This window comes from Carya illinoinensis, chromosome 9 (genome assembly GCF_018687715.1).
Source record: "Carya illinoinensis cultivar Pawnee chromosome 9, C.illinoinensisPawnee_v1, whole genome shotgun sequence".
Lineage (NCBI taxonomy): Eukaryota > Viridiplantae > Streptophyta > Magnoliopsida > Fagales > Juglandaceae > Carya > Carya illinoinensis.
This window is the reverse complement of record NC_056760.1, coordinates 42,828,984-42,889,931: the sequence shown is the minus strand read 5'-3', so window position 1 is coordinate 42,889,931 and position 60,948 is coordinate 42,828,984. Positions and strand designations below refer to the sequence as shown.

The following is a 60,948-nucleotide window of genomic DNA, read 5'->3' as shown; positions in this document are numbered from 1 at the left end:
TATTTAGGTTATGATTATTATTTAAAAGATTTGGGAAATGTTATTTATTTATTTTCTTATTTAATTTATTATATTTCAAACCAAGTGGGATGAGACGTGTTTTTATCTAATATAAATTAATATCATTTTTGAGTTTAATTTAAATTCATTTTGCAACATTGAAAATAATCAAAAATGATTTGTATAATTTTAAAGTATATAAATCTCGTGTATTTTCTTTAAAAGAGTGGACAAATTTAAAATTCATATAAAAATGCTGAATTTTAGCAATAGGCCCTAAATTCTTTTAAATGGATGTGCAATATTTGTACACTCTAAATACTTTATTTAAGATTACTAAAAAATAATAGATATTATATATTATATTCACATATTCTTCTTATGTTATGTATACATATAAGTATTATTATCTATTAAATTATGGATACGAGTAATGTTAAATAAAATTTTAAGGTATAAAATTTTGCATATTCTATTTTTAAATAGAATTCATTATTTAAAAAATTAATTTTTTACGTAAATCGCATTTATTTAATTGAATTGAATTGTGGACGATGAAAGAAGGATTTTTTCGTATCAAATGGTCACGGAAACACACGATTGCAACCGTTGTAAGAAACATAAGAAATTAAAAATTACAGTAGAAATAACACGATCCAATACGACGAGACGAGCGCATTATAAACCGGCACAATCTCTCAGATATTAAAATACGCACCGTTTCGAAAATACTCTCTCTCTCTCTCTCTCTCTCTCTCTTCACGTCTCCGATGCTCTGAGCACCGAGCACATTCACTCTTTCGACGACTAATTAACTCGTTTTTCCTCAACCCCAAGAAGAAAATCTGGTTTCTCTAACGCTAAGCTACTCTCGAGGAGGAAATGCATATACCTGTGTATTAGGGTTTTTGAATTTGGGACGAAGAAGAAGAAGAAGAAGCAGTAGAAATGCCGTTGACGAGGTACCAGATAAGGGACGAGTACAGCTTGGCGGATCCGGAGCTCTACGGAGCGGCCGATAGAGATGATCCAGAGGCTCTCTTGGAAGGCGTGGCCATGGCCGGCCTCGTCGGTGTCTTGCGCCAGCTCGGTGACCTTGCCGAGTGAATTCCTTTTTCTCCTTTTAGTTCTTGCGGTTCTTCTTTTCTGTTGTGTGTGTGTGTATATATATATATATATATATTTAAGTGGTTTTGGCTGTGAGTTGCGGTGATGGGAAGAAATGCTGGGCCACTAGATTTTGAATTTGGGGTTTCTGAATGTTTTCCTGTGTTGGTGATTCGAGTGCGCGTCGTTTTTTTTCGCGGGAAGGGGGGCCCGGGGGGGGGGGGGGGGGGGGGGGGGGGGGAGGGTTGTTTGGAATTTTGATTTTGATTCATTCTTATGATTCGATTGACCGTATGGAATGGAGATTGTTGAGTTTCTAACTTAAAATTGCAACTGAGTGACTTGTGATTTAATTTATTTTATTTATACTAGAGCATCGCCGTGTGAGATTGTTGATTTATTCTAATAATCTGCGATTCTTTAATAGGATTAAGTATTGCAGTTTGGAAGTGAGCAGAATGGAAAATGATCAGGATTGAGATTTTGAATTTTTCCATCAAGTATTTGAGTTAGATGTTGAATTGGGATTTTTTTTTTTTTTTTTGGAATTAAGGTTGAATCCTCTAAGGCTATGGAGGTTCGATTCATGGACGGAAAATTTCTTTTGTTTCTTGAATTTGCTGCTAAACTCAAAAGAATGCTTCTTTTGGCAAAATTGAGTTTCTAATCTGTTGTTTCGGTTGATCTTCATGTACCATTTTTTTTTATTTTTTATTTTTTATTTTATTTTTATTGGCATGAGCTGACTCTGATTTATTAAGATTGTTGAGTAACAGCGTTATAATATTGAGCTTGAGGTAGGCTGTTGTAATTGGCAAATGAACTTGAATGAGATGAAACAAAGGTGTTTCTTAGTTAGAATATATGGGAAATTTTGTTTGCATTGCAAGATGGCTTTGCAAAAATCATTTCAACATAATGTAGGTTTATTTATTAATTAATCAGTAAGTAAGAGGTTTATTAAAAAATAGGCATGGCCAAGTACATGGGGTGCGTTTAATGAAACATCCAATACGTAAGGTTTATCACCAATATCCTTAAGATTGTTGTGTATGGTATTTTATGGATAAATCAAGTCATTCTTGAAGAATCTGTGATATTTCATGATAATTGGAGCCGTGAATATGCTTTGAGTTTGGTGTACAATGTCATTGATGCTGTTAAGTTGAAATAAAGATGGGCACTTTCATTTGTCCTATGTGACTCAAACCCTTATCTTCCTGTGACCTAGTTTTGATTCTCTTACTACCATCTGAAGCTCTCACATAATAGCTACATGTAGTTACTTGTTTTTCCTGTGGTTGCTAAAAGGTTTGCCGCTGAGATATTCCATGACTTGCATGAGGAAGTAATGGCAACTGCTGCAAGAGGCCATGGTCTTATGGTTCGTGTTCAACAGCTTGAGGCAGAAGTTCCTTCAATTGAGAAGGCGTGTCTGTCACAAACAAGTCATTCATTATTCTTTTTAAATGCAGGTTAGATTTTGTGCCAAATAGTTGCTTTTGTTTAATTTGTTCCTGCTAAAGTTGTAGGAGATTTGAGTTTACTTTTATTGACATTTAGTTGGACCTTATTTCTTGCTCTTATTGTGATGTTGTAAAACGTTAATAAATTGACAGAAAATAGATGCCAATAACTTTTTTTGTCTTCTAAAATTATTCTTTTGAAGCCAAATATTAGGGCCTGGAAACTTTTTGCAGTGATTTCCCCCATTCTACATATTATAATAATAATAATAATAATAATAATAATAATAATAATAATAATAATAATAATAAACAGTTTGAAGTTTGTGCTTGTTTATATGCTTACAAGTATGAATCAAACATAAACATGTTTCTTAAGTAATAAGTTACTGATTCATGTTTGTCTCTATTTCTTGAGTATCAAAACTATTAGTTCTATTGTTCTGTTATACGCTAGATGGCGATTGCTGAAAAGTGGCAGATATATGCTTTTTAAATGGCTATCTTAGGTCCTAGAATATCGGTGTTTGCTTTTGGAAGAGAGGTCTCTGAACTGCAGAGCTATATCTGTTCTTCTATAGTTACCTTTTTACTGGAGAATATTAATTTCGTGGCCTCCTTTATGGTAAAATGGTTCAATACAGTTGGATATGTGTTAGAATGCTGGAGATTGTCCATTTGATGAGTCGATGGAACCTGGTTAGTTTGATTGAAAGAAGAAATGGACTTGAGCAAGTAAAAATGCAAGTAGATTTTTGTTTGATCATTAGGCATGCATACAGAGGCATTATGATTTCACGTTATCAGGATAGGACTCATATCATACTGCAATATGAAGACCTATAACAGACCAAAGATTTGTTTATGTTCTAAGTCAGTCACAGCATACCATTTCATGCATTTGTCTAGTTTGTTTCTTCAAAAAATTTTAATGAGTTTTGAGTCTTGAAAACCCCTGAATTCTCATGTTTTAGAAGATTAACTCCTAGAATGCACGATCAAAGTGCAATGATAGATAAATACATGTTCTGTTGCAGGTGTTGATTGGCACCCTAATCTGCATGCGGAACAGAATCTGGTAACTCGGGGTGACTTACCTCGTTTTGTGATGGACTCTTATGAAGAATGCAGGGGCCCTCCCCGGTTATTTCTGCTGGACAAGTATGGTTGCCCAATTTTTTTTTTTTTTTTTTTTGACTTAGTTTTTTATTCATGGTTGCAACAGAAAGTTCAAGGGGTTCATTTTATAAATTTAAAATTTTAAGATGTTCAGATGGCTTCTAACAGGTTTGATGTTGCGGGGGCTGGAGCCTGCTTAAAGCGTTATACTGATCCATCATTCTTTAAAGTGGAGTCAACATCCTTTGAAGCAGCAAAAACAGAAGGTCAAAGGGAAAAAAAATTCCGCAAAGTGAAGGTATTTCCGTGCTAAGATGATCATCATATTATGAATGTCTCTCGTGGAAATTTGTGGATTGTTTTATATGTGGCACCCTACTTCTCATGGTGATGTCTACCTGTATGCAACACAAAATAGGCTTTTTTTTTCTCCACTTTTTTACCTTCATCAACCCTTACTTTTTATAGGCCAATCTGTTTGCTGCCATGTAAATTCACTATGGATTGGGGTAATCTACTTGGGACCTTTAGCAAGGAAGTCATTAAATATCCTTATGCTATTTTCCCATTTATAACATGCTTGGGGTTATGTGTCACGGCCTAAGGAGGACTGAAGCTACATCTAAGCCTATGTTAAAAAAGAACAAGTGAAGATCAACTGGAGTCTCTTTTAGAATCATCATAAATTGCAAGAACTTCTTCCTTCCAAGCAACATGGAATCCCAATCAACATCATTTTAAATCTGGGTTAAATCCCCAATATTCTTGTCAAGCTATTTCGTTGTGGGTGCACAACTCAAGTCTTCTATTTATGGTTGGGATTGGCTCATATGCCATTTATGAGGACTCAAGGAAAGTCCAAGACACATATGAGTCTATAATTCAAAAGGACTAATCAAGATTAGAGTTGGAGTCCCTTAGTTAGAGTCATTATAAGTCGTAAGAAATTTTCCCTCACAAGCAATGTGAGATCCCATTTGTCACCATCTTATATTAAATCTGCGGTATTACATATGGCTCCATAATCTAATCTTTCCCTGATTTCTCATGAAGTTCCCTGCCTCAGTGGAAAGAACTAATAACCATCCACATATTGTTTCTGTTCAGTTAGCTGACTTGCAGTACCAATAATAAAAAATAAATAAATAAAAAAGTTAGCTGACTTGCAGTGCTTTTTGGTTTTGAGTAATAGGGCTTTTGATGAGGCCTCAGAAGTTAGTTTTAAGATGCAACCTTTAGACTCCCTTTTGGAAGTTTGACATTCACTTGATATTGTGCAAAGAATGGTTACGATTTTGTACTTATAAAAAAATAATAATAATAAAATAAAAAAAATGAATGGCTAAGATTATGTTCCACCCATCATTGTTTCTTCTTAATTAAGACAGTATGGCCAGGAAACTTCTTTTTTCACTGGTGATTTTTTTTGGTGTTGTGATCAACATATTGGCTGCTTCTTTGCTGTTGTAAAACTCATAACTGTGAAATAAGAGCTCGTGTAATTACAATGTTAAGAGCACTGGCATTGGCTTCATCCAAAGCCAATGCATCTTCAAAATTTGATGAATATAGATGAAATTGACCTGCATTGGATTCGGTAAAGGCTTTTATCTCAAGTTTTGAGCTACAGTGATTCTTCCACTTCCTTCAAATTTGAAGGACTACTGTTACACCTTCATCCTTATATTTTATTGTAATTTTAATACACAACTGGTTTATTTTATTTCATTTCTCTCTCCTTTCCCTCCCCGAGTCTTTCTCCCCACCTTTCTTTCGTTTTCGTCCGAGCTCAGATTCTGAAGGGACTCTGACAGCTTATCACCTACTAGTTTGTATCTCCAGCAACCTGAAGCATCAGTGTCTCATCTGCCAAGCCAAAATATAAATGGTGATTGCACAGATTTTTATCATGAAGTTGATTAACATTCTAACATTGCAAATAAATGGTAAAGCTGGAAATCAATAATCGTTACTGACAATGGTGGACCTTGCTCTGACTGAATCTGAGTTTTGGCAAAGGTCATACTTGACAAATTTTATCTTATGATTTTCAGAACTTTTCCCTTCTTTCCGTTTTCTTCCTCCATTTTCTGCCAGCTTCATCGTGTGGGCAGCAGCCACAAATGCAGCACTCATGGATTGTTCCATCTTATCCTCATCTGTATCTTCGTCTGCTCCATTATTATCAATGGAAATCTTTGGATGAATTTGTGGCTGGAAGTGTTTATTAAACAAGCATATATATATATATAATTGAGTGTGTGTGTGTGTGGATGTAGAAGAATGGTTGGCAAAATGTACATATACAAGGTTTAATTGCAAAATATGAAAAAAAAAATATTATTATTAAAAAAATAATATTATATTATTATTTTGATGAATCCAATGGCTAATCCAATGTGGGATTATGGATAGGAAGATTTTAGATTTATGGAAAACTTGTACTTTTCATCAAATTTTGAAGATGGCTTTCATGAAGCCAATGTGGATGCTCTAAGACATAATTTCATCTTACTTCTGTAGAAAAAAGGATCACGCTGGAGAAATGGAGAAACACCTGAAGTACAACCCCCGTCACATGCCAAGTGAGGACTCTGATCTCATATTGGTGTATTCTGGCTGTCTTGTGGTATTTTATGTCATATTATTTAAGTATAGATGATTTATTTGTGACTTAAGTTGCCTTCAAATAGTGCAGATTGCAACAGTTGTTTCTGGAGGAGCGTGTTGAGAATGGTTATAGTAACCCTGCACGCCTTGTGAAACTGAAGAGAAGGCATTTGAATGGATCTCCATTTGACTCAAAAGCTGGGAAAAGTTACATGGAGAAATTCCTGGAGCCTTCCACTCCAATGCAGAAGGTTGTTCATGAAATTTCTGTCCCTTCACCCTTGAAATTGACACTGGATAATTCTAGTGAACCAGGGCTTGAAATACTTGAAATCAGTATGGTTAGTCCTGCAAAGAAGTCATCCCAAGGAAAGGGAAGTGCATGTTCCTCCCCTAATGAAAAGGAAGTAGTTTCAATACCATTCAGGGAGAAGTTTAATGGGGATGTCATTGGTGGAAAAATCATGAAGGTGCCTGAACCAGCTGATGGTGATATGAATGATATTTCTTCTTCCACTCTCCATAAGGTAGCATTTGAAGAGGAACTAGCAGTTGATGGCAAACTCAAAACAATAGGCAGTGCAGATGGATACCATTCTGAAGATTTGACCAGTGAGATAGACAATTACATGGATGCTCTTACCACTATGGATTCAGAAATGGAAACCGAAAATGAGTATAGAACTAAGAATAATGGCCTCTTGATTGTCAAAAACTGTGTGAGAACTTCTGATGGAGATGAAGAAAATCTGGAGTTCCAAGCTCACTCTTCTGATTCTCAATCATTTGGAAACTCCCCTGCATCAGATTATGGGAATAGTTCATTCAAATGTAACAGATCCAGTTTTTCCGACTCTGATACGTTAAGCAGTTTGGCTGAGAATGCAACGTCTGGCGGTGATCAAGCAGCTAAAGTATTCTTGTCTTCAGAACCTTGTGCAGCTAAGGTTGTGGATAGGCCATCCAGCCGGCTAACAGATGAGTCTCAGGGAACCAGATCTCATGAGCTTGTGGTGCCATATGATACGGGCATTGAGGAAGACAAGACCCCTGATCTTGGAGAAGCATCATGTAGTTCATGTCTTACGGATTCCAGTCCTACCCTACTGCCTTCAGATCATGGAGTACACTCACCACTAGATGTCTTAGTGGGTCCTGAAGTAGAGGAAGTAACCTCTGATTCTATTAAGTTTGGTTTGAGGTTATCATACACAGATGAAAATGGGGCTAATCGAGCTGATGATAAAGCTGTTGGCTCTGATGGTCCCTCCAAGACTCTGAATGATATTCGTTTTGTGGGTTCTGCTGAAAATCATCTGGATGGTGAAGATCCAAATGCTGTTTCTAATGTTTTGCTGCATTTGTCTGATGTTTTAGGGATTACTCCTGAAAATAAAGGAACCGATCATTTTCCTAATGAAGTGCTTCAAACAGAATCCGCAGATGAAGATTTTTCTGAAAATTTGGTCGATGGAAAGATTGTCGCAACACATTTAAGTGTTTTGCCCACTGAAAAGCAGCAACTTTGCTCATTCTTGCCTGAAGTAGAAGTACCTTCAGATGTTATGCCGACCATTTGTTCTTCAGATGGTATAGAGTCATATAAACTAGTTTCCAAACCTGATGATGCTCGTATGGAAAATGGAATTAATTTGGAAAACTCAACTCCTCTGTTGGAAACTCAAAAGTCAAACAACTTGGAGCAGCAGAAACTCTCAGATTTAACAAATATTGTTCCAGAACTTGAACTTGCTTCTGTAGAATTGGAAGATCCATATACTGATGAGCAATCAGATATTGATAAGATTCCGAGGGCAGCAGATGGTGAGGAAATAGGTACATCCACCTGCTGTGTGGATGCAGTGGGAGGTGATGCTGTTGCCCTCAAACTTCCATATACTTTTCCAAATTACACATGCCATGAGGATCATATAAACTCGGATTCTATAGAAACTGAACAAATTATAGCAGATGTGTCTTTGTCTGCTGCTGCCGTTACTGGTGCAGACAATGATTCGGATGACTTCATTCATCCATGTCCAGATCTAGCTGGTTCTTCTTCCAGGGATCATATAAAATTGCTAGAATCTCTTTCTGAATTTCCCGATCCCCATCTGAAAGGCACAGATTGTAAGGAGCCAGAAAATCTTACAGAAACTGAGAGACAAGACAAAGTGAATCTGCTGGAAGTTTCTCCTGCAGATATGCCATGCAAATTAGTCTCTTCTGACCATTGCAATTTAAAAACAGTTGCTGGTGATGATGAATCATCTCTGGCCAAAGAAACCCAATATACTTTGTGTTACAAAGGTGCCACCCCAGCCCCAACATATTCAGCACCCGGCAATCAACATTTGGAATCAAATTCTCCCCGTCAAAGTCATCTTCTAGAGAATGGTGAAACTGAGGTGTGTTTACCTATTGATGGCCTTCCAGGGCCAGGGGATCCTAAAGAGAATTCATTGCAATTTGAAGCTGATGTGGTAAGTTTGCACGAATATGAAGCAACTTGTAACTCTTCAAGACTTCAATCTGGGCAGATACAATCTCAGAATCACACAGATCATGAAAGATGTGAACAATTACAATCTTTAAATCACTTAGAAAAGTGCATTGATCCTCCTGAATCTCATTCAGAATACCTTCCATGCCAACCTTCAGAATCAGAATTCTTGGTGCAGTCAGCTGGCCCAGAACTTGGTGGTTCTAAGCTAGCAATGGATCCACTGGAGTCTGCCCTTCCTAGCTTTGGCCTGCTACCTCAGGCAGCTCACATAAATCTTGAGGAGGTGCCACCATTGCCACCTCTACCTCCTATGCAATGGAGGATGGGAAAGACCCAAATTGCTTCCTTAGCATCTCCAAGATATTCAATTGAAGCTAGTCAGCATTCATTCCCGCCCTTACAGCCATTTGCTGATGAGAAAGCTCAATTTGGACTTTCAGCATCCCAGACATTGCAGCATCAGAACCCATATTTTCCCATCATGACTGTGGAAGATGAGAAATCCCAACGAGTTTCTGAACAATCAGTGGACAATTTGGCTCGGCTGATCCCCTTCTCTTTGCAACTGCCAACGATAGCTAGTGATGCAGATAGTCAATCCAATTGCCTCTCTTTAGGGGTAACACAAACCCCATTTTTAACATCACCTTTAATGCCTAATGAGAGACCTGAATATGGTTTCCTTGCCTTGGATGGAGAGAAGGCTCACCTTAGTTCAATCCCATCCACACCAATGCCAACCATTGAATACACAACTCATGGACATGATCCTGAATCTTCGCTAAAGAAACCGATTGAGCCTTCCCAACAATTAGGACCAGAAACAGGGTCAGTGGATAAAGAACTTCAACCCACTCTGCACTATTATTCAGAAGAAGAATTGCAAAATCCTTTTGACATGTCTATGCCACCACCAACTGTGGAAGCAGAACAGCGTCAGCATGCTTTATTGACTTCAGATGGAGAAACCCCCCTAGTAGAAGGCGCTGAAGTGGGAAAGCCAAACGGAAATCTAGCAACTAAGCTTTCTCGTCCTCCAAAACCTCTCATTGATGCTGTTGCTGCTCATGACAAGAGCAAGGTAATGAAGTTTCTGATATCCATATCTTCCACATTTTTTGTTGCTCATTTATTGATTAGAGAGTAATTGCTTTATGGATATTAAACCTTTTGCAGTTGAGAAAGGTAGCTGAACGGGTTCAGCCTCGTATTGAACAAAAGATAGATGAAAGAGATTCATTGCTAGAACAGATACGAACGAAGGTTAGATTCAACTGATGTTTTATATGTATTTTACATCACACCCTTCCCTCTCTTTCTTTTCATCCCTTGTGCAATTAAATGAACCGAGGATTGAGCTTGTTTGCTTTGTCAGTCCTTCAACTTGAAGCCAGCGGTGGTGACAAGACCCAACATGCATGGTCCTCGAACCAATCTGAAGGTTGCTGCCATCTTGGAGAAAGCAAAGACAATACGCCAGGTCTCTCTCTCTCTCTCTGTGTTTTTTTTTTGTTTTTTTTTATTTTGTGTTTGTGCACTATATTAAAACTATGGCTCTTGAAATAGGCATTTGCCGGAAGTGATGAAGATGATGACTCGGATAATTGGAGTGATGCTTGAAAAGGCTAGGTGTATGATACTACGGCATTTTGCTACTTTGCTGATCACCTTAAATGGTTTGAGAGATTATATTCTCTCGCCTATAGTTAATAGAAAATTTCTATTCTCTGGTGCATTCTTTCTTCCTGCTCCACGTCATGTATAATATTCCGCTCATCAGCAGTCCCCTCCCTGTCCCCTTCTTTGTTTGCATCTCTCCCATTGAAGATGTGTTCAGCGGCTCTACTGAAAATCAGTATGGAGTCGAGTGTTTTTTAAAGAATGACGGCTGAGATTCAGTGTGAAAGTGCTCTACCAACTGAATTCTGAGTATAATCGTTTATGCGTTTGGCTGGTGTAAATTGTGTTGAAGTGGCATAATCTTGATACGTAGTGTATGTTGATAAAATTTTGTAATACTGTATGTAGTGCTTGTCTGGGGGCATATGACGCCATTTTTTACTTGTAATATTGGGCCAATAAAAGATTGGCCATTTATTTGTGTTCAATACAGCCCAATTGAGGTGTGAAAATATTCATCAAGTACAAATCTATTAGTACTGTTGATTCTTCTGTGTACAATTTGTTCTAACTGTATGCTCGTGTGGGAATAGCTGTAGCCAAATTTGGAGTGCTTGACTAACCTTTTGTGCGCATGTCAAATTCCATTGGAAAACTTGCAGGTATTTGTTTATTATTATTATTATTATTATTATTATTTTTTATGTAGAACTTGGTACTTGGGATAAGATATAGATAAGTAGGTTTTAAAATATAAATAATGAGTGGATTCTGTTTGGTAGAATTTGACCCTTCCATAATGTACAATTTGGAGCATTGGAAAGGTTGCATTAATTCATATCCACTTCTTTCATTGGATCTCCATCTTTGATAGCTCCTGGACAGCATCGTGATTCTAATTTTCTCATTTGTAGTATTCAAACGATCAGCTCAAAAGAAAAAAGAAAAAACTGGTGGACTGATTTTGTAATCGATTCATTCTGAACTGAGTTAAAAACCATTGAAAGGAGAATAATTCGGCATTGAGTTGCTCTCCCTCATTTCAAAACAGTATGATACTTCCTAATTTCGTTAATGTATGATTAAGAGGGTTCACATAGTAGTAAAGCTAATTTTTGGGTTATGGGATAGATTTGGACCAACTGGATATTTTGAAAATATTGTGGTGACGCTTCGTCTTTATTATGGTAGTTATGGCTTAAATTGGATATTTCACAACAAGGATAGGCTCTTATGGTCATGTTTAGATAGGGCTATTACACTGGTAACCCCCACCTCTTAATTTAATTAAAAAAAAAAAAAAAGATTCATGTATGAGTGTCTACCTATACCTATACTGGTATCCAAGTGTGTAAAGTACTCCAACCTATTACACGATGGTTATTAGCAAATAATAAATAGATAGAATCACGTTAACAAAATGATAGAAATGAGAGTCAATTATACGTAACAATTTCTTTCATTATGTATGTAATTTTAATAAGAAAAATTCTATTCATTATCATTTTAATTTTCGTATTCTCATTATCCCCTTAGATAACATTAAATGATTGGATGATAAGTAATAGATGATAAATAAATTTTCAATTATTTTAATATCATATTAAAATATAATTACCAAAATAATGATAAAACAAAGGCAACCACAAACTAAATTTCCCACTAGGAAAGTAAACGACGGCGTTTTATGCATTCTTGTAGTTGTGCCTTTGTCTTTTTATCTTTTTCCCTCAAAACAAAGGGCGCTTTGCCAAATTTCTTTCATTAAAGTTCTCTACTTTCCGTTCCCCTTCTTCGAAGACCCTCCTCAAACTTTCAAAGATCCTCCACTTCACAGAAAATTTTCCCTGTAACCAAAAATGTTCTCCAGATAGTGCTCCCAAGGTTAAACAATACAACCATATTTCCTCTCTGCATATTATCTTTATTATCAAGTTTTTTGGGCACTCTCTCTACTTATGCAATTTTTTTCTTTTTTCTTTTTTAAGAAAAAAGTAGTCTGACTTTTGTCTCTCCTTTTCTATGGCGAAATCGGTTCCTTTTCCGATCAGGTTTCACCGGCTCACAAAGTTCGCTTCGCAGCGCACTAAAACCCTGAGACCCACCGGAACGACGCCGCAGAGAGAGTGAGCAGTTGGAGATGGAGAGTAGCAACAACAACGATAGTAGCAATAGTAGCAATAACAGGCTGCCGCTGTCGGAGGTGGTATCGGAGTGCGTGAAGCGGTGGTTCAAGGACACGCTCAAGGATGCCAAAGCTGGGGATATCAACATGCAGATATTGGTGGGCCAAATGTATTATAGCGGTTATGGCGTCCCTAGAGATGCCCAAAAGGTCCATTCTCTTTCTCTTATTCCCTCTTCTCTGAGTTTTTATTTTCGGAGAATTATTGTTATTTTGGTTTTTGGGGGTTTAGGGTTTGGTGGGTTAGCTTTAACTGAATAGTTGGGATTCCTGTATTAGATAATTTTGCGTCTCTGTGTGCGCGCGCGCGCATACATATAGACTGTTGGATGAGTGACATGGGTTTCAAGCCATGATTTGTTGGAGATTGGATTTACTACGCGCGCGCACACATATAGACTGTTGGATGAGTAACATGGGTTTCAAGCCATGATTTGTTGGAGATTGGATTTACTACAACTGTAGTCTCTACCGTGTACTCTCCGTGGATTAACTTATTATCCTTTCTGGATCATGTTACTGTGCATAACAAATGACAATCCATTTGACCGAATTTGCCAATTTTATTTTCTTCTTTAGATTTCGATTCTTTTCTGAAGTAAAGTCAGTTGGATAGATTTTTTCTTTAATTAATAAAATTCAAATATTGGAAGAAAAATAATAAGAAAATTTTAAAATCCAGTCAAAAGGTTGTCAATGTTATGCTAACTAGCATTTTCCACTCCAAGAATTGTCTGATTTCTCGGAATTGCAGGGAAGAGTTTGGATAACAAGGGCATCGAGAACTCGCTCTTCGGTTTGGAAAGTTAGTGATAAGCGCCCAGGTTGAACTTCCGTCTCTCCCCTTTTTCTTATCTCTGTTGTTGTTTTTGTGTGTGTGTTTTAATAAGTTATCTGCTGGTATGATGGCATATCGTAGGTTATAATGCCAGTGATTCAGATTCAGATGAATTAAAGGTTGATTCTTAAATGGACCCTATGATGCTCCATGTCCAAAGCAAGCTAATGTGAGTTGGTGTCCCTATTGCTATCGGTCTTATTGTTTTAAATTTCTCTCGTGTCTTTGTACTTTATTAGGTAAAGTGATAATATAATCTTGTAGAAAAATCACTAGTTTATCTTGGTTTGTCAGCTGTCACTTAATATGCTTTTGTGTCTGATTTGGTTAGAATCATTGTTGCGGAATCACATGCAAATATGTAAATATTTGGCAGTAAGTTGTGCGTAAGGTTCTGTGTTTGACTAGCATGCCTTTTCTACCTGAAATTCAGTCAGTTGTTTTAACTTTTTCTCATATTACTCCTCAAATGGATAAGCTTTTGTTGGGTTCTAATAGATTCACATGCTTGTACCTCACCTCTTTTATGGTATCAGCTGAAAACATTGAAGCTTTGCCCCTTTTTCTCTAATGTTCAGTTGTCAGAGGCAACTTGTCCAAAGAAATGGTTATTCTCAGGATTCCCCCTGAGAAACGTCCTCATGCAAATTTGTAGTGGTAGATCTTGATGGGGCAAGTTTCCTTGTTCTAGGTGGGAAGATTTAAGTATAAACTCACATGTTGCAATATTCTTCCTTAAAGTGCAATATGGATATAATGAGACTGTCATACCGCAGAACATTTTGTTGGGCACTTGGATTGTTAAGCTGGTTTACTTAATTGGGCAACTGGACAAATATTTGATTTTGCTGCAATTGGATTTCAAGTGCCCTGTATTAAAAATAACTTAAGTGTGATCTATTTCCGACAAATTGATTTCCTGAATTTAGGTTCTCATGAAAATTTTGTTAACTTTTTTTTTTTTTCTCTTTGTTTCCCGTAATCATCTATCATTAACTAAACCTCTCTTACCCCACTGATGTTACAATTTAGTTGAAATGGCATGGTAAAAAGTTATAGCTTGGATACTTTAGCGAATGAATTTGGCAATGCACTTCCCTGTATATATCATAGTTGACATAATGTGCCTCCCAGGTTCACAAATCACAGAGTAGTTGAATATGTTCATTGAGATCATTATGTGGTGGGGGGTTCTCAAAGGTTATATATCCCTAATTGGAATTGGGTTTGAATTTTGAAAACTCTTGACCAAATTTGAGGCATGTTTCCTTCTAATTACTGATCCAGTCTAGTGTTTCCTTCTAATTACTGATCCAGTCAAGTGTTCTATATATGTTGTAATGATCAATTAAAGCTTTCCTTTTCTACATGAGACTGGATATATCTTAGCTATAAGAGAAGCCCTGTTTATGGTAGAAATGCTGAGAAGTTAATTAATAGTTCATTACTGCAATGAACATACATGTAAAAGGATGATTGTGAGATAGAATTGCTGAAGATGGGTAGATTTATAAAGAAATGCTTTCATGTGAAGGGCGAGATAGTGGAGCGGGACTTGATGAGTGAGCAGAGTAGGTTGGTTGACCAACTACACTGACACCAGGAAGGTGAAAATGAAAACAAAAATGGTAAACGAAGGGACATACGGATGTCTGTGCTCAACTCAAATGAAAATAGGTTGACAGAGAATTTAGAATAGCAGTGCCCTAATGATAAGCTGTGATTTACTGTTTGTATTTCGACAAAAAGGAAAACACAATAGTTTGTACGAGTAGAACAGATGAAAGGCTCGAGTAGATTGAAGTCTTTGGGCTCAAAACCATTTGTTCTACATATTCAGTAGTGTTGTAGTTAGTCAGAGAAGTCATGGATTGCCATATTGTTGGTGGAATGCGTGTTTGTGCCCTTAAATATCATTAGATGGGGGTATCTGGGTTACGTCTATTAAGCTTTTTAATGGAGTTTATTACTCATGAAAAAAAAAATGTAGTTAGATGGGGGGTGAGTTAATCGCTTATAACTTCTGTTCAGTTAAGCATTTCTCGGCTGAATAATATAATTTTTTTTCTTCTTTTGGTTCTGTAGGGTCTGTCTGGAGCTGTGCCGTTCTCCGTTCAACTTGAACCTCTACGAGATTTTGTACTTTTCTGTTCGATTGTTTTTATATTTGTTTTTTCCCACATATTGTACTGTACAATTGCATGTCATCATCAAAAACCAATTTGTCTAGTTCTTTTTATCTTTCAGGCCCTTTGCAGCTTTGTCTATTTTCCTCCACTCAATATTTTACCACGTAATAAATGAGCCCCTACTTAACTAATGCATACAATGCTAGGCATTAAGGTGCACCAAAATATCTGTAGTTCGTGGCTTTTGTGCTTGATTAGAATTCGGGGTGCAGGGTAGGTCTCCCGGACTTGCCTGCCCAGTCCGTCTGTCTCGCTAGGGAATGGGCGCGGACAAGGAGGTTAGTAATATACCGGGACACAACAGGAGTAGCAGGCAAGGCTCGAAAAATCGAAACTGGGTAGGACCGGTTCAATAAATCAAACGATTCATAATAAATTTAAATTGGTTTCCTCTTTTTATTGGATATCAAGATAGCATTTTTATTCAAGAACTAACTACATTTACATCAAAGACTCAGTCCAAATGATTTGAGCGGTACATTTAGGATAAGAATTCCACCAAATAATTGAGTCTTCAAGATGACATGCATATCTTGCCAAACTGTGAGCTGCTTCGTTTGTCATACATCTAGTATGTTTGATAGAACATTTCGGGGAATACTTCAAGTCTTCATCAGTTGCCTTATTTCATAAACCAGATTGCCCAATAATGACATAAACTCTTATTCAGTAAGAATCTCATTAAATATAGAGTTTTGTTACGTATAAGTAAAGTTTCATACTAATTTATATATCAATACTGATTCTTTCATATTCAAAATTAAAATTAAAATTATTTTTAATAAAATTTATTTTTTGATCAATCACATTATATTAGTATACATATTAGTGCACAGTTAAACTTGCAACTAGATTTTTCTTTAGTCATAACAAGTGAATCACTTTCAATGAGAAGTCCATGTAAGCCTCTAAAAATAGCTAGTATTTCTATCTCCAAATGATCATTTACCTCCATTTCTTTCTTACTAGTAGAGAGGATGACCCCACCCTTATCATTCCTTAAAATAATTCTCAGACCCGCACTACACTGATAATCAAAATTAGCTCCATCAACATTTAATTTGAAAGTCCCAGTAGGAGATGGAAGCCAGCAACATCTTGCCTGCATGTCCTGCTTGTGAGAGTCATGAACTTCCTTGTATTCCTTAGAAAAAGATAAAGCATACTTGACTGCTTTCTTAGGCCTTAGAGTTTTACCTTCATACAGATTTTGGTTCCTCCTAGACCACATACCCCAAGCCATTAGAAAAAACTTTTCTAACTCCCCTTGAATTCCATGTGCAGCACTTTTCTTACTATCTGCAGAAATCAACCTGTTCTTCAGCAGCTAGCAGGTAGGGAAACTGTTTACACAACACTCTCTAATTAAAGGACTATAAATAAGAGCATGACTAACATCTTCCTCCTTCTAATTACACCACTGACAAGAGGCCTCCTAAATCACACTTCGATACTTAAATTTTTCAGTGTTGGCATGCTGTCCTTGTAGTCCTTCCAAGCAAACACTTTAATTTTGTTGGGTATTTTCATCTTCCAGATCTTCTTCCAAATCTTGTTCTCTTCCTCAGCATTAGGACATTCACCTACCTATCCTAGTTGGCCAATTGAATTAAAGAATCTATATGCACTCTTTACACTAAAGTTTCCATACTTTTCATGTTCCCAAATAAGACAATTGGCCTATTTTCTTAGCTGAGTAAGATCATCAACACCTTTTCTACTTTATGAGGAGGTAGAGTTCTTTTTACCTCGTCCATATTCCACCACTTGGTATTAGCATCAATAAGACTTGCCAAAACACATTTTCTTGATCGACAGGTGCATTGGACTGAGATGGTATCAATTTATGATTTGGCAACCAGAAATCAGTCCATATATTTATGGACTTCCCATCCCCCACTATCTATCTTATATCTCTATAGTAGGTTCTTTTTTGTCTCCTATATTCCTTTCCAAATATAAGAGGATGCAAATTGCAAACCTTAATTTTGTCTCATTAAAGCTTGTATCAAAAAAGTATTTAGCCAAACTTGACGTAACAAAGTTTTATTTTCTGTCAACATCCTCCCCCCCTAAGTGGTTTGAAAGGTCTTGTTTTAAGATTCAGCACTCACATGGTACGTGTTTGGTCGGGCCCTTAACTTTAATATTTTATTGTTATCAGCTGTTGTAAAGGCACTTCCCTTTATTATTTATAATTTTTATTTTTATTTTTATTTTTATTTTATAAAAAAGTCACTCGGAAATATCTTCTTAGTATTATTTTACAAAACCTAATAAAATAATATACTCTCCTATTTTATACAAAATTATAAAAAAAAATTGTAAAGATAATTATGTTGTATGCATGCATCATGCATGTATCATTTCATATAATTTAACATATATGAAAGGAAAATTTTTCTTGTCATCCTCACACTTCACATATTATATTTATTTATTTATTTTTTTTTATTTTTTCTATAATAAATATATAGTGTGTGGATGATAAATAGAATAATTTAATTAGTTTAATAAGAATAAAATGAAATAAAAAATAAAAAATAAAAAATAAATAAAAAATAATATTTTTAATATATAAAATGTGTGGTGTGGGATGATGTGTAGTATTTCTCTAAAAGGAAAGAGGAGGGGCGCCCTTGTAGATGGATTGCACCGTCTGAACTTCTTTAACTCACAAGAATTTAGCCGCTGCTTTAATGATGATGATGATGAATACCTGCAGTCATATCATTATCGTCGTTATCATAATAATCAAAATAGGGCTGATGATATACAACTCGCATTCATGATCTCCATCGCCGCCATAATAGTAGTTGTCATAATAATAATATCCATAGAAGGACATTGACGAGTGAACATAATCCGAGGTAGAAAGAAAGAGTCTGCTTAGATAGAAGTGATGGTGAGAGAGCCGCCTCTTGGCCAGCAAGATCAACAACCCTCTTCTCAGGACGATTCTCTTCGTAATTCTCTTTTAACTTACTTGTACGTTGGCCACTTTTTGGCCAGATGGGGTGCCAGGTTTGTCTCTTGCGCCATGACCACCGATCAGTTTACATTGTTATTGATTTCGTTGCCTTTTTCTTCTCTCTTTTTTCAATTTTTGCTGAGGTTAATGAATTTGAAGTTTTTCATGATATCAATGTGTGGTTAGGTTACCTGAAGGGTGTTTTTTTTTTTAATTTATTTATTCCGTGTGGCAATTTTTTCGTCTATAAGATTTAATAATTACAGCATAAAGTATACTGATTATTTTCTCTTATATTTTCCCAAAAGTGTAGATTTTTTTTTTCAAATCTGAGTGGGTTTTAGAGATTAGGCCATTCTAACATTGATTATGCATAGCTTTTGCCCTTTTTCCCTTTATACTAATTAATTTACTGTTTAAAGCGATTTCTTGTTATGGTTAAGAAATGAGTAAACTGAAAATGTAAAACAAGTAGGCTATTCGAGATGCTTTGACCTCCACAATCATGCAATTGCGCTCATTGTTTGGATAAAATATTCACTGACTTCTATCGATGCACTTCTAGAATTTAAATAGATAGAAAGAAACTGACCTACTACTGGTACTACAAGACATGATTACGATAGTATAATCCCACTTCTGCCATACTCCACTTAAAAAGTAACTAACCCACTTCTAATCTAGGCTTAGTTTATTTTCTAAGATGATATAAGATAAATTGAGATAAGTTGAATAAAATATTATTAAAATATATTATTTTTATATTAAAATTTAAAAAAATTAAATTATTTATTTTATTTTATATGAAAATTTAAAAAAATTATAATGATTAGAGATAAGATAAAATTTTGTGAAAATAAACGTGACGTTACTGACCCACTACCTCAGACTTTGTCTAAACCCACCTGAAGCAAGTGGCATAGACTCGGTCAAAATCAAATGATGCAAATAACCTTAACTAAATAACAAAAAGACAGAGACGTAATCATGGACAGAATGCCGAAATCTTCTAAGTCCTTCATCAGCAGCCGCATATAACATTTGTCCAAAAAGTCAACCCGAATTTATTTTTCCCCTACACATTTGTCGTAGAGATCAACCAGAATTCATGGATTATAAACCTTATAATCTGTTCAGGCACACTGACTTCATGGACGATGAAGGCCATAGTCTTTTGATACTCTGCTTATCCTTGTTCAACAATGACAAATTGGGTTGCTTTTCACCCCCTGATGCTTCCCCTATATCTACTGTTTGGGATTAAGTTGTTATTGAGGTCTCTCCTGTTTGCAGGATGTGGGAATTTTCGGTTGGTTTATACATGATCAGCATTTGGCCTGACTCTTTACTATTTGCTGCTATCTATGGTGTGGTAGAATCTGCCTCTACTGCACTCTTTGGTCCCATTGTCGGACAATGGGTGGATAGGTTGACATATGTGAAGGTTTGCTCACCATCTGTTATTTGGAAATTTGAAAATGAATTAAGAGTTGTGATTTGTGATTGCTGAACATAAATAAAACACAATATTTTATGCTTGAACAGGCACAGTGAAAATTGTTTATGGATTCTCTTCGCCCTCAGCGCAAAATTCCAACTAGTTTAGTTCTTCTTAACAATTCACTAACTTCAATAAGGTTATTTGAGATGGTTTGCAAGCTCCTTTTTGGCATATTTAGTCTGCTTACAATACCTTTCAGACGCTCCTTTCCAGCTCTTTATGTTATTGCAGCACATGAAAATGTGTTAGTGGATAATTTCTTAGGTGGGGTGGATTATCATATTCATTTTAATCCTTGATCATCAACGCTCTTCATGATTACTGGGTGGACTTGATTATCAAAGTTCTGAGTGAGAAGGGAGAAAAGTGGGTGGGTCAGAGACAATCTCCAGGTCTTAAGCTTCAATTTATTAATTCGTAGCATCTTTAAATTACACTGATTTCTTCTCAATGCTTCTTAGACACTAGGGTTGAATCCTCCTATCATCCTTGAATAATTTGCTTATCCCTTATGAAATAGAATTTTTAACAAATAAACAGAACAAATAAGCCATATAAGCTGTCCACCATTTCATTTGCTTGAACGAACTTGTCTTTGTTAAGGGATTTGACATGAAGAAACTCAATAGTTTAAACTTGGTGATTTATATGGGTTTATACAGATATGCAGGTTGAATTGTCTGTTAGTAAAAATCTATATCATTAATATATAAATTTATGTCTTAATTTTCTATTGGCAGGTTCTCCGACTTTGGTTGATAGCGCAGAACCTCTCTTTCATAATTGCTGGAGCTACAGTGATAGCATTAGTGGAATTCTCAACCTTGAAGTCCTCGAATTTTACAGCATTCATCTCACTTGTGGTACTAACCAACATCTCTGGAGCAGTTGCAGTGCTTTCAACTCTTGCTGGTACCATTTTGATTGAAAGGGAATGGTAATTTCATATAGGCTTTAAAGTACAAAATTATTTGAGAATTACTAGTGTCAAAAGAGACTATTGTGTAACTCTAGTTGAAATGTGTATCACTGCTGGTGGTCGGAATTACTAGTGTCAAAATAGACTATTGCGTAACTCTACTTTCAATGGTATGCCAGTTTAAAACATTCTCGTTTTTTTGGAACCCTCATTAAGCTTGTGTCTGTATACTGATTTGATTGCCCATTGTGAGGATGAAGGAAAAAGTAAAAATAGATTCATCATTTTAGATCAACCGATCCATCCCATTTTAACCATTTTACTGTTGATAACTTGATGTTACATCTCTATTATCTATTTTTTTGAAGTTTTTTCTTTGTGGCTCCTGAACACATAAGAAATTAGTCATGTGGCAAAAGGCTCATACCTCTATAGTGATTAAACTATATATTTCCGATGTACAGGGTGGTCGTGATATCAGAAGGTCATCCTCCAGAAAATTTGACTAAGATCAACTCAATTATCAGACGAATTGATTTAATAAGCAAGCTAATTGCTCCTGTTATAACTGGCTTCATTATCAGCTTCGTATCGCTAACAGCATCTGCTGTGACTTTGGCACTATGGAATGCTATATCTGTTTGGGTAGAATATTGGCTTTTTATCTCTGTATATAATGGGATACCAGCTTTAGGTGAAAGCAGCCAAAGGAGGATCTCAAGACTTTCCTCAAGTGTTGTGGGAGAGAGTTCATCAACTTCCAAGGAGAAGGAAAGCATGCTTTCTCATGATGAAGGCAATTCTGCATTAACACAAAAAACCTGGCTAATGAATATATTTGAATGGATCCCTTGGTTGGATGCAGGGAAAGTTTATTTGCAACAAGATGTTGTGCTCCCTGGAGTGGCTCTGGCTCTGTTATATTTCACCGTCCTCAGGTGATAACCCATCAGCAACTTCTACATGAATATATTTACAAATAACTATGTTGTGGGATTTTTTTGGAAGCAAGTTCAAGGAAATGTATAACTTTCCAGCTTTACTTTTTTCTTCAAATTGCTTTCAAATATACCTTACGGCATATAAAAGTTCCTCTTTCGAGTCTCATGTATATTTTTATCATTGTGTCCTGAGCCTTAGCTTCTGGATCTTAAGCATTGAATAAACACTGACTGATTTTAACTTCCCAGCTTTGGGACTTTGATGACAGCTGCTTTAGAATGGGAAGGTGTACCTGCATTTGTTATTGGGATAGGACGCGGAATAAGTGCCGTGATTGGAATAGGTGCAACATTTGTGTACCCAGTCATACAGAGTCGGATTTCAACACTTAGAACTGGACTCTGGTCTATATGGTCTCAGGTAAAAACTTCAGTAGGGAAATCGACAAGTCATTCAATAATTAGAAATACATTTACTATTATTAATTATATTTAAATAACATGCCCGTGTAATCATCACCTACGTTCCATTTTAAAATAGCGACTATTTCAAAGAGTTTCAGTTATATCATAGGCCATTTCTTTGTTGTAGTTACTTCCCATTTGACCTTTGAGTTTTAAGGTGTTCCTGTAATTTTCACGCAGTGGATCTTCCTCCTAATATGTGTTGCCTCAATATTGGTCCATAAAAGCACTTTATCTGCATATTTGCTGATGGCTGGAGTAGCAACATCTCGGCTTGGATTGTGGACGTTTGACTTGGCTGTAATCCAACAAATGCAGGTAGGAAAAAAGCCAAAGATAAAGCCAGTACTATACCCCTTATAAAACATTGTTTACATTTCCTCCTCTTGATGAGTTGCCAGTTACTTCTGCATTTTTGTCAACGCTTTTTAACATATCCTGTTATTCTCTTCCTGATAATTTCAACTCAAGTCTTCTCGCTCATTTTCCTTTTCCCCTGTAGGATCATGTTCCTGAATCTGATCGTTGTGTTGTGGGAGGTGTTCAGAACTCGCTGCAGTCTACTCTGGATTTGATGTCTTATGTCATGGGAATCATTATCTCGAATCCAAAGGTGACCTTAATTAGAACTTAGTTTTGGCTCATTACTTTATAGAATAGCATGTTGAATCAACCCAAGTGTGAATGCAAATGATGTATAGCTGCTGCATATGCACCGTTTGGTGTTTTGTTGTATTAGACACCAACTGCAGCTACCAAATCACCCACACGATTTCTGCAACAAATTGCTGCACTGAAATAAATTGTAGGCTGCTCTCTCCTATAAATTAGAGAGAGCTCAGTTGTAAAAAGGCAGTGAGGGAGAAACAAGAGAGAAAGAGAGTACGTGAGAGAGAGATAGAAATTTGTAGAGTTTTTGTAAATCTCGTATAAATTCTTTAAAAGAGGCTCCAGTGGACGTAGGCAATATGCTGAACCACTTAAATATTGTCTTGTGTGATTTTTGGACGGCCGGAGTGCGCAATAATTGGTATCAGAGCTTTGGTTTGAGCTGTCCGAAAATTCAAGTTGGTCAAAATCAATTTTTGACAACTCCAGGGTGTTCCTTACGTCGAGATGAATCCATTGCCGCAAACGGAATTGAAAACAGAGGTCAGAGGAGTCCACACGCTCCCCTAGAAGATCGGCGCGTGCATCCACTCGCTCCACGCGCATCTGGAGGTTGAAGACGAGTGCCACACACGCTCCACGCGCCCCCACTCGCCGCCACGCACCCGGAGGTTGAAGACGCGTGCCTCTCACGTACCCACGCGCCCCCATGTGCCCTAGACGTGTTCCGCGCGTGTCCTTCACGCGTCAGACGCACACCCACGCACCAAACAGCAACAGCGCGTGTACTACATGCGCCACAGACGCCACTACTGCACATGCGTCTTACGCGCCAAATGATCTGGACCGTCCGTTTTTCAAATCTTTGTTAGGTTAAATCTAAGCCATTCGGAGTCCGGTTTTAACAATCAAATAGCGCTTTCCAACTATTTGGATCATTCTGGACTCATCTGTACGGTGGGAATTTGAGATTCACCATCGGTATATTCGATCTGAACGGTGCACGTGTTGTAGATCATTTTGGGCTAGATTTACGCCAGTTGGAATTCAATTGCGATGATCAAATAGTGTTGACAAACTATTTTGATCATTCCAGACTCATCTGTACGGTGGGAATGTTGAGATTTGTCATCGGTACATTCGATCTGAACCGTCTACGAGTTGCAAATTATTTTGGGCTAGATCAACGCCAGTTGGAGTTTAATTGCGATAATCAAATAGTATTGACAAACTATTTGGATCATTCTGGACTCATACGTACAGTGGAAATGTTGAGATTCGCCATCGGTACATTCGATCTGAACTATCCACGAGTTGCAGATCATTTTGGGCTAGATCAACGCCAGTTGGAGTTCAATCGCGATGATCAAATAGTGCTGACAAACTATTTGTATCATTCCGGACTCATCGGTACGGTGAGAATGTTGAGATTTGTCATCGGTACTTTCGATCTGAACCGTCCATAGTTGCAGATCAATTGTGGGCTTGATCGTAGCCAATTGGAGTCGTGATGGATTCATTTGTTTTGGGCTTGATCGCAGCCAGTTGGAGTCGTGGCAGACTCATTTGTTTTTGGCTTGATCGCAACCAGTTGGAGTCGTGATGGACTCATTTGTTTTGGGCTTGATCACAGCCAGTTGGAGTCGTGACAGACTCATTTGTTTTTGGCTTGATCGCAACCAGTTGGAGTCGTGATGGACTCATTTGTTTTGGGCTTAATCTCAGCCAGTTGGAGTCGTGCCAGACTCATTGGTTTTTAGGCTTGATCTCAGCCAGTTGGAGTTCAATGTTGCCGAACTCAATTCGTTTGGGCTTGATTTAAGCCAGTTGGGATCATGAAGTTTGAGGAGCAAACTTCAGATCATTGGACGATGCTGATTAACTTGTTATATCAGCAGGTTTTTTGCAGTCATACAACTCATGGAGCATAATGTTATTAAAAGGAGAACCGCAACGAATCTCATTGTGGCTTTCTTTGAAAAGCCAGTTGCAAATAATAAAGTGTAGATGAAGAAACAGTTCAATTTCAGAAAAGGCAGAAGGTACTATTGTTGCCCAATAGTATTTGACGTTGTGGTCAAAAAGTTGGGAGGTCATGAGAATGGCTATGAGTAATTCTGAAAAGAAGTCGAAGTCGAAGTTGAAGTTTCTTAATGTAAGAGTTATTATCCTAGATGAGGAGGTGCGCAGAAGAGATTCTAACAAGATCTCGAGTTGTTGGTCTTGAATGTTGATAGTAAGGACAGAGGCAAGTCAAAATCTATTCGACAGATGATTCGTTAGAAATTGTGGCAAGACAGGCCACAAGAGACTGCTAAAATTAGGAGAAAATTGAGAATGATGTTGTAAATATGGTGACTGAAGAAATACATGGCGTTGCATTTCTTGCAGTGCACAATGCTGTTAAAGATAGCTTGAAGACAGCAGTCATTCAATAGTATTTTCTCAAAAAGACGTGGAAGGTCATGAATGATTAATTGGTCTTGGCTCGTGGTAATGGTCGTGTGAATTAGATGAGGAAGTAAAAGCAACTCAGTTTTATTTTTCCTCATCTAAACCTGAAGAAATCTCTCTAAACCACGACATGAAGTAAAGGTGTGAGAGATGGGAACAAAACGTCAGATGTTCTAGAGACATCTGCACCTAAAGTTGATGATTGCATGACTGCCAAGACGATCAGACCTCCATGGTAGTTACTACCGTAAACTATATCCTATTGAATGAAGGTAGTGAACTACGGTATGAAGAAAATCTTGCAAGAGTGAAATTTATGCAAGTCGAAGTTAGCAGAGACTGCACACAAGATGGGCACATCGACTGAAGATAGGATATATTAGCAGCAGGATGTGGAGTCAATCACCTAGATCAGAGATGGAGACCTCAGCAACAGGTTCTCTGATATGTGTCAAGATCTGTGCGAGACCATTGATTCCCAGTGCAGTGGGAGATGTGTTGCCCTATATAGATGTGTTGATTAAGGGTACTGTACGTGATGAACTAAAATTATGCATCACTTTAGTTAGTCTTCTAATTTGAAAACATGAGCTGTAAAATTGCAAAGATGATAAGAGATCATGCTAGAGATAAAGGCTAGAATGTTGAGAACCAGTCTCCAAGTTGGAGATTGGTGTGATTGTAGGATTATGGAACCTGGTTTGAAAGTTGTAAAGGCACCAGGTAGATTGTTCGCTCGGTTGTGGCTCGAACGAAACTCAATTTGCTCAAGGTGCACATGAGTGCGTACTCATGGACTCGAACGAAAAAAAGAATCCCAGAGAGTTGAGATTGTGCAGTTAAGCACTTGTAAATCTCCTCTAGAGAAAATCCCTTTCAAGCTCCATGGATGTAGACAATGCTGATGCATTTGAAGTTGCATTTAGAGAGGCATTTGGACATCCATTTGAAGACGTACCTGCAGATGCATTTGATAGCAGAAATCTCTCATGTCAAAGAAAGAGGTGCATTCATTTAAAAAATGAATTAGTTTGCAAGCAACCTGGTATGGCACACTTGGGCGGATGGGGTAATTGTTGAATCAACCCAAGTGTGAATGCAAATGATGTATAGCTACTGCACATGCACCATTTGGTGTTTTGTTGTATTAGGCACCAACTGCAGCCACCAAATCACCCACACAATTTCTGCAACAAATTGTTGTACCGAAATAAATTGTAGGCTGCTCTCTCCTATAAATATGAGAGAGCTTCGTTGTAAAAAGGCATTGGGGAAGAAATAAGAGAGAAAGAGAGTAAGTGAGAGAGAGATAGAAATTTGTAGAGTTTTTGTAAATCTCGTACAAATTCTATAAAAGAAGTTCCAGTGGACGTAGGCAATTTGTTGAACCACTTAAATATTGTCTTGTGTGATTTTTGGACGGCCGGAGTGCGCAACATAGCATTTGAAGGGGGCATGGCATGTATGGTCATTTCATGCTTCTCCTCAATAAGCACTTAAAAACATCCTTTCCATCTAAGAGTGCGGGTTGTGTCTGTGTGTGAAGTGAGAGAGATTATAATTTGTTTCCTCTGAGTCAGCCAGGCTATTAGCATTGGTGTGAATCTTTTGGCTTTTGTGGGATCTGATTTTCTGTCTCAGTTTCTCTACAAGGCAATTTATTCATTCTATCAATGTATGTGCAGTGCACTCTGATAATGCAGTACTCGTTTATTAGCAAATTTCTCATGTCTTACTATCACATATATCCAGCACTCTTTTTGATTCTCGGTCCTAGTGGAAATAGGATGTGAGAAGTGTTTCATGTGTATGTTCATCGGACTTTTTGCAGCATGTAAGATAATAGAAGCTTCCTTGATGCTTGGGATTAACTTTGACTCCATTTGTGTTATTGCCTTGTTTTTCAGGATTTCTGGAAGTTGATTTTGTTATCCTTTTTGGTGGTGACATTGGCTGCGTTACTCTATACTCTCTATGTGTATCTTGTTCGGAAACACCTTTTTCACGTTGAGAAGCTGCTTTTGCTGATGGTTGATAGGATCAGCTGAAGATTTACATTCAATATGAAATGGTAAAAGTCTTTTCTCGTGATTACTCGTATGAAATCTTGTTCCCCAGAGATCATCCCTAAGATAGTCAGTCACATGGCAACTGCATTTGCTGGACTATGTATGGATCTTCACTGTCCTCTGTTGAATGATATCTTGTAATTGCAAGGCAATATACAGAAGCTTAATTAAAGCATCTTGGTCTTTTTGTTTCACTACAACAGAAGTCAATTTTCCTAGCAATTTATAATCTCTAGGAGAAGTCCAAAAATTGCCACTAAATACCAATCCCAGCCATTTTCAACTCGCTGCAAGTTCGCCAATACTATTCCTTTACTTCTGATCTACTGCAGCAAAAGTAAAAAATTGCCACTATTATTTTACATTTATTGGCAATTTTATAATCACCGCTAATAGGTTAGAAAACCGAAAATATTACTTCTAGTGATTTTTTAATAGCTGCTAAAACTTTTACCAGCGATTTCACAATCGTTGCTATTAAATTTTTTAGTTTTATAACCTATTAGCGGCGATTACAAAATCTCTGGGAAAAGTTTTAGTAGCGATTAAAAAGCCATTGGGATTTTGTTATAAAACCGAAAACAATATTCCCATCGATTTTTTAACCAGAGATTTTGTAATCGCCGCTATTACATAATATATAACCTTTTAGCGGTGATTATAAAATCGCTGGGAAAATTTGTACCAGCAATTTTGTAATCGCCGCTATTAATTTTTTTTTTTTTTATAACACAATACCATTGATTTTTTAATCGTTGGTAGAACTTTTCGAAACGATTTCGTAATTGCCGTTAATAGGTTATATAACCAAAAAATTTAATAGCGGCGATTACAAAATCGCTAGTATTGTATTATAAATCCAAAAACACTATTCCTAGCATTGGTAAAAATTTTACTAGCATTTTCATAATTGACGCCATTAAATTTTCTGATTTGATAAGTCAGTGGTGGCGATTATGAAATCACTGGAAAAAGTTTCACCAGCAATTTTTTAATTGTCACAATTGAAAAAGCGGTTTTAATAGATTTTCCAATGATTGAAAAATCGTTGCAAAAGCCTAAAAATTCTAGTATTAATTATCCAGTATTCTTACTGGGTCTCTTTTTGGTTGTTCCCAAAGCCTAAAAATTTACAATTTTTCCTTCATTCATTCAAATGTGCCTAATTCACATAATCAACTAATTATCCATACATCAACAAATATATTTGAGACCATTCAATCCAATTCAATAATTTCTTCAAGTGTCAATTCAATCAAACTCAAATGTATTTATACACTGGGGTGGTGCATTATACTCGTATCAAGTACAAGCTGAGCTACTCATTAAATAATAGATAAACATCACTGTTATAATAGATTTGAGGACTACTGTCACTAAAATAACTGCTATTAATTTTCACACCTCTATTTAAGTGGGACTTTTCATCGACATTGGCACACACAGTTCTATATATCACCTTTGATCGAGAAAGATGATGAGCACAAAGATATATAACTCACGTTACTCCTGCTCAACCCAAGCTTGAATGGCCATATCACCCCGCTGATCATAAACTCTTATCTTTCGCATGAGGTCAGAACATTCGTGCTGTCCGATGCCTAATGTAAGAGTGAAATGGCTAACCATTACTAAAGCAGGTGAGTTACTTTACAAAGACATGAAGGTTCATTTTTTTGAAAGACAAACAAAAAACTGGACATTGAAGCTAGCATTGAACAAGAATAGTTCAAGTTGAGATTTTCATGATTAATTATCTCTACTATATGACAATACAATTTAGAAGAAAATCTATAAATCTATGTTCATTCGGCCTTTATTTTCTTTTTCCTCCAATTCTCACTCTACATTTTATTTTTATTCCTTAAGCTTTCTTAGTCTAACCTCTATCCTTAATACTACACTTCGTCACTTTCTCATTTTTTAAGTAAATCTCTATAGATTATTCCCATTCTTACTTCTCCATGCTCGTTGGTACATAACTCTGTGAGGGTACCAAATAGCAAATTTACTTGGTAAAAGAAATCAACAGCTGAAGTTAAAAAAATCACATTAAGATTTGGATCTCGAGCTGTAGTAAAATTTAAATGTACAATAGCTAAGGAAAGAACATTACAAAGATTGCACTAAACTTCAAGATTGACAAGTATATGATAATAAAACAAAAGAGAAACGACCATAAACTTTCACAGGCTACTTTTCTAAAATGCATGAGAGAGAGAGAGAGAGAGAGAGAGAGAGGGGGGGGATAATTACTGTTGACAGAAAGCCACTCATTTAAATCGTCCCCTGTGGGAAGTTTTACTGCCTCCCGTAGATTTCGACTGCCTAGGGTGGCATCAATGTGCTTTCTGAGTTGTGCCCCGTGCATTACCAATAGGATTTTTTTTATAAGAATAAAATTTCATTAAGAGCAAAAGGTGCAATCCAAGTATACAGCATGTATACAAAAGATGGGTATTTTCAGTTGTTCCAGTAAAATAATGCTCCTTCACTGTTAACATCCTGTATAATGTTAACAAATTAGAGAGAGAGAGATAAATATATTAGTTAACATATGGTTTCACCCTGATTAATGGGCTACATAACAAAAAGACTCCTATTTTGTGATTCAGACATTGCAGAAAGCGCAATTGTTTTTATATCTACCCCCCCCCCCCCAAAACAACTGATGCAGGCTAGTAGTACAACAGTCTATGCATCATTGTGACAAAAACTCAAAGTAAAAATAGGAAACCTTGTCGTGGGATGAAGAGAAGAGCTTGACTTAACTTGGTTCCTGAAAATACTAATTGTATTTTTATACATGTTGTGTTGTGGTTAATAATTTCATAAATCCATCACATGAAAATTTGCGTTCACCTGAAAAAATTCCATAAAAATGCATGAAGCATTCACAAAATGAATCCTATACACTAAATTTGACTTGCATATAATAAGATTAATATATTAATTAATGAAGTTTTGAGATAAATCAAGAAGTCAATAGGACACTAGTCTGACTACAAGAATTTTGAGGTTGGCTCAAACTGTAGCAACCAGAGTGAATGTAATTCTAAATATTATTGAGTGGCTAGTAAGCATAAAACTTTCATATAGTTAGGTTATGAAAATAATTACTTCATACCACTTAGCTCTGTAAGCAAGCTGTAAGTTCTCATTCAAGGTTGAGGAAAACATGGGATGTGCAGGTGTAGCATAAAAACTTATTATTGGCAGCCTCGGTAGCACCAACTGAGAAAATTACTTTTGGACCAAAGACACTGGCCGAAGCAATAAAGCTTGGTTTCATCATGTAATGCTTGGATTTATTCATTAGTTGGTGGCCCAAGGAAGAGGAAGGAACATGTAACTGCTCAGACGTTATCTTCTTCACATCTTCTTGAACTTGGTTCTGAATGTGCTTCTTCTTTGGCCTACAAGGAAGCAATTGCAAGGTCTAAGTTCTAATATTGATTTATTTATTCAAATTTCTTTCACCTCCTTTTTAAGGCCCCATTTGGATAGTGGAGTGTTATGAGAACCTTTCATTACTATTCATTACATTATCATTACTTTTTCACTACTTTTTACTACTATTCAATATTTTATCACTACTTTTTTATTATTATTCACAAAATATCTGATATCACCTCACTACCCAAACGCAACCATAACTAAAGTTTAGAAAATCATTACCGTAGTTATACCATAATATACAAGATAACTAACCTGCAAATGAGTTATAAATCACAAAGTACTCACCCAAAGAGAACAACCATTGCAATGACTTGGTAGTCCTGCATGCGTTCTGCAATTGAGGCAATGCTTCCTCGCTCTAGAAGCACCTGTTCCAGAACACTAGAACATGTCAGATTAAGTCATAGGAAAAGAAACTAGAACCTCCAGGTGCATCATGCAAAAAATGACGTCCTAAGACTTAAAAGACATAACGGTACTTGGGCTATGCAAAAAGTTTACTTAGAAAAAAAGACTTAAAAAGCTTAACAAGACGACAAATTAACTATGAAATTTCAGTGCTTCTGAAATAAGAATAAAATGAAATCACCAAAGTTTTGAATCAAAATTCGGGTTGCGCAAAAATGAAAATAGAGGACATAAACATGGCACAAGCTTGTAACGTATTGGAGCAAGTTGGATATTCAAAGGAGGAGGAAATACTGGGAAGATGTTTTTTATAATTGAATATAAATCTACAAAGTCGTGGAGAGTCAGTAAAAAAAAGCTATAGGGAAAAGATCACAAATAGTGTATGGTGATGAATATAGCAGAACTAAGTTGATTAGGTTGCAGTACTGTCCCTAAAACAAGACATGGCTTCTTCATAACACTGCCATCAAAACAGAGAACCAAAAAACAAAAAATTAATCGAGAGCTTTCCGAAATCCCCTTTTATTAAAGATAAATTCCTTTCTGACGGTACATTCAATAAGTAGCAGCACATTAATGCAACAACTAAGAATAAAACAAAGTTGAGCATTACCGTAGTAGAAACAAAGGCAGATCACCTTCTAAGAGTATGTGCTCTTATAAAGATCAAAATCCCATCTTTCTTCACTTTCATGGCGTCCACTGGTAATCCAATAAACAATAACCATATTCGAGTCTGAAACCACCCTAAAGACCTGTTTCTGAGAGTATCTTGCCATGGAAAAACAAGTTACAGGGTCTGGAACAACGGCCAAAATAGCATCACTCCCGATTCTTGCCTATTTCATGTCATTAATTCACCATTATCACTTCAAAATCATTTGTCATACAAATAATCAAAAGGAAATCTTCATCAAGTCTTTGTATCATTAAGTGAAGTCATCTCGTGATTTCAACAGGAAAATCTCCTATAACCTAACTCCTTGCAAATGGATTAATTAAACCATAAACATATACAAACTAAGGACAAAGTTGAGTAACTGGAAGACAAAATTCCTCTCAAGCAGGTAAGGAAGTATTGCTAAAATCTGTGATTCAAGCAATACCTACTTATTGCATGGGAACCTTCAAACTTCCTAAGCAACTACTCCAAGAACTCAATAAATTGCAAAGAACTATTGGTGGGGTCAACAAGCACAAGAAACTAGGATCCATCGAGTGAGCTGGGATCAAATGGAAAAGACAAAGAGGCTAGGTGGTCTCGGGTGCTTTAGGTAATACTGATGTTCTCATAAATTTGGAGGAAATTCCTCTTTGTATTCATTCTCTTTTATAGAGATTATCAATAAAGTTATGCTTTCTATCAAAAAAATAAACATATACAAAAATAAAAATAAAAAGAATAAAGAGGAATATTGAAAAGAAGAAGAAGAAGAAGAAGAAGATCAACCATTTATTCCTTATATCCCTTGAACTCCAAAAAGTTGTCAACTTATAACCACGGGACCAAATACAATTAGCATCCTCAAGGACATACTAGTTCGCATTTTAACATAATATTTGTAAGTTAATTAAGTAGTAGCCGGTGACAATAAATATTTTATATGTAATTTTGTTAAGGCAAGGTTTTTACCTCCAACGCATGTTCAGAGCACTTGGATCCCATACTGTTGTATACCTATGGGAGCATAAAGCGAAACAATGACGAGAGGTGCATATATAATTGTTGAATCCAAGGTTTCAACTTTTATGTGATTATAAATCTACACATGAATTTTGATGATAACAAATGAATTCAAAGAATAAAGGAGTTTCAAACTCAAGTTGTCCACACAATGGAGTCAAGCACATCAAAGAAACAAGCATGAGCAAGAAAGGAACAAGTTCACATTAAAATTATAGAGTAATGTTGTAAATCTCTTCAAAATTCGAAATTAGGATTAATACTCAAAATTAATATTTTATCATAAAGCATTAAAATACATTTTTCACATGTGCATGAATATTTTTGAAAATTAAATTTGAAAATTTTGAAAGATGATTGATTGTCATCTTTTACATGTGCATGCCTTGATTAAAGGGTTGAACTTTGAAAATATTAAAGATAATTGATTGTCATCTTTCACATGTGCATATTTTATTTGAATATTTTCAAAAGTGATTGATGTTTTTTTAGACTTATACAAAAGGTAGATAATTTTATTTGAATTTTTTGAAAAATAAAGTGTGCTCCTTTTGTCATATACAAAAAGTAAAAGATTAGGTTTGAATTTTTTGAAAAAGAAAGTGTGCTCCTTTTGTCATATGCAAAAAGTAAAAGATTAGGTTTGAATTTTTTGAAAAGGAAAATGTGCTCCTTTTGTCATATGCCAAAAGTAAAAGATTAGGTTTGATTTTTTTTGAAAAAGTGAATAATGTTGTCTTTGACATGTGAATCTTTTTAAATTTGAATATGAAGTCTCATATGCCTATAAATAGATCATTTGAGAGTTTCACATTCACAACACCAAGAGCATACAACATTCATTCAAAGCTTTCATTCTCTCTTCTCTAAGTATTGAGCCTTAATCCTTGTTCATTTTGAAAGATATAGTTTGCGTTGTATTGTTCTTATTTCACTCATTAAGGAGTGTTTTCTGATAACCTACCCACTATCAGCTCTTGTATCAGAAAAATGGTGTGTATAACTCTTGTGCACGGGGAATAGTTGAATCATCACGTGTAAGGTGATTGCAAGTGTAGAGGGTGTTCTACACGGATCCTTTGTAACGGTGTTGTTCAAAGGTGTAATAGGTTTCTATCTTCACCTGAATGAGGTTGAATAGTGAATTTGGGAATCCTCAAGGGGTAGCTTGAGGCGAGGACGTAGGCAGTGTGGCCGAATCTCGTTAACATACTGAGTTTGCTTCTCTCTTACCCTTACTCTTTATATTTATTGTTATTTCATATTTTGTTTATATTTTATATTATATATTTGATTTATAATTGTTATTTTTTAATACAACTCAATTCACCTCCCATCTTGTGTTAGTCATCAGGGCAACAATTGGTATCAGAGCTAGTTGACATGTACTGTTCATACAGGCAGATCACTCATGGGAACTCTCGCTTGTGACTGTGTCACCGAAGTAAGACTCTCTGACCATGAGTGACGGTGCACCGGTAGAGACGGTGGCCGGCTAGTCTGGTAGGTACAATTGTTAGGTGACATAGGTACGGCCTATGATCAATAACAATTGGTATTAGAGCTAAGAGCTCTATTATAAGATTAACTATCTTTTGAGTTAAGATCTTATGGCTAACATTTCAGCTTCATTTGGTGAAGGTCAATCTAGCAGTCGGCCTCCACTCTTTTGTGGAGATAATTACTCATTCTAGAAAGTTAGAATGAGAATATTCCTTCAGGCTCAAGGTCGAGAAATCTGGAAATGTATTGTAAATGGACCTTATATTCCAACAAAAGTGGTTGATGGAGTAAAGGTCAAAAAGGAAGAAGAAGAGTTTGATCGTGAAGACGATAGACTTTATATTTTGAATTTAACTGCTATGAATTTATTATTTAATGCTCTCAATGGAAATGAGTTTAATAGAATAATGACTTGTGTTACGGCAAAAGAAATTTGGGATAACTTGAAAGTTACTTATGAAGGAATTTCGCAAGTCAAGAAATCAAAAATTTATATTCTTACTCATGAATATGAAATGTTTAAGATGAATGATGATGAATCTATTTCTAGTATGCATACTCGTTTTACTAACATCATAAACAGCTTGACAGCTCTTGACAAAGTTTATTCCAATGTGGAGACAGTAAGAAAAATTCTCAACTCTCTACCAAAACGCTGGGAATCAAAAGTGACAGCGATTCTTGAAGCTAGAGACCTCAAGAAGCTTGAAGTGAATGAACTCATCGGGTCACTTATCACCCATGAGTACACATTGAAAAGAGGAGAAGAAGAAGGAAAGGCAAAGAAGAGCTTGACACTTAAAGCTGTTCCTCATGAAAGTGAAAGTGATGAAAATGAGGAAAATGAAGACAAAGATAAAGAAGTTGCGATGATAACAAGAAGAATTCAGAGGTTCTTAAAGAAAAATAAAATTCCTCCGAAGAAATCCTTCAAAAAGTTTTCCAAGAAAGATTCAGGTAAAAATGACACTTTAATTTGTTATAAATGTAATAAGCCTGGTCATATCAAGCCAGATTGTCCTCTGCTAAAGAAAGATTGAAACAAGGGCAAGAAAGCAATGAAAGCTACATGGGATGATGATACAAGTAGCTCAGATAGTGAAGCAAGCAATGGAGAATCAGCAAATCTTTGTCTTATGGCTAAAGATGACATTGAGGTAACAAATCTTGATAATATTGAAAATCCTTCATATGAAGAATTGCAAAATGTTTTAGAATAGGTTTATGAGGAATTTGAAAAATTGGGTATCAAATATACTGTTTTGAAAAAGAAAAATTTTTCTTTAACAAATGAAATTGATATTTTAAGAAAAGAAAATATCATTTTGAAAGATGAAAATCTTGAATTGAATAAGAAGAAAACCGATTTAGAAAATATTGTTGAAAACTTTACGAATGGAAAAAGAAATTTTGAAAAACTTCTTGGTAGTCAAAGATGTATTTTTGACAAGGCAGGCTTGGGATATATGCCAAAACAAAAATACAAACCTTATAAAAATTTCTTTGATAATCCTTCTATATCAAAGACCAATAATCAAAATTCTTTTCATAAAAATAATTTTGTCAAAAAAAAATTATTATTATAATCATTCAAATTCTTCATATATGTCACATGCTATTTGCAATTTCTGTAATAGAAATGGTCATAATTATCATACTTGTCCTATTAAAAAAATCATACAATGACTATTAGGGCCATATGGGTACCTAAAAATCTTGTTTCTTCTAATACTAATAAATAAAGGACCTAAAGAACTTGGGTACAAAAAAAAATCATTTTAATTGTTTTTATAGGTATGCGTGAAGTCATCCACAAATAAAAACAAGTGGTTTTTAGATAGTGGATGTTCAAGATACATGACGGGAGACAAGACTAAGTTCTTTGATCTTAGATCTAAAGAAGAATGACACGTGACATTTGGAGACAACTCGAAAGGGAAAATCGTGGAAATAGGTAAAATTAGTAATGAATATTCTCTCATAATTGAAGATGTTCTACTTGTTAAAGGTTTAAAACATAATTTTTTGAGTATAAGTCAATTATGTGATAAAGGATTTACAGTTACTTTCAAAATGGATAAGTGCATTATTTTGAATAATCATAATTGTAATATTTGTTTTATTGCTTTTAGAAATAATAATGTTTATATAATCGATTTTGAAGAAATTACCTCACAAGATGCTATTTGCTTTTCAGTTCAAAATGAAACTAGTTGGCTATGACATAGAAGATTAGGTCATGCCAACAGAGAACTTATTTCCAAACTTTCAAAAAATGATCTTGCGAGAGGTTTACCAAAAATAAATTTTCTTAAAGACAAAATTTGTGATACATGTCAATTTGGTAAACAAACAAAAACTTCTTTTAAAACTAAGAAACATATTTCCACTACTAAACCATTGCAACTGATACACATGGATCTTTTTGGACCAAATAGAGTTACATGGATCTTTTTGGACCAAATAGAGTTGCAAGTTTAGGAGGAAAATATTATGCATTTGTTATTGTTGATGATTTCTCTAGGTATACTTGGGTCATCTTTCTTGCTCATAAAGATGAGGCACATAATGTCTTTACCAAGTTATGCAAGAGAATTCAAAATGAAAAGGGCTATACTATTTCAAGTATTCGAAGTGATAGGGGAAAAGAGTTTGTTAATAAAAATATTAAAACATTTTGTGATGAAAATGGTTTTGTGCATAATTTTTCTGCTCCTCGAACTCCTCAACAAAATGGGGTAGTAGAGAGGAAAAATAGATATCTTCAAGAGATGGCAAGAATAATGCTCAATGAAAACAACTTGCCTAGTTATTTTTGGGCCGAAGCAGTAAGTACTGCATGTTATGTTATAAATAGAGTTATGCTAAGGTCTAAATTAGATAAAACCCCCTATGAGCTTTGGAATGAGAAAAAGCCCAACATTGGTTACTTTCATGTATTTGGATGCAAATGTTTTATTTTGAATGACAGTGATAATTTAGGCAAGTTTGATACAAAGTCTGATGAAGGTATCTTTCTCGGGTATTCTACTAATAGTAAAGCTTATAAAGTATTCAATAAAAAGACTTTGACTGTACAAGAATCTATGCATGTAGTATTTGATGAATCTAATTCTCCACTCTCCAAGAAATCTATTGATGAAAAAACAGGAGGTATAAATAATACGGAAAGTCTCAATCTCAACAAAGAGAAAACAATAGAGGAAGTTCAACATTGAGCCATCAGGAAATATCATCAAAATTTAATACAAGATGCAACCAAACAGTAGAAATTTGTGAAAGATCATCCAATGGAACAATTTTGGGAGAACCTTCACGAGGTGTAAGTACTCGATCATCTCTTAGAAATATTTGCAATCATACTGCTTTTCTATCTCAAATTGAACCCAAAAATATTGATGACGCACTTCTTGATGAATCTTGGATTCTAGCTATGCAAGAAGAGTTGAATCAATTTGAAAGAAATGATGTTTGGACACTTGTTCCTAGACCCAAAAATCATACTATTATTGGAACAAAATGGGTTTTTAGAAACAAGAAAGATGAGTCTGGAGTCATTACTAGAAATAAGACTCGACTTGTAGCCCAAGGTTTTAATCAAGAAGAAGAAATCGATTATGATGTCAGTCGCAAGATTAGAAGCCATTCGAATGCTACTTGCATATGCTTGTTATAAAAATTTCAAACTTTTTCAAATAGATGTTAAAAGTGCTTTCTTAAATGGTTTTATAAATGAAGAGGTATATGTTGAGCAACGTCCAGGTTTTGAAAATCATATTTCCCCAAATCATATTTTCAAACTCACAAAAGCACTATATGGACTTAAACAAGCTCCTAGAGTTTGGTACGAGAGACTCAGTAGTTTCTTAATTGAAAAATGCTCTTCAAGAGGAAAAATTGACATAACTCTTTTCATTAAATATGAAAATGATGATATTCTTTTGATTCAGATTTATGTTGATGATATAATATTCGGTGCTACTAATGAAAATATGTGTCAAGTTTTTGCTAAGACTATGCAGGAAGAATTTGAGATGAGCATGATGGGAGAACTTACATTCTTTCTCGGATTGCAAATTAAGCAAGCAAAAAGTGGAACATTCATCAATCAATCAAAATATATTAAGGAATTACTGAAAAAGTTTGGGATGGAAAATGCTAAGGAAATTGGAACAACAATGAGCCCATCAACTAAACTTGATAAAGATGAATCCGGTAAGCCCGTTGACTCAAAGATATATCGAGGTATGATTGGTAGCTTATTATATTTAACAGCCAGTAGACCAACTATTATGTTTAGTGTGTGCTTATGCGCACGCTTTCAATCATTTCCAAAACAATCACATTTAATTGCAGTTAAGCGCATTCTTAGATATCTTAGTAGTACAATTAACCTAGGGTTATGGTACCCTAAGCACACATATTTCGATCTAATCAGATACATAGATGCAGATTATGCTGGCTGTAAAATAGATCGAAAAAGCACTAGTGGAGCATGCCATTTCTTAGGTCACGCATTAGTTTCCTAGTTCAGTAAAAAATAAAATCCTGTTGCACTATCTACTGCTGAGGCAGAATATGTTGCTGCGGGTAGTTGTTGTGCTCAAGTTCTCTACATGAAGCAACAACTTGAAGATTTTAAACTTATGTATAATCACATTCCAATCAAATGTAATAATACAAGTGCTATAAATCTTTCAAAGAATCCAATACAACATTCTAGAACTAAGCATATTGAAATAATATATCATTTTCTTCGAGATCATATGCAGAAAGGCGATATAGTACTAGAGTTCATAAACACACACGATCAGTTAGCAGATATTTTCACAAAACCTTTATCAGAAGATAGATTATGAATGATCAGAAGAGAAATATGTATGATGCATGCTATGAATATCTCTTAAAAAATAGACCAGAGTCAATAAAAATAGAGATAGATTTTTTAAATACTTTTACATAAACTTGAGATTCTTAACCTCATGTTTGAGACGCTCATTCTCTTCATACAATATCATGTCATTCTTATCTATGGGAACCGGCAAGCGGAATGAAGAATCTAATAAAGATTTCAACTGTTTATTCTTCTGCCGAATGATTCCTTTCCTTGTGTGAGACTCTTGAACAATTCGTTGAAGTACAACAATTTGTTCTTTGAGCTTTTCAACTTCATGATTTTTAGCTTATAGCCGCTGAGAAAAAGCAACAATAGAGGAAGAGTAGCGAGTCCCAAGACTCACCAAGTCATAAATAGTATCAGAATCTGACTTATTAGTCAGATTATTATTTTCTTACTGCAACATGGTACCAATGGCAGCTGCAGAAAGGACAGGAGGTTGAGATGCAGAATGCCTCATGAATGGATCTAGAGAAATGTTAGAAGAATGAGCCATTGAGAAAAGAATAGAAGACTTAAAATGAGAATATTGAAGGAATGCAGATGAGTTATAGAGATGAGAAGAAAACTTGATACGGATTGGATGAACTTCAGGACTGATTTTATAGAGATAGCATAAAGAATAAGACAAACTATTGTCTCTTCAAATCTTATTTAGTCAAAAGAAATACAAGATATGTTGGACACACATTGTCAAAAGTTTTTTTACTAAGCCAGCGAGATTAACAGTAGATTGTCTCTATTTTTCTAGTAAACGATAAACTTCTGCTGTTATCTGCCGATGTTGACCTTGTATCTGAACCCTTTCTCGTTCCAGCTCCTCTATTCGTGGTTGCAGATCATGAGCATACTAATCTGTAAATTTTTTCAACTCTTGGTTTTCTTGCTTTAGTATTTTATTCTCACTATCCTTATTAGCAAGCTTTTGTCGTAACTCAGATATTTGCATGTTAAGATGATCAATCTCACTCACCCTCGCCATTAACCTCCGAGACATGATCGTAACAGTGGCAGCATATTGACTACTGAGCATTCTTGATTCTGCAATAATCTCAGAATCAGCCTTACTAGAAAAACGGTTCTCTGCTCCTATCATGGTATTGACGGCCTCAGGAAAGAAGATTGATGATTGATGCGTCAAGAGTTCCTGATTCAAGTCTGGAACATTAGTAGAAGAGAATTGCTCAGTCATTCTATTGTTGTGGAAAAACAGAACTCAGGTCAAGAAGCGATGTATTTTTTTGGCATCCGATAGATGAAAATGATCATTTTTTTTATAGAAACTCAGAGCCTTCAATCACGTTTGTCAACAACATCAGGCGATTGTTTAAATCTCCAGCCGCACTAAATTTATAGAGTTAGGCCTCGAGATTTTGCAGCATTTGTCGGGTCACGGACAGCTCATTTTTCAACTATCTACAGTGACTATTAAACGCATCATTTTCTTCAGTCCATTTACTTGTTGCCGATCCTTTTTAATGATGCCAAAAGGGGGAGTTTAGACTAGAACATTAACATTGTTTAAATTGCTAAACTTATTATATATGCTTGGAATTATATTTATACTTTTGCTTGAAAAACTAACGCATATTTTTAGGGGGAGCTTAAGTATTAATACAGGTTTCAAGTTCTATCAAGTATTTATCATCATCAAAAAGGGGGAGATTGTTGAACCCAAGGTTTCAACTTTCATGTGATTATAAATCTACACATGGATTTTCATGATAATAAATGAATTCAAAGAATAAAGGAGTTTCAAGTTCAAATTGTCCACACAATGGAGTCAAGCACATCAAAGAAACAAGCATGAGCAAGAAGGGAACAAGTTCACATTAAAATTATAGAATAATGTTGTAAATTTATTCAAAATTTGAAATTAGGATTAATACTCAAAATTAATATTTTATCATAAAGCATTAAAATACATTTTTCACATGTGCATGAATATTTTTGAAAATTAAATTTGAAAATTTTGAAAGATGATTGATTGTCATCTTTTACATGTGCATGCCTTGATTAAAGGGTTGAACTTTGAAAATATTAAAGATAATTGATTGTCATCTTTCACATGTGCATATTTTATTTGAATATTTTCAAAAGTGATTGATGCTTTTTTAGACTTATACAAAAGATAGATGATTTTATTTGAATTTTTTGAAAAGTAAAGTGTACTCCTTTTGTCATATACAAAAAGTAAAAGATTAGGTTTGAATTTTTTGAAAAAGAAAGTGTGCTCCTTTTGTCATATGCAAAAAGTAAAAGATTAGGTTTAAATTTTTTAAAAAGGAAAATGTGCTCCTTTTGTCATATGCCAAAAGTAAAATATTAGATTTGATTTTTTTTGAAAAAGTGAATGATGTGGTCTTTGACATGTGAATCTTTTTAAATTTGAATATGAAGTCTCATATGCCTATAAATAGATCATTTGAGAGCTTCACATTCACAACACCAAGAGCATACAACATTCATTCAAAGCTTTCATTCTCTCTTCTCTAAGCATTGAGCCTTAATCCTTGTTCATTTTGAAAGATATAGTTTGTGCTGTATTGTTCTTATTTCACTCATTGAGGAGTGTTTTCTGATAACCTACCCACTATCAGCTCTTATATCGGAAAAATGGTGTGTATAACCTTTGTGCGTGTAGAAAGTATTCTACACGGGGAATAGTTGAATCACCACGTGTAAGGTGATTGCAAGTGTAGAGGGTGTTCTACACGGATCCTTTGTAGCGGTGTTGTTCAAAGGTGTAATAGATTTCTATCTCCACCTGAAGGAGGTTGAATAGTGAATTTGAGAATTCTCAAAGGGTAGCTTGAGGCGAGGACGTAGGCAGTGGGGCCGAACCTCGTTAACATACTGAGTTTGCTTCTCTCTTACCCTTACTCTTTATATTTATTGTTATTTCATATTTTGTTTATATTTTATATTATATATTTGATTTATAATTGTTATTTTTTTAATACAACTCAATTCACCCCCCCTCTTGTGTTAGTCATCTAGGCAACAATAACAAGAATCGAAAGAAGTACACAGAGGTCCGAGTACAAAATTATTAAAAGCATGTAATCCAGAATTACATACAATTCAAAGCTCGTTAACCCAAAAGAAAATTAAAAGAAGACATAAAATTAATTTATATTGACCAATCGAAAATCAAATCGCGAGAGGTTGAAGAAATCTACCTTTGTTGAAGCTTGGGTTGTGAGGACAGTGGTACAACCTTCTCCAATGGTTAATTCACACGAGATAGAATCACCCTAAACCCAATAACATAGAAACATTCCATAAAACTTCTCAAAAAGAAACTTCTCAAAAAGGTTGTGAGGACAGTGGTGCAACCTTCTCCCATGGTTAATTGCCCCTACTTGTGAATCGCCGGGACATGGACACTAGATACCCATAAAACATGAATACTGAAATGGTTCAGCTACAGAGTCTAAAAATTTGTTAAAAAACTTCTCAAAAAGAGGATACCCAAACTTGTTTATCTTCCCTATGTAGACATAGATCCCTTTATATATATATACTAATATATATATATATATATATTACCCTACTATCATATTGACGAACAAAAAACCACCCACAAGGCCAAAAAACATAGGACCCCCTTATGGGTCGGGGGAATCGTTACACTGAGTCTGTCGATATGATTCAGTGAATGATGAATGATCTCTAAAAAAAGCCTTAAGCATTCTGTTAGTCTGAATTTGATGCTTCCTAAGAGCCCGTATCTCTCTTCTCATTTCATCCGGCTGACTCTTGTACTCTTCAACATCTTTCTTATGTTGTTCAGCATCTTTCTTGTATCTTTCAATCTCAGACATGTAGTATTGCATTTTAAATTGGTCACATTGTCTACTTGACTCAGGGATGACCATCTTCCCGAGTCCTCGTGCATATCTAGGTTGATGGCCAAGGACCTCCCTTAAAGACAATCGTTGATGCCTCATCACTACGTTGCTCTGGTTCTAAGCCATTCAACTTACCTTGCATCTCCTTTTGCACATTGGCAAAACAACGATTATTAACAATCTAGGCATGTGCTATGTATACATTTATTATTGTCGGAAAGAAACATAGATCCCAGGTATTATTAGTGTACTACTCACGTAAGTATCTTTTGTAGCATCTGTCATAAACTTATTCTTCTTCTTCGACCAGTGCATCTCCTTATAGAAGTCAACCAAATTTCTATTCTCAACGCGCTAGATGTGTGAGCAATGAGCACAAGAATATATTTTCTGGTCAGAAAGTTTATTGTGGTGGACATGTGCATTTTAAGCCCAAAATCAACAAAGTAACAACTACTGAGTTACTATAATGTAATACTGTCACAAAAACATATGGAAATTCATTTCACATGTAGAGGACAATATTTATTGTGGGATATGCGTTTAGAATTTGGACAAGTCTATTGAAATGAAAAGAAATTATCTAGCATCCTCATACCTTTTGCTCAAGTATTCAGACGAATGATTTTATTGAACCCAAGGTTTCAAGTTTTGTGTAATTATATATCTACATATTGATTTTGATAATAACAAATAAATTCAAAGAATAAAAGAGTTTTAAACTCAAGTTGTCTACGCAATGGAGTCAAGCACATCAAGAAACCAAGCATGAGCAAGAATGGAACAAGTTCACATTGAAGATCATAGAGTAGTGTTGTAAATCTCTTAAAAATTTGAAATTAGAATTAAGACTCAAAATTAATATTTTATCATAAAACATTAAATAACATTTTTCACATGTGCATGAATATTTTGAAAAATGATTAATTATCATCTTTCATATGTGCATGGTTTATTTGAATATTTTCAAAAGTGACTGGTGCTCTTTTTGACTTATACAAAAGGTAAATGATTTTGTTTGAAATTTTTGAAAATATTAAAGATAATTAATTGTCATCTTTCACATGTGCATATTTTATTTGAATATTTTCAAAAGTGATTTATGCTATTTTTTATTTATGCAAAAGATAAATGATTTTGTTTAAAAAATTTGAAAAGTAAAGTGTACTCCTTTTGTCATATATGAAAAATAAAAAAATTAGGTTTAAAATTTTTGAAAAGTGAATGATGTTTTCTTTGACAAATGAAAAAGAATAAACTTTTATTTGAATTTTTTGAAAAGTGAATAATGATATCTTTGACATGTGAATTTTTTTAAATTTGAATATGAAATTTCATATGCCTATAAATAGATCATTTGAAAGCTTTACATTTACAACACCAAGAGCATACAAGATTCATTCAAAACTTTCATTCTTTCTTTTCTAAGTATTGAGCCTTAATCCTTATTCATTTTGAGAGAGATATAGTATGCGCTGTATTGTTCTTATTTCACTCATTGAGAAGTGTTCTCTGATAACTTACCCACTATCAGCTCTTGTATCAATAAAAGGGTGTGTTAACCTTTGTGTATGTAAAAAGTATTCTACACAGAGAATAGTTGAATCACCACGTGCAAGATGATTGCAAGTGTAGAGGATGTTTTACAAGAATCATTTATAGCGGTGTTGTTTAAAAGTGTAATAGGTTTCTATCTCTACCTGAATGAGGTTGAATAGTAAATTTGGAAATCCTCAAATGGTAGCTTGAGGCGATGACGTAACCAGTAAGGCGGAATCTCGTTAACATACCGAGTTTGCTTCTCTCTTACCCTTAATTTTTATATTTATTGATGTTTCGTATTTTGTTTATATTTTATATTGTGTTTAATTTATAATTTTTTATTTTTAAATACAATTCAATTCACCTCCCTCTTGTGTTAGTCATCTGGGTAACAGATTACATGCTGATTGTGATTAATCGCCTGCTTATTTTGGTTCTCCCAATTTTAAGCTGAAATTTTCTATCATTCACACCCAATATTAGCTATAATAAACAAACGGATTTGCCATCACAATATTTAGACATATTAAATGGGTAGATATCAAGTTTAATTTGAAAAAGAGCATATATACCTTAAAGATATCGCTACCTCACCTGCTACACAACTTGACCCATACAAGGGGGTCTACCAAGCTTGTACCATTAGCCAACACTTCTTCATGACTTCCATATGATTGATAAATCTTGAGCAAGTCATGATGGAAGGAGTTGAAGCGCTTATGAAGTTGCTTTGTCACTGTCAATCGGTGGTTTTTGCATTCCCAATCGAGCACAAAGTCACACTACATTTATGTGCCATCCCGTTATTTGGACGACAATTATAATACATAAACCACTATCAAACAATCAGAATTAACTAACCCAATGACTTACCCGAACAATATCAATGAGCTCCTTTTTCATGGCTTGTGGGACTTTAGTCCATCACGCGTAACTCATGTCGCAATATTATTTAACAATCCATGCAATGTAGTATTGTTTTTCCCTCACCTGAGCAAGAATAATATTATGACATCAGAAGTCAAATAAGTTTAGAGGAAAAAAATAAATTGTTAGTTATTTATATCCCTTGAAATATATGAAAACATAAATGTTATCTTGTGCATATTCGTTCAGTCCATTTATCAAATATTATACTTCATGGTTTTAATAAAAAAAATCAAAACAGGTATTTCATACAATCTCATGTTGAACTGTCTATGTACTGGTACCAATTTCAAAGTGGTAATCTACTATACCAACCTTAAATCAACAAAATTTATTGGTTGTACTTATAAACCTGACACAAACTCTTCCTCTGTTGATAGGTCATCCTCATTTGAATATTCCCCCTCACTATACACATCTCCAAAACCAGAAGTCATCATGTCATCATTAATAAAGCCTGCTAAATCTATGCATTGACCAGCCAAATAAAAGACTTCTCATGAATCAATATGGTTAGGTGGTATATCAGGCCTATCCAGCGGAGTTGACACTAGATCTGCAATATCACACTACACTGGTATATAATAATATGATGACTCATTTTCTTGATTGGCATCATTAGTACTTGAATCGCCGTCAATATCTTCTAGAATCCTCGGCACTAACGGAATGTTGTATACATTCCTATTTGTATAGTTCTGCACAACACCCCAACTCCCTTTCGCCCTTAAATCTCTTATGTAGAAACATTGATCATCCTAACTTGCCAATACGAATAGTTCATCTTCATACCAAATCCTATTCATGTTGACACTATTTATATGGTCATCCACCTGCACCCCTCGTTTTCGATCATCAATGTCAAACCAATCACATTCAAATAGGTACACCCAATGCCACTCCATGTAGCATAACTCTACGATATTATTAATAAAACCGTAGAAGTCTACGTTATTTGTGACCTCATCCTCAGTTACCAACACCCCAGAATTTTGTGTATGCCAGAGAATTCACGTTGTTTCGTATGAAACATTTTTCAATTTATTATGGAAGCAGCATATGATGCAACCCAACGCTGCTTCGAGGTACAATGTTTTTGGATCTATACCAAAATTGTTAAAAAATCACAAAGTATATTTTCATCATTCCAAAACATATAAAAGAAATCTATGATATTTCAAAATAGATAAGGTTGGAGAATAACTTACAAGCTGCTTGAACTAACTTGGAAAGTTTGTTTGATGCGTGCGATCAATACAATTTGGGTATTGCACCTTACATTTCTTGTAGTGTTCCCTACATTTGGAGCACGGAATCGGAAAGCAAAATATTCAAGTTAAGGTCATTGCATATATAAAAACTTGTTAAGTTCGAATGGCAGTAGATTTTTAAGTAAACTTGTTGATGCTTACTATATATAGGGTCCAATGTCCGGACAATTGTTGAGCACGTACTAGATGGCTTCCCTAAAGAGTTTATCTTCTAATTGCACATTAGAAGCTATACCCAAGGGACGAACTTTCTTGTTGAAAATTCTAAATCCATCTATAGTTTCCTCTTCGTCAACATCAATGTTGCGGTCCGCTCAACTAAACTTCATCTCAATATCTTAGAGGTACATGGAGCAAAATGTCAAGCATTCGGTGTGAATGTAAGCCTCGGCTATTGAATCTTCTAGGCAAGCTTTTTTCTTAACATATCACTTGAATTTGCCGAAATACTTCTCAAATGGGTACATCCACCTATATTGTACTAGACCCCTAAGTATGGCCTCACGAGGTAAATAGATAGCTAGGTGGACCATGATATTGAAAAAAGAAAGAGGGAATATCATCTCCAGTTTGCATAGAATGGTGACGATATCAGTTTGGAGTTAGTATAGGCGATTCACATCCAGTGTTCGAGCACACAACTCTTTGAAAAAAGTGCTAAGTTCAGTCAAAGCCAAAGCAATGTCACTTCTTAAATACCCCCCAACAGCAATTGGGAGTAGTCTTTGAAGGAAAAGATGACAGTCATGGATTTTCAATCCTGGAATTTTGCAATCACGTAGAGAAACACAATTCGAGATATTGGAAGAGAACCCATCTGGCAATTTGATATCAGACAACCACTCACAAAATTTATTCCTTTCATTTCCATGTAATGTGTACAATACATGTGATGTTGTTACACAACCACCTTCACACCTCAAATGTAATTCTTTTCTATAGCCCAATATCTCCAGGTTACGCCTTGAATTGATATTATCCTTAGTTTTTCCTGGACTGTTCATTGAAGTGAATAAAATGTTTTCAGCAATATTTTTCTCAATATGCATAACATCTAAATTATGCCAAAGTCGAAGTGTTGGCCAATAAGGTAACGTGAAGAATATGCTACACTTTGTCCAGTTCAGCTCTTCAACAGTACTTTTTCTCTTCCTATGAGATTTGCTAAATTGAACATCCCTAATCATCTGCAATTGAGTTTGAATATCATATCCTCCTATATCCCTTTGTGGCATGCGATGATCTTCTTTACCGTTGAACAACCCTTTCCTCCTTCTCCGTATGTGATTTGGCGGTAAAAAATGTAGGTGTCCCATATAACAATGTTTTCAGTTATATTTCAACCAATTGGAATCTGTGTCGACATTGCAAGACGAACAAGCCAAATTTTCCTTTGTTGACCAGCCAGACATATTCCCGTCGACAAGAAAGTCATTGATTGTCCTTAACAAGGCAGCATGCAACATAAAAATCTCCTTAGTTGAGGCATCATATATAGGTACCCCATGTTTCCAAAATTCAAGCAGTTCATCAAGCAACGATTGCAAGTAAACAACGATCTCATTCCATGGTGACTTTAGGCCAGGAATAATCAGATATGTCATGAAGAATTGGTCTTTCATGCATGACCATGACGTCAAGTTATATGGGACAAGGATCACTGGCCAAATGCTATGAAGTTTAGCCAAGTTGTTGAAGGGAGTGAAGCTGTCACTTGCCCGACCCAGCCTAACATTGCGAGGATCCGCAACGAACCAAATATGATGTTCATCAAATTTCTTTCAACACTCAGAGTCAACCAGATGTCTCATACTGGTATCTTCTATCGCCTGTTGCTTTTTATGCCATCTCATAGCACCTGCTATCTTTACTGACATAAAGAGACGCTGTAATCTTGATTTCAATGAAAAACGGCACAACACTTTTTGAGGTATAACACGTGACTCATGTGTATTTGGCATCTATCTCGAAACCTTACATGTAGTACATTAATTAAGAGTGGCATTTTTCTTCCAGAATAAGATGCAGTCGTTGGGGCACACATGGATTTTGTGGTACTTGAAACCCAACCCACACTCCAAATACCTTGACTCCTCGTATGATTGTAGCAAGAGCGCATCAGGAAAGGGAGACTGCAACAGATCAAAGAGCATGTCAAAATAACTTAATTGACCATCCAACGATTGATTTGATGTGTTACAACTTGACAACGAATGACAGCTATCGAACCCAAAATTTCAAGTTTTGTGTAATTATATATTTACACATGGATTTTGATAATAACAAATGAATTCAAAGAATAAAGGAGTCTCAAGCTCAAGTTGTCTACACAATGGAATCAAGCACATCGAGTAAACAAGCATGAGTAAGAAGGGAACAAATTCATATTAAAGTTATAGAGTAATGTTGTAAATCTCATAAAAATTTGAAATTATGATTAAGGCTCAAAATTAATATTTTATCATAAAACATTAAAATACATTTTCCACATGTGCATGAATATTTTGAAAATTAAATTTGAAAATTTTGAAAGATGATTAATTGTCATCTTTTACATGTGCATGCCTTAATTAAAGGTTTGAACTTTAAAAATATTAAAGATGATTGATTGTCATCTTTCACATGTGCATGTTTTATTTGAATATTTTCAAAAGTGATTAATACTTTTTTTGACTTATGCAAAAAGTAGATGTTTTTGTTTGAAATATTTGAAAAGTAAAGTGTGCTCATTTTGTCATATGCAAAAAGTAAAAAGATTAAGTTTGAAAAATTTAAAAAGTAAAGTGTGCTCCTTTTGTCATATGCAAAAAGTAAAAGATTAGGTTTGAAATATTTGAAAAGTAAAGTGTGTTCTTTTTGTCGTATGTCAAAAGTAAAATATTAGATTTGAAATTTTTAAAAAATGAATGATGTTGTCTTTGACAATTGAAAAAGAAGAATCTTTTATTTGAATTTTTTTCAAAAGTGAATGATGTTGTCTTTAACATGTGAATCTTTTTAAATTTGAATATAAAATCTCATATGCCTATAAATAGATCATTTGAGAGCTTCCCAAAAATAACATCCAGAGCATACAACATTCATTCAAAACTTTCATTCTCTATTCTCTAAGCATTGAGTCTTAATCCTTATTCATTTTGAGAGATATAGTTTGCATTGTATTGTTCTTATTTCATTCATTGAGGAGTGTTTTCTGATATCCTATCCACTATCAGCTCTTGTATCAGTAAAAGGGTGTGTATAACTCTTGTGCGTGTAGAAAGTGTTCTACACAGGAAATAGTTGAATCACCATGTGTAAGGTGATTGCAAGTGTAGAGGGTGTTCTACACGGATCCTTTGTAGCGGTATTGTTCAAAGGTGTAATAAGTTTCTATCTCCACCTGAAGGAGGTTGAATAGTGAATTTAGAAATTCTCAAGGAGTAGCTTGAGGTAAAGACGTAGGCAATAGGGTCAAACCTCGTTAACATACTGAATTTGCTTCTCTCTTACCCTTACTCTTTATATTTATTGCTATTTCGTATTTTGTTTATATTTTATATTGTATATTTGATTTATAATTGTTATTTTTTTAATACAACTTAATTCACCCCCCTCTTGTGTTAGTCATCTGGGCAACAACAGTTTTGTAAATTTTGTACACCCGTAGAAAAGAGGACATCGAGCATCCTCCAGTAGCTTGTCAAAAGTAGTTGCTGGTAAATCTTCAGGTATTGGTGGCCTATTTGGTGCAAGAGTGTTGTTTTGGGGCACATCAACAAAGGTGTCTGCCCAAATGTCATCCAACATATGCTGCATGTCATTGATGTCATCATCTTCTAGTATAACCTTATCACCAATATCATTGTCACTGACATACAATGTTGTCTCCTCCTCCCCATGAAATATTCATTGGGTGTAATTTGGATCGATCCATTTGATAAACAAATGGGTTTCCACTTCAAATATAGGCAGCCACAGATTGTTAAGGCATGTACGGCATGAACACCAAATGCGATCCCTTCCACTTGCTTGGTTTCGTGCTTGTGTGAGGAAATTTTTAACCTTTTCGGCGTATGCAGGTGATAAAAGTTTATCGGGTTCATTCATCCAACTTTTGTCCATCTAAAAAAAATGGTGGGAAATGGAGTTAGATGAACAGAGACCGTCAACTTAGATAGTTGATGAAGTCACATTTGAAATTAACACGGGCGAAATGTGGAATAATAATATATGGTCAAAGGAATTGAATGGTGGGGCAAAATGAAGGCTAAATATATGACCATTCATGTAATTAAATGAATGGTCTCAACATGTTATTTGTTACTATAAAGTGTATAATTCATCCTAATAGGACTAGCAAGTGAATTGATTTAGTTCAGGTCATACGAGAAAGGTGGGTATATTACAAGAAGTTTCCATGAGTCCATTATGAGTTAGTGGAATGAGTGAAGTTTTGTGTAGCTGTACATTAGACATCAAGTATGGGAGAAGTCTCACACCCGATGGTACTCCAATCTTGATTAAGTGATTGAATGAATCATTATTAATTGGACACATAAACTGACCATATGCAATTAGTTGAGACTGGAGAATAAATGTTTAACTTGAAGAGCATTTATTTTCGGGGCTAACTAACTATCTCAGAGATTTCTGGTCATGTATGGTTCAAGGATAATTGGTTGCCTAAAGATAAATGTACCAGATAAAGATCATCAGGCAATTGAAAAGTTAAAAATCTAAATGGGTCTTGTTTATGATATTATGTGAGTGTTTATGGTGGGAAATTAGTATCGGATATGTTGCCATCTGCATTAAGGTGATAAAAACTCGAGATGACACTAGGTACGTATTCTCTAGTTGCCTATATAGTAATTTATCAAAAATAAATAAAAACCCCTATATAGTGTATTGCTGCTGGTCTATACTAAGCAATGGCCAAAACTATCATGTCTACACATTGTAACTAGCAATAGATAATAAAGCATTAACAAATGACAATCAGAGTGAGGCCATGAATTAAGATAATTCATCACATGTCAATACTAAATAAATAATGTTGGATTGTGATAGTATTAACTATCTGAAGCAACTACATGTCCACCACCCTCACTCTCATATATATATATATATATATATATATATATATGTATGTATATATATGTGTGTGTGTATATATATATATTGTTAGTGAGCCATTTTAGCCCGGGATGAGTTGAAACTTGCATAATTGGGTATTGAAGGTAACAAATGCATCTGCAGTTGCAAATCCTTGTTTTTCGTTTCAATAATTCTCAAAATATAGATGGATGTTTTATGTCTTTGTTCAATGAATGGAACCCTGCTTCATCTTTAGACCCTTTTTTTTTTTTAAATCTACATTGTCTGATATTCGAGTAATTCTCTAGCTACTTCAATGTATGAATTAATTGTTCTGGCTTTTTTTTCACTTTGATAGTTTCACATGACTACTCATTACTTTTGATAGTTTATAAAAATTCTAGGGTATGCTCTCAGGCTCAGTCAATGCCTTTTAAATCAAAAGCGCTTGACGTCTGTCCTACAATCTGCACCCAAAAATCCAAGTAATTTTCAGTTTAAACTCAATACCAGAATATAACACAAAGAAAATCAAGAAAAAAAATTAAGGAAAAAATTATAGGAGTAATGGTTTTAATCACAATCTGAACTACATAAACCAATTAGGGAAAATCAACTACAAAGCACTTTCCTTACCTCCTCTTCACTTTGGGAAAATCAACTACAAAGCACAAGCTCAACCCATTTAACTTCTCTCCATACTTAGCACTAAGTCAAAACTTTAAAACTCCTCATTTCAAGCATGGTAAAGGAATTCATGAACATGACTAATAGCATGCTTATTGTCCAATAAGGCCATTGAATTTTATACATTCCAGATATATAAAGAACATTGGTTAATAATGTACAAATGATAGGAATTTACTTAGAAATGGAAAGGAACAAGTTAGTGTCATAATAATTTAGAATTTTCACCAAAAATTGCAGTTTGACAATTTTTTAGTAACTTGTTGGAATCAAATTAAATGAAGAGCTAAAGCTTAAAAGATGGTTGTTTTTTTTTTCCTTGATTTAATAGTTTTTCATACTAACAATTAACTTTGGTTGAGCAAAATGAGGATGAAATGGACTAGTTGAAGCCCTAAAACAGAGTGCATAGCAGAATTTGCTGCACTACCATGGACAACTAGCAGCTTTGGTACATTTATGTTCTTAAACATCCATCATTTAACCACAATCTCAACTACATAAACCAATCATACTAGAGTTGAAGAAAACTTGAGAAGAAACATCATTTTTTTGTGAAAGCATAACATAAAAAGCAATAGGAGATCTCAGCAAACCAGAAAATTATAATCGGACCTACTAGACTACATAAAGTCATTGGTTGCTTACTTAGGCTATTAATCTTAAAGAAAAATGTTCTCGAAGTACATTCCCATGATCTACTAGTTTAACACATAATCATAAAGGGTTAAAGGCTCTCAAAACATTCATTCAAACTCAATATAAAAATAGAAGATTTTCTCAATGTTAAAAAGAGTTGAAATAAATATCAATATTCAATAAGCCTACATCTAAAATGACAATAACCAGCTACTCCAAAACAGACCCACAACTCAGATGCACAAAACTTAACCACAACTATCGTGTGCACTAATATCTCACTGCACTGAAACAAAACCACATAATTGATGAAGTTTGTAGTGCAAGCTGTCACAAAGGCTAGTAGAATGCAGGAAACACAAGCTGAAGGCCACTTCTCTTTCTTTTATATTTTTTTATATAGTTTTTAGTAATTTGAAATATACAATAGATGTTATACACATGTAGAGGATCTGAAGACATGAACCTTATTGTTAAAAAAAAGAAGAGAAATGCACTAAAAAATATATAAATATCACTAGGTGGAAGCTCATCAAATGAAACTAATGGGATGCACTAACTTTTGTAGTCTTTAGTAATATTATTCATCTCGACGGAATGTGGCAGCTTCTCACTGCATGAGAGTTTTTAAGTGATCTGCATAATCAATATTTAATATATATATTGGTTTTGTTTTCCTTGCCTTTAAATCATTCGATGGGCTTAATCCTACATTTTGAGGTTGAGTCCCTACATATGTTAATATCGTTATAAATTAACAGGCACCAAAAGAGATTAGATAAGAAAAAAGTAGTCTTGGCAAATGGCAAATACCTTATGACTCATGCCAAACAGAGAGTATATCACAAGAAGATATAAAATGACATTGAGCCAACCCAAATCAATAAATATTTCTATTAGTAAAATGAAATAAACAAGGTAGCTAGCTCGAAAAAATGATCAAGGTATCATGAGTTAAATGTGGAACGAACAAAAGTTTGAAACTGTTCACAGTATGGATCAAGCTAGCGTTGAAAAATATATAAAAATTGATGAGTTATGAACGTGAGGAATTCTCATGCATAAATATATATGTACGTGGCTGGCCTAATGACTCTACCTTGAGCCATAGATCGAAATGTTTATTAGAGAAGGCATGGGCTTTGAAGCTGTAATGGATGTTCAACAACAAAAGAGTTGGGCTGGGATTCATAATTAGAAGCAATTCTAGTGAGATAATGGTTGCATGTTGCTTTATATTAGAATGAATTTCAACGTTGAACTGATGAGGGTGCTGAGGAAATTGTGAATAAGGTTATCTCAGGAAAACTTTGTAATGTTTCTTCATGAATGGAAGCTCATTATTGTATTCTGAAATAAAAATACATATATGCATATATATAGTCATATATATTAAGTTGGTGCATGTGTTTAAAAGATTTCCATAGAAATTAAGTATACAAATATATTTCCTAGACAGACCAATAGCAATCTTCTGTTTTATACTCAATAAATCAACATTATATATACTCCTTAATATGAGTACTCCATTATACATCCCAATCTGATACTAGCCGTTTGTGAAAAGAAAAAGGATCACTCCCTTCTCACATAAAGGCACTATATTCTCAAGTTCAAAAAGGAAAAGATAAAACTTTGTTTTTAATAGAAGCAGCCAATGCAAATTTTCCCACATTAAAAATATTTTTAATATACTGTAGTTTTAAACAATAGAAAACTACAGACAATGCTTCCATGGATATTATATGAAATAAAGTCCTCATGATTTATTTATAAAGGATTGGAATGGATAGTTGGTATTATATAAAAGATATTGGAATGCCCATATATATAATCACATAGATATGTGCCTTCCAATCCTTACCTATATATAATCACATACTCGAGCAATGAGGATGGGTAGAGGTGTGGGGGATGCGGGGGTCAAGCCTAAAATTTGGCACCCTTCTTAGTAGAGGATGGGGTGTGGATAGGGTGGCTATCTGCCTGCATAGGTGGATAGCAACCCTAATTCATACTCATGTACTAAGATCATGTTCACTTAATTATGGTATGGGTAGTGATGGAAATACATGAATTGATTTTTTTTCTAAATAAATAAAACTTTAAAAATTTTATGTGCAATCATTTTTATGTACTATTTTATATATTATATTGACGTGATTGGTTCCATATTTAAAAAAAATAATTGATGCAGTCAATCACATCAATAAAATATATAAAAAATACACAAAAATAACTATATATAGTATTACTCAATGAACTTATTATCATCATCAATTATTGTACCCCTATTAATGCTTTATAGTTGTTATTTATTGAGCAAATACTATTTTTCACCATATATCATTGTGCAATAGAAGAAGATCATGGTATAAGTAAAAACATGCAATTAGTTCATAATATAACATATTTTCTTAAGGTAAGTGAAACAGTTCTTACCTTACTCACTAAAAAACAAATTAAAGTTTGACTATGATTTGTTTTTATTTTTATTTTTTAAAAAACCAACAATTGATCTGACACGTGACAGAGAAATAGGTCTTACCTCACTCACTATAAAACAAGAAAAATGATAAAAATAACACTTATTTATGACTTTTTACAACCTTTTAAAAAATAATATTTTTAAAAAAAATTTATTTTGATTTTAATTTTAATTTGATGTGTTTAAAATTTAAAAATACATTATTTTATTGATAAAATGTAAATAAATTGTAGTTAAATGATGAGACTATCACCTCCCATAAAACTAATCTAAGTTTGTCAATGATTTTTGATTTTGTTTTTACGTAGCCCAAAAGCAGGGCTTTGAACTGACGCTTGATAGTGAAAGGTCTTGTTTTAAGATTCAGCACTCACATGGTACGTGTTTTGGTCGGGCCCTTAACTTTAATGTTTTGTTGTTTTCAGCTGTTGTAAAGGCACTTCCCTTTATTATTTATAATTTTTATTTTTATTTTTATTTTATAAAAAAAGTCCACCCGGAAATATCTTCTTAATAGTATTATTTTTCAAAATCAAATAAAATAATATACTCTCCTATTTTATATGTTAATTATAAAAAGAAATTGCAAAGATAATTATGTTGTATGCATGCGTCATGCATGTATCAGTTCATATAAATTAACATATATACTTTTGACTATGTGCAAAGACGAGGGGCGCCCTTGCTGATTAGGTGGCCGAATAGCTATGAGTTGTAGATGGATTGCATCGTCTGAACTTCTTTAACTCATACGAATTTAGCCGCTGCTTTGATGATGATATCATCATCGTCGTTATCATGATAATCAAAATAGAGCTCATGATATACAACTCACATTCATGATCTCCATCGCCGCCATAATTGTAGTTTGTCATAATAATAATATCCATAGAAGGACATTGACAAATGAACATAATCCGAGGTAGAAAGAAAGAGTCTGCTGAGATAGAAGAAGCGATGATGCGAGAGCCGCTTCTTGGCCAGCAAGATCAACAACCCTCTTCTCAAGACGATTCTCTTCCTAATTCTCTTTTAACGTACTTGTACGTTGGTCACTTTTTGGCCAGATGGGGAGCCAGGTTTGTCTCTTCCACCATGACCATTGATCAGTTTACATTTTTATTGATTTCGTTGCCTTTTTCTTCCCTCTTTTTTCATTTTTTGCTGAGGTTCATGAATTTGAAGTTATTCATGATATTGATGTGTGGTTAGGTTACCTGTAGGGTTTTTTTTTTTTTACTATTTCGTGTGGCAATCTTTTCGTCTATAAGGTTTAATAATTACATCATAAAGTATACTGATTATTTTCTCTTTTATTTTCCCAAAAGTGTAGATTCTTTTTAAAGTCTGAGTGGGTTTTACAGATTAGGCCATTCTAACATTGATTATGCATAGCTTTTGCCCTTTTCCCCTTTATACTAATTAATTTACTGTTCAAAGCGATTTGTCCAAGAAGTCAACCCGAATTTATTTTCCCCCTGTACATTTGTCATAGAGATAAACCTGAATTCATGGATTATAAACCTTATAATCTGTTCGGGCACACTGATTTCATGGATGATGAAGGCCATAGTCTTTTGATACTCTGCCTATCCTTGTTCAACAATGACAAATTGGGTTGCTTTTCACCCCCTGATGCTTCCCCTATATCTTCTGTTTGGGATTAAGTTGTTATTGAGGTCTCTCCTGTTTGCAGGATGTGGGAATTTTCGGTTGGCTTATACATGATCAGCATTTGGCCTGACTCTTTACTCTTTGCTGCTATTTATGGTGTGGTAGAATCTGCCTCTACTGCACTCTTCGGTCCCATTGTCGGACAATGGGTGGATAGGTTGACGTATGTGAAGGTTTGCTCACCATCTGTTATTTGGAAATTTGAAAATAAATTACGATTTGTGATTGCTGAACATGAATAAAACAAAATATTTTGTGCTTGAACAGGCACAGTGAAAAGTGTATATGGATTCTCTTCACCCTCAGCGCAAAATTCCAACTGTATTTAGTGCTTCTTAACAGTTTATAACAAGGACTAACTTCAATAAGGTTATTTGAGATTGATCAAAAAAAAAAAAAATAAGGTTATTTGAGATGGTTTGCAAGTTCCTTTTTGGCATATTTAGTCTGCTTACAATACCTTTCAGACGCTCCTTCCCAGCTCTTTATGTAATTTTGCAGCTCAAGAAAATGTGTTAGTGGATAATTTCTTAGGTGGGGTGGATTATAATATTCAGTGTAATCCTTGATCATCAACGCTCTTCATGATTACTGGGTGGACTTGATTATCAAAGTTCTGAGTGAGAAGGGAGAAAAGTGGGTGGGTCAGAGACAATCTCCAGGTCTTAAGTTTCAATTTATTAATTCATAGCATCTTTAAATTCCACTGATCTCTTCTCAATGCTTCTTAGACACTAGGGTTGAATCCTCTTATCATCCTTGAATAATTTGCTTATCCCTTATAAAATAGAATTTTAACCAAAGAAACAGAACAAATAAGCCATATAAGCTTTCCATTTGATTTGCTTGAACGAACTTGTCTTTGTCTAAGGAATTTGACACGAAGAAACTAACACTCAATACTTTAAACTTGGTGATTTATATGGCTTTATACAAATACGCAGGTTGAATTATCTGTTAGTAAAAATCTTTAATATATAAAGTTCTGTCTTAATTTTCTATTGGCAGGTTCTCCGACTTTGGTTGGTAGCGCAGAATCTCTCTTTCATAATTGCTGGAGCTACAGTGATAGCATTAGTGGAATTCTCAACCTTGAAGTCCTCGAATTTTACCGCATTCATCTCACTTGTGGTACTAACCAACATCTCTGGAGCAGTTGCAGTGCTTTCAACTCTTGCTGGTACCATTTTGATTGAAAGGGAATGGTAATTGCATATAGGCTTTAAAGTACAAAATTATTTGAGAATTACTAGTGTCAAAAGAGACTATTGTGTAACTCTAGTTGAAATGTGTATCACTGCTGGTGATCAGAATTTGATTTTATATCATTTAAATTTTACTTTCAATGGTATGCCAGTTTAAAACCTTCTCCTTTTTTTGGAATCCTCATTAAGCTTGCATCTGTATACTGAATTGATTGCCTGTTGTGAGGATGAAGGAAAAAGTAAAAATAGGTTCACCATTTTACATCAACCAATCCATCCCATTTTATCCATTTTATTGTTGATAATTTGATGTTACATCTCTGTTATCTTTTTGTTTTTTTGAAGTTTTTTCTTTTTGGCTACTGAACACACAAGAAATTAGTCATGTTGCAAAAGGCTCATACCTCTATAGTGATTAAACTATATATTTCCAATGTACAGGGTGGTCGTGATATCAGAAGGTCATCCTCCAGAAAATTTGACTAAGATCAACTCAATTATCAGACGAATTGATTTAATAAGCAAGCTATTTGCTCCTGTTATAACTGGCTTCATTATCAGCTTCGTATCGCTAACAGCATCTGCTTTGACTTTGGCACTCTGGAATGCTATATCTGTTTGGGTAGAATATTGGCTTTTTATCTCTGTATATAATGGGATACCAGCTTTAGGTGAAAGCAGCCAAAGGAGGATCTCAAGACTTTCCTCAAGTGTTGTGGGAGAGAGTTCATCAACTTCCCAGGAGAAGGAAAGCATGCTTTCTCATGATGAAGGCAATTCTGCATTAACACAAAAAACCTGGAAAATGAATATATTTGAATGGGTCCCTTGGTTGGATGCATGGAAAGTTTATTTGCAACAAGATGTTGTGCTCCCTGGAGTGGCTCTGGCCCTGTTATATTTCACCGTCCTCAGGTGATAACCCATCAGCAACTTCTACATGAATATATTTACAAATAACTATGTTGTGGGATTTTTTTGGAAGCAAGTTCAAGGAAATATACAACTTTCCTGCTTTAATTTTTTCTTCAAATTGCTGTCAAATATACCTTACGGCATATAAAAGTTCCTCTTTCGAGTCTCATGTATATTTTTATCATTGTGTCCTAAGGCTTAGGTTCTGGATCTTAAGTATTGAATAAACACTAACTGATTTTAACTTTGCAGCTTTGGGACTTTGATGACAGCTGCTTTAGAATGGGAAGGTGTACCTGCATTTGTTATTGGGATAGGACGCGGAATAAGTGCCATGATTGGAATAGGTGCAACATTTGTGTACCCAGTCATACAGAGTCGGATTTCAACACTTAGAACTGGACTCTGGTCTATATGGTCTCAGGTAAAAACTTCAGTAGGGAAATCGACAGGTCCTTCAATAGTTAGAAAATACATTTGCTATTATTAATTATATTTAAATAACATGCCCGTGTAATCAGCACCTACATTCCATTTTAAAATAGCGACTATTTCAAAAAGTTTCAGTTATATCATAGGCCATTTCTTTGTTGTAGTTACTTCCCATTTGACCTTTGAGTTTTAAGGTGTTCCTGTAATTTTCACGCAGTGGATCTTCCTCCTAATATGTGTTGCCTCAATATTGGTCCATAAAAGCACTTTATCTGCATATTTGCTGATGACTGGCGTAGCAACATCTCGGCTTGGATTGTGGACGTTTGACTTGGCTGTAATCCAACAAATGCAGGTAGGAAAAAAGCCAAAGATAAAGCAAGTACTATACCCCTCATAAAACATTTTCTACATTTCCTCCTCTCGATGAGTTGCCAGTTACTTCTGCATTTTTGTCAACGCTTTTTAACATATCCTGTTATTCTCTTCCTGACAATTTCTACTTAAGTCTTCTCGCTCATTTTCATTTTCCACTGTAGGATCATGTTCCTGAATCTGATCGTTGTGTTGTGGGAGGTGTTCAGAACTCGCTGCAGTCTACTCTGGATTTGATGTCTTATGTCATGGGAATCATTATCTCGAATCCAAAGGTGACCTTAATTAGAATTTAGTTTTGGCTCATTACTTTATAGAATTGCATTAGAAGGGGGCA

At 35.0% G+C, this 60,948-nt stretch overlaps 4 protein-coding genes and 1 long non-coding RNA gene across 10 annotated transcripts in view; 4 read left to right on the top strand and 1 right to left on the bottom strand.

Annotated features, from left to right (window-relative positions):
- The first annotated feature begins 695 nt into the window (after nt 1–695).
- LOC122275289 (protein SCAR2) lies at nt 696–10,989 on the top strand. 3 transcript variants are annotated; one of them, XM_043084285.1, is made up of 9 exons: nt 696–1,103; nt 2,419–2,582; nt 3,611–3,734; nt 3,861–3,990; nt 6,216–6,277; nt 6,391–9,889; nt 9,985–10,071; nt 10,184–10,288; nt 10,375–10,989. In XM_043084285.1, the coding sequence occupies exons 1-9, from the start codon at nt 949–951 to the stop codon at nt 10,426–10,428; spliced, it is 4,380 nt and encodes a 1,459-aa protein (XP_042940219.1). In that variant the 5' UTR covers nt 696–948; the 3' UTR covers nt 10,429–10,989. The 3 variants fall into 3 exon arrangements, with proteins under 3 accessions (XP_042940219.1, XP_042940220.1, XP_042940221.1); XM_043084286.1 differs by lacking the exon at nt 696–1,103 and having other exon boundaries at nt 2,562–2,582; nt 3,589–3,734; XM_043084287.1 differs by lacking the exons at nt 696–1,103; nt 2,419–2,582; nt 3,611–3,734; nt 3,861–3,990 and having other exon boundaries at nt 6,226–6,277; nt 6,386–9,889.
- Nucleotides 10,990–12,152: 1,163 nt separating this feature from the next.
- Nucleotides 12,153–15,697, top strand: LOC122277683. 2 transcript variants are annotated; one of them, XM_043087771.1, is made up of 5 exons: nt 12,153–12,312; nt 12,480–12,763; nt 13,368–13,437; nt 13,533–13,620; nt 15,537–15,697. In XM_043087771.1, exons 2-4 carry the CDS (start codon nt 12,569–12,571, stop codon nt 13,580–13,582), a joined length of 315 nt encoding a protein of 104 aa, XP_042943705.1. In that variant the 5' UTR covers nt 12,153–12,312; nt 12,480–12,568; the 3' UTR covers nt 13,583–13,620; nt 15,537–15,697. The 2 variants fall into 2 exon arrangements, with proteins under 2 accessions (XP_042943705.1, XP_042943706.1); XM_043087772.1 differs by lacking the exon at nt 13,533–13,620.
- Nucleotides 15,698–18,288: 2,591 nt separating this feature from the next.
- Nucleotides 18,289–27,763, top strand: LOC122274983 (solute carrier family 40 member 2-like). Of its 2 annotated transcripts, XM_043083872.1 has the most exons (8): nt 18,289–18,664; nt 19,905–20,055; nt 20,853–21,049; nt 21,496–21,969; nt 22,222–22,393; nt 22,618–22,755; nt 22,940–23,050; nt 27,408–27,763. In XM_043083872.1, the coding sequence occupies exons 1-8, from the start codon at nt 18,543–18,545 to the stop codon at nt 27,546–27,548; spliced, it is 1,506 nt and encodes a 501-aa protein (XP_042939806.1). In that variant the 5' UTR covers nt 18,289–18,542; the 3' UTR covers nt 27,549–27,763. The 2 variants fall into 2 exon arrangements, with proteins under 2 accessions (XP_042939806.1, XP_042939807.1); XM_043083873.1 differs by lacking the exon at nt 19,905–20,055 and having other exon boundaries at nt 18,291–18,664.
- A 2,885-nt stretch (nt 27,764–30,648) lies between these two features.
- Nucleotides 30,649–43,011, bottom strand: LOC122275665. Its single transcript, XR_006228624.1, has 4 exons — nt 42,706–43,011; nt 32,053–33,117; nt 31,314–31,396; nt 30,649–30,985 (listed from the first exon to the last, which is right to left on the bottom strand). It is a non-coding gene; the product is annotated as an uncharacterized LOC122275665 (long non-coding RNA).
- Nucleotides 43,012–56,682: 13,671 nt separating this feature from the next.
- Nucleotides 56,683–60,948, top strand: part of LOC122277475 (solute carrier family 40 member 2-like) — a 5,076-nt gene continuing 810 nt past the window's right edge. The window contains exons 1-7 of one of the 2 annotated variants that reach the window (XM_043087454.1): nt 56,683–57,089; nt 57,707–57,857; nt 58,693–58,889; nt 59,331–59,804; nt 60,057–60,228; nt 60,454–60,591; nt 60,776–60,886. In XM_043087454.1, coding sequence (XP_042943388.1) covers nt 56,917–57,089; nt 57,707–57,857; nt 58,693–58,889; nt 59,331–59,804; nt 60,057–60,228; nt 60,454–60,591; nt 60,776–60,886 — 1,416 coding nt within the window. In that variant the 5' untranslated portion in view covers nt 56,683–56,916. Of the gene's footprint in view, nt 57,090–57,308; nt 57,628–57,706; nt 57,858–58,692; nt 58,890–59,330; nt 59,805–60,056; nt 60,229–60,453; nt 60,592–60,775; nt 60,887–60,948 lie in introns of those variants that run through there. The other variant, XM_043087455.1, reaches the window with a different exon arrangement.

Bases quoted from the DNA above. Each gene is read 5' to 3' on its own strand.
- LOC122274983 (XM_043083872.1), top strand. From the start codon at position 18,543: ATGGTGAGAGAGCCGCCTCTTGGCCAGCAAGATCAACAACCCTCTTCT. The intron at 20,056-20,852 runs GTTTGCTCACCA...TTCTATTGGCAG, and splicing joins ATAGGTTGACATATGTGAAG to GTTCTCCGACTTTGGTTGAT. The intron at 21,970-22,221 runs GTGATAACCCAT...TTAACTTCCCAG, and splicing joins TTATATTTCACCGTCCTCAG to CTTTGGGACTTTGATGACAG.
- LOC122275289 (XM_043084285.1), top strand. From the start codon at position 949: ATGCCGTTGACGAGGTACCAGATAAGGGACGAGTACAGCTTGGCGGAT. The intron at 2,583-3,610 runs GTTAGATTTTGT...GTTCTGTTGCAG, and splicing joins ATTATTCTTTTTAAATGCAG to GTGTTGATTGGCACCCTAAT. The intron at 3,991-6,215 runs GTATTTCCGTGC...TTACTTCTGTAG, and splicing joins AAAAATTCCGCAAAGTGAAG to AAAAAAGGATCACGCTGGAG.
- LOC122277683 (XM_043087771.1), top strand. From the start codon at position 12,569: ATGGAGAGTAGCAACAACAACGATAGTAGCAATAGTAGCAATAACAGG. The intron at 12,764-13,367 runs GTCCATTCTCTT...TCGGAATTGCAG, and splicing joins TCCCTAGAGATGCCCAAAAG to GGAAGAGTTTGGATAACAAG. The intron at 13,438-13,532 runs GTTGAACTTCCG...GGCATATCGTAG, and splicing joins AGTTAGTGATAAGCGCCCAG to GTTATAATGCCAGTGATTCA.